This window comes from Lampetra fluviatilis, chromosome 65 (genome assembly GCF_964198595.1).
Source record: "Lampetra fluviatilis chromosome 65, kcLamFluv1.1, whole genome shotgun sequence".
Classification (NCBI taxonomy): Eukaryota; Metazoa; Chordata; class Hyperoartia; order Petromyzontiformes; family Petromyzontidae; genus Lampetra; species Lampetra fluviatilis.
Genome location: NC_136339.1, coordinates 4,389,379 through 4,460,658, shown reverse-complemented (window position 1 = coordinate 4,460,658; position 71,280 = coordinate 4,389,379). Strand labels below are relative to the sequence as shown.

Genomic DNA, 71,280 nt, shown 5'->3' with positions numbered 1-71,280 from the left:
CCCCTCCTCCCTCCCTCCTCCTCCCTCTCTCCCTCCTCCATCCCCTCCTCCCTCCCTTCCTCCACCTCCCCTCTAACCTCCCTCTCTTCTCTCCTCTTCTCCTGCCTGCCCGTACTGTGCCACACACCGCGCTCTCTCGCTCGCTCTCTCTCTCGCTCGCTCGCTCTCTCGCTCGCTCTCGCTCTCTATCGCTCGCTCTCTCGCTCGCTCGCTCGCTCTCGCTCACTCTCTATTGCTCTTTCTCTCACTCTCTCGCTCGCTCTCTCACTCTCCCACACTCTCTCTCACTCTCTTTCTCTCGCTCTCTCGGTTCAAAATCGGAGTCAAAACTTTCATCTGCGCCGGAGGAATCCGCCGAGCTCACGAAGCTCTTCTTTTTATCTTTTTGAGCGGCTACGAGCGCGGCCGTCAGTCACCCCGGCGCTGCCAAGGCGGCGAGGGGTTGGCGGGTCGCGCGCAGATCCGTTGCCAACGAGAGCGTTGACCACAAACGAGCCGCGCACGAGGGGGGGGGGGGGGCGACCCCCCGCCACGCAAACTGCGGCCGTCCAACAGATGCGCTGCCGCTCCTGTGGCCGTCTGGAACGTTCTCTTCCCTTCCGACGTTAGGAAGCCACTTGGGAGCTTACGGCGCTTTTAAATCATCGTCATCATCTAGATTGGCAAACTCGTTTCTTTAGAAATGCGTTGTTCCATTGGAACCTCATTCGCCAGTAAAAATATGATAATCGTTTTTTTACCCTTCTATCTGGCAACAAAACTGACACCTTTTTTTACAAGGAGTCATGTTTGCATAGACCACAATACCTGCAGTCATAATGCAAACAAAAAACATAACTCTGATAATGACTCCTTGTAAAAAAGGTGTCAGTTTTGTTGCCAGATAGAAGGGTAAAAAAACAATTATCAGCTGCGTTGTTGTTGTTATTGTTATTGTGTTCAGTTTTGTTGTCCTACCCACCCCCGCCCGCCACCTCCGATGCGTACGGTTGGCTACGTACGGCACGAAAAGAAGTTCTACATACGTACATACGTACATACATATTTCGATTTAAAGCTTTCGTGACTGCTGGGATTCATCTTCTTGGTTCTTTCGGTAAAGTCACGTAGAAGGGAAATAAAAAAAGAATACAAATAAAACATACTAAAATACAATTCTCACTATTATTTTATTATGTTTTATTTGTATTATTTTATTATTTCCCTTCTAATAAAATTAAACACAATAAAATAATTATCACTATTATTTTATTATGTTTTATTTTTATTATTTTATTCTCACTATAATTTTATTATGTTTTATTTTTATTATTTTATTATTTCCCTTCTACGCGACTTTACCGAAAGAACCAAGAAGACGTACATACGTACTTACTTACATACTTACGTACGTACTCGCGTGCGTACGTACTTGCATACACATGTAATAAAAGACTCGGACGCTTCTCTCTGTCCTGTGTCCTTTATTTGGGTTCGATCTCTTTTCCCTCACGGCACTCCCCTATCTACTCTCCACTCTGCAGCCCCAGGCTGCTGTCGCTCACGTAGCCCAAACTCCCTCCTAGCAGCCCCGCCGCTGTCGCGTCGCGCAGACCCCTGCTGCCCGACTCCTCCCTTGCAGACCCGCTGCTCTTCGCAGCCTCCTCGCTGCTCCTGCTGCCCCCGGGGTCGGTCACCGTTGGCCGACGGTGCCGATCCTCGTGGCCCGGGTGTGTGGCGACCTCGCCACTCTCTCTCTCACCCTTCGCCCTGCGTGGCCTCTCACTTCTCCCAGTCCCCGATCACACTCCCGACTGCTTCCGGTTACCCCCCCTTATAGACCCTTCCCCTCTCCCCCACGTGACGTAACTCCTCCCCCCATGACGTCACTTCCGGGAGGTCGTTTACGCCCGCATTACACATACATCAACGCCCTTCTTAGCTGTGGGTTGGTGTCGAGGAGGAGGGAAGGTGTGAACTAATCTCCATCTGTCCCATCTGGGCTGGAGGTGGTGTCACCCCATCACACGTGTGGGAGTTCTCTGGGTGTCCTGGATTTTTCTCCCCTCCCGGTGTGATCAGCACTCGTCGTTATGTTTTCGGGTGAAAAGATCTTGACGTAAAAAATAAAACTCGATGTGGCAGGACCCTCCTTAAAAAAAAGTCTCATGACACAGAGCCATAGACACAGACCCACAGACTCACACAGAGACCCACAGACTCACACAGAGACCCACAGACTCGCACAGAGACCCATATATAGACCTACAGACTCACACAGAGACCCATAGATACAGACCCACAGACTCACACAGAGACCCACAGACTCGCACAGAGACCCATATATAGACCTACAGACTCACACAGAGACCCATAGATACAGACCCACAGACTCACACAGAGACCCACAGACTCGCGCAGAGACCCACAGACTCGCACAGAGACCCACAGACACACACCCATAGACTCGCACAGAGACCCATAGACACAGATGCGTAGACCCACATAGAGACCCATAGACACACTCATAGACTCCCACAGAGACCCATAGACACAGACCCACAGACTCACACAGAGACCCACAGACTCGCACAGAGACCCATAGATAGACCTACAGACTCACACAGAGACCCATAGACACAGACCTACAGACTCACACAGAGACCCACAGACTCACACAGAGACCCATAGACACAGACCCATAGACTTACACAGAGACCCACATACTCGCACAGAGACCCATAGACACAGACCTACAGACTCACACAGAGACCCATAGACACAGACCTACAGACTCACACAGAGACCCACAGACTCACACAGAGACCCATAGACACAGACCTACAGACTCACACAGAGACCCACAGACTCACACAGAGACCCATAGACAGACCTACAGACTCACACAGAGACCCACAGACTCACACAGAGACCCATAGACTCACACAGAGACCCGTAGACACAGAGACCCACAGACTCGCACAGAGCCCCGTAGACTTGCTGCCTGCATTCAGGTCCAGGCTCAAGGCCTCCCTCTGCCCACAGTTTCTGGAGCATCGTCTTTATGTACTTTCCCGTGTCTCCGCCATGTGTCTACCCCCCCCCCCGCGTGCCCCCCCCCCCCCCGCGTGCCCCCCCCCCGCGTGCCCCCCCCCCCGCGTGCCCCCCCCCCCGCGTGCCCCCCCCCCCGCGTGCCCCTCCCCCCGCGTGCCCCTCCCAGTAGACCCCGGCATCCAGGAGCGCCAGGCCGGCACGGACACGGCGGTGATTGGCGGCGTGGTGGCGGTGGTGGTGTTCGCCACGCTCTGCCTGCTCATCGTGCTCGGGCGATACCTGGCACGACACAAAGGTGACCTGCTGCCACCCCACGTGACACTTGCTGTGTCCTGCTGCCACCCCACGTGTCACTTGCTGTGTCCTGCTGCCACCCCACGTGTCACTTGCTGTGTCCTGCTGTCACCCCACGTGTCACTTGCTGTGTCCTGCTGCCTCCCCACGTGTCACTTGCTGTGTCCTGCTGTCACCCCACGTGTCACTTGCTGTGTCCTGCTGCCACCCCACGTGACACTTGCTGTGACCTGCTGCCACCCCACGTGTCACTTGCTGTCTCCTGCTGCCACCCCACGTGTCACTTGCTGTGTCCTGCTGTCACCCCACGTGTCCACTTGCTGTCTCCTGCTGCCACCCCACGTGTCACTTGCTGTGTCCTGCTGCCACCCCACGTGTCACTTGCTGTGTCCTGCTGTCACCCCACGTGTCACTTGCTGTCTCCTGCTGTCACCCCACGTGTCACTTGCTGTCTCCTGCTGCCACCCCACGTGACACTTGCTGTCTCCTGCTGTCACCCCACGTGTCACTTGCTGTCTCCTGCTGTCACCCCACGTGTCCACTTGCTGTGACCTGCTGCCACCCCCACGTGTCACTTGCTGTCTCCTGCTGCCACCCCACGTGTCACTTGCTGTGTCCTGCTGTCACCCCACGTGTCACTTGCTGTCTCCTGCTGTCACCCCACGTGTCACTTGCTGTCTCCTGCTGCCACCCCCACGTGACACTTGCTGTCTCCTGCTGTCACCCCACGTGTCACTTGCTGTCTCCTGCTGCCACCCCACGTGTCACTTGCTGTGTCCTGCTGCCACCCCACGTGTCACTTGCTGTGTCCTGCTGTCACCCCACGTGTCACTTGCTGTCTCCTGCTGTCACCCCACGTGTCACTTGCTGTCTCCTGCTGCCACCCCACGTGTCACTTGCTGTCTCCTGCTGTCACCCCACGTGTCACTTGCTGTCTCCTGCTGTCACCCCCACGTGTCACTTGCTGTGTCCTGCTGCCTCCCCACGTGACACTTGCTGTGTCCTGCTGTCACCCCACGTGTCACTTGCTGTGTCCTGCTGCCTCCCCACGTGACACTTGCTGTGTCCTGCTGTCACCCCACGTGTCACTTGCTGTGACCTGCTGTCACCCCACGTGTCACTTGCTGTGACCTGCTGTCTCCCCACGTGTCACTTGCTGTGTCCTGCTGCCACCCCACGTGTCACTTGCTGTGTCCTGCTGTCTCCCCACGTGACACTTGCTGTGTCCTGCTGCCACCCCACGTGTCACTTGCTGTGTCCTGCTGTCTCCCCACGTGTCACTTGCTGTGTCCTGCTGTCTCCCCACGTGACACTTGCTGTGTCCTGCTGTCACCCCACGTGTCACTTGCTGTGTCCTGCTGCCACCCCACGTGTCACTTGCTGTGTCCTGCTGTCACCCCACGTGTCACTTGCTGTGTCCTGCTGTCACCCCACGTGTCACTTGCTGTGACCTGCTGTCTCCCCACGTGTCACTTGCTGTGACCTGCTGTCTCCCCACGTGACACTTGCTGTGTCCTGCTGCCTCCCCACGTGTCACTTGCTGTGACCTGCTGTCTCCCCACGTGTCACTTGCTGTGACCTGCTGTCTCCCCACGTGTCACTTGCTGTGTCCTGCTGCCACCCCACGTGTCACTTGCTGTGTCCTGCTGCCTCCCCACGTGTCACTTGCTGTCTCCTGCTGCCACCCCACGTGTCTCCCCACGTCATCCCCGGGTCTCCCCACGTGTCACCCACGTGTCTCCACGTCATCCCCACGTCTCCCCACGTGTGACTTGCTGTGTCCCCACGTGTTGCTGTGACTTGCTGCCACCCCACGTGTCTCCCCGCGTCTCCCCGCGTCTCCCCGCGTCTCCCCGCGTCTCCCCTCGTCTCCCCGCGTCTCCCCGCGTCTCCCCGCGTCTCCCCTCGTCTCCCCGCGTCTCCCCGCGTCTCCCCGCGTCTCCCCTCGTCTCCCCGCGTCTCCCCGCGTCTCCCCTCGTCTCCCCGCGTCTCCCCGCGTCTCCCCGCGTCTCCCCGCGTCTCCCCGCGTCTCCCCGCGTCTCCCCACGTCTCCCTACATCTCCCACGTGTCTCCCCACGTCCTCCCCACGTGTCCCCCACCGTGACCTCCCGTGCATCTCCGCCCCCCCCCCACCCATCCCTCCCCTCCCCCACCCACCCCTCCCACCTCCCGCCTCCCGCAGGGACGTACCTCACCCACGAGGCGAAGGGGGCGGAGGACGCCCCGGACGCGGACACGGCCATCATCAACGCGGAGGGCGGCCCCGCCACCAATGAGGAGAAAAAGGAATACTTCATCTGACGAGGGGCGCTGTGCAGCTCGCAAGCCCTCCACGTCTCCCTTGACCCCCCCCCCCCCCACCACCACCAACCCCCTACCGCCACCCACCCACCAACACCACCACAAGGCGTCGAACCCCAATCGGGGGTCTTACCCCTGTGACCCTACACCACAAGGCCCCGAACCCTATCGCTAACCCCCCCCCCCACCCCACGCCGAAACCCTGAACCACACCCGTAGAAAAACCAACTCCATCTCCAAATTCAACCCCAGTGACCAGACTGCCCCCCCCCCCCCCTGACACCTGGACCGTGACCTCTAACCCTAACCGCGCCCCGCCCCCCCGAACACCTCGACCGTGACCTCTAACCTTAACCGCCCCCCCGAACACCTCGACCGTGACCTCTAACCCTAACCGCCCCCGCCCCCCCCGATCACCTCCACCGTGACCTCTAACCCTAACCGCCCCCGCCCCCCGAACACCTCGACCGTGACCTCTAACCCTAACCCCCCCCGAACACCTCGACCGTGACCTCTAACCCTAATCGCCCCCGCCCCCCCGAACACCTCGACCGTGACCTCTAACCCTAACTGCCCCCCCCCCCCCCCCCCCGAACACCTGGACCTCTGATCTCAACCCCTGACCACTCTGACCCAGGGCACCGAGTATCTGCACTCGAACCCAAATGCCCCCCCTCCCTTCCCCCCTAGTCTCTGGGTCTAAGCCTCACCCTGACACCTTAACCCAAGGTGTTACCTGCAGCGGCTACAGCTGTCTAGATGCCGAGACCCCGGGGTCTATAACCCTAGGGCTGACATCCAAGGCTCGGGATCTAATCTCACCCCCCAAAGCCAGACCCTCGGAACTTAACCATAACCCCGAGACCCTGGGTCTATCCACAACCCGAAATGCCTATCCACTGGTTCGAATCCCAACCCCCAGTACCTTGACCCCGGCTTGAACCCACCCTAACGCCCCCGTCTCTAGCCCCAAAGCCGAGTCTTGACCCTAAACCCCCGTGTCTAACCCTCGCCCTAAACCCAGAACCTGTACACTTGAGTTTAACCCAACTACCTAGACCTTAACCCCTAAACCTCCTCCTCCCCTAATCCCCTGGGTATAACCCCCTCAATCCTGTGGGTATAACCCCTAATGCGTAGTGCAATGAGAAGAGGGGAAGGTTTGACCTCTCGACCCAGACCGACTGACCCCGACGTTCTGACCCTGACCCCCGAATCGAACTCCCGAGTGGGGGGTGAAGGGGGGGGGGGGTCTGATTCGTTCTCCGGCACGAGAATAACACGCGGCGCGTTAACGGAACACGCCGAAACGTTACTGGTACAGCACACCGGTTGTGCGTTCGAGAGTAAGCCCACAAGATTGTAAACAATTGTAGATGCTGCGGTTTTTAACTCTCCTACAATCCGGTGTGTTACCGGTACAGCTCACCGATTGTGCGTTCCAGAGTAAGCCCACAAGATTGTAAACAATTGTAGATGCTGTGGGTTTTACTCTCCAAAAAGCCGGTGTGTTACTGGTACAGCTCACCGGTTGTGCGTTCCAGAGTACAACCGCAACATTTAACGAACTGCAGACAGACGACGACCATGGCAACAAAGTTATCGTTGGTAGTAATTCTTCGTTCGCCAAGTCTCGGCATATTTATCTCCCCTTCCGACACCGCAGATCGTCAGCCTCTCAGACGAAAAGTTCCAGCCGGGAAGTTTTGCACGGTGTGAGACTTTTTGGGGCGAGCGAGCGAGTGAGTGAAAGGATCGCCGTTGATGTGGTGTGCCCGGACACAGAACAATCACAATGTCGTGGTTCTAGATTTGAAGCTTTCGTGACTGCAAGGATTCATACCGTTAGTTCTTTCGGTGAAGTCACCATGTAGGTAAAAAATAAAAAAAATATTTAAAATGAATAAAAGTAAAATACAAATTCTAGATTTGAAGCTTTCGTGACTGCAAGGATTCATACCGTTAGTTCTTTCGGTAAAGTCACCATGTAGGTAAAAAATGAAATTAACATTAATAAAAATAATAAAAAATATATAAAATCACGACGTTTCGGAGGCAACACAATCTTCCGTCTTCAGGTGAAACTGATGCAGATTTTTTGCTGTGACAGTTTCACCTGAAGACGGAAGCTTGTGTTGCCTCCGAAACGTCGTGATTTTATTGTTTTTATTTTTATAAATAAATTTAAATTCATTTTTTTACCTACATGGTGACTTTACCGAAAGAACTAAGAATAACAATCTCGTGGCTTTTATTCCCCGTCCGATATTAATCCCCGAGGGCGTCCATCGCCAGCAGCGGAAGCCCCCCCCCCCCTCGCCCCCCCCCCCTTCCGGTCAGTTTCAGGGTCACCGGCGTTGGGTCACAAAATGACCTTTTGACGCCGATTCTCCAAACCCAAACCAACCTCAACTGCCGCACGGAAGTGGGCGGGGCTCTGTGGAAGTGGGCGGAGCCAATTGGTGGGGTGGGCGCGGCTATGTGGAAGTGGGCAGAGCCAATGGGCGGGGTGGGCGTGGCTATGTGGAAGTGGGAGGCGCCAGTGGTCGGGGTGGGCGTGACTATGCAGAAGTGGGCGGAGCCAGTGGCCGGGGTGGGCGTGGCTGTGTGGAAGTGGGCGGAACCAGTGGTCGGGGTGGGCGTGGCTATGTGGAAGTGGGAGGCGCGGCTCTATGGAAGTGGGCGGTGCTAGTGTTTGAAGTGGGCGTGGTTATGTGGAAGTGGGCGGTGCTGACGGTTTTACCCAGGATCCCTACCACCCCCCCCTTACCCCCTCCCCCACAACAATTAATTGCAAGACCCAGGTACCCACAGACAATCCCAATACTTGTCTTGCATAGACCCCTTCTCTACCCCTATGGGGGGGGGGGGTGTGGGTGGGTGACCCCCTTACCAACCCCCCTACCAACCCCCCCCACCAACCCCCCCCCCACCAACCCCCCCCCCCTCAAATCACCGAATCCGTAACTAATTTGCCTGCTGCCGAATCGTTAAAATTTTTGTTGCGTTGTTCGTGTCGCTGTCTGACGATGCCGTCCGTCCGTCTTGTGGTTGAATTACTTTACCGTAATTTGTTAAACTCGTAAACAAGACAGCCCCGGCACCTGCTTTTCATTTTTTTCCAATGAGTTTCAAGAATTGCATGGAGAAGACTGGGGGGGGGGGGTGGGCGTGGTGTGCGCATGCGCGTATAAATAAATAAATAGCCGCGCGCGCGACGTTAAAAAAAAAGGCGGGAAAAATTAAATACCTGCTCCCCCTAACCCCCCTGGCCTCAATAAAAAAAATATTTAAACTTTTTCGCTGGGGAAATTAAATTAAGTTTTTACTTTGAGGAAAAAACGATGAAAACGAATACTTTTGTCTGATTTACACTATCTTGAAGCTACCTAAACGTTACACGGGAAAGTTAAAAAAAATATACTGTAAATGTTACGCGAAAATGTTTTCGATTACTGCTCCCCCACTCCCCTCTCCACCCCCCACCCCACCCCCTTGTGTGACGCGGTGTGTCCCGTCGATTGTCGTCGTAAACCTTCGGTTTCCTGTGTGCTGAGAACAAGGTCGTTTTTTTCCGACTCTTCTAGCTCGCCGGTCGGCGCCTTTTGTCGTTTTATGATTTCGTTTCCATCGCACGGTGACCGCGTGTCCGGAATGTCAAAGAGTTTGCCGTTTGACGGGAAGCTACGTAATGCGTCGAGTTCCTCGCGAGAGCTGTTCCGCTTTATGCCGGGAAGGCGACGGAGTTTGATTTCTTTTTAAATCCTTTATATTAAGTTCGCTTGCTTGCTCGCTTAGGATCGTGCAAATCTTTCGGTCGTTTTTTAACCCACTTCCCGTGATCCAATCGAGCTGACATTTTGCACACAGACTCGTTGTGCGTGACAATGAATTTTCGTGGGAAAAAAAAATCCTAAATTTTACACTGTTTAGGGAATTTTTTAAAAATATTTTTTTACCAATTGGTTAATGCTGGCACACAATCATCTGACCCATAGGTGGCAGCCATCTCAAGCCAGAGGACGAGAGGACTCTAGCCGCCACGCATATAAAGGATTTATAGTGAAAAACTTTGTTTTTACGGCTTAATTCTTTTCCACTACTGAAGCCGAGCCGAGCCGAGAACACGTGGTGACGCTGTGACGTCACAGGGTAGCGACTGACGTCACGCGCAATATCAGAGGTGACGCGCGTGACGTCACGTCGTTACCGTGTGCCGAATGGCGTCTCGCGCAACAAACGAGTGATGACGTCACTGCGCGACCTGCGAGTTGTAAGTGACGCGGTGACGTCACCGCGTGACCGACTGAATGACGTCACGCGCGTCATCATCCCTGGCCCTAAGCCAGATTTAGAAGTCTTGATTGTGAAAGTCCAACAAGTGGGTAGGCTCGGCATGGTTAAATGTCTAGTGGGGAAAAAACAAAACAAAAAAAACTCCTGTACCATGCCAGGCCGGCTCGCTTGTGCGTAGCCAACCCGATTATTGTGCGTTTCCGTGTTTAAAAGTTCAACGAACACACGCGCTTACAAAATGCGGTGTAGGTTTTTTTTTCTGCCTTCTTCCGTAAGGCGCAAGTTGCTCTGAAACCGCCTTTTTAAACCCAACGGGAATCGAGACTAAAAAACAAGTAAAACCAGTTTTTCACTATAAATCCTTTATATGCGTGGCGGCTAGAGTCCTCTCGTCCTCTGGCTTGAGATGGCTGCCACCTATGGGGTCAGATGATTGCCTGCCACCATTAAGCAATTGGTAATTACATATAATATTTTTGTCCTAAAAAGTGTAAAATTTAGGGAATTTTTTTTTTCACGAACATCAATTGTCACGCACAACGAGTCTGTGTGCAAAATGTCAGCTCGATTGGATCACGGGAAGTGGGTTAAAAAAAACGACCGAAAGATTTGCACGGTCCTAAGCAAGCAAGCAAGCGAACTTAATATAAAGGATTTAAAAAGCTGAAACATTTTTGGTTAATTCTTTTGGGGGTGTGCCTCCGTGTGTAGAACCGATTCCCCGGGGAGATGTTTCGAGGGTTCGGATGTCGTGGAGACGGGGTTCCAAAAAAAGCGAGATAATGTTCCGTTCCAAACAGGTTCCGTTCGGAACTCGATTATGATGGTGGTTCTTACAGGGGGTTTGGTTACTGGACCATTTGGGGAAGGACGGGTGGGGGAGACAGATACCGTGAGATTGAGAACAAGATGGACAACCGATGAAAGGGGGTGATTTGATGGACACGAGAAGGGAGAGGGAGGAGGCGGGGGAGATGGAGAGAGAAGGGGGAACCACGGTTCGACGGATCAATTGGCCATGTTTTTTTTTCTTGGTTCTTTCGGTAAAGTCACGTAGAAGGGAAGTAATAAAATAATAAAAATAAAACATAATAATTTTATTTTATTATAATAATTTTATTTTATTATGTTTTATTTTTATTATTTTATTACTTCCCTTCTACGTGACTTTACCGAAAGAACCAAGAAGATGAATCCCTGCAGTCACGAAAGCTTTAAATCGAAGTTTGGCCATGTTTTTTTGTGCGTGCACGTATGTTGAACTCTCTTTCGCACCTTACGTGGTCAAACCGTGCTCATAATCGGAGGTGCGGGCAGAAGGAACGAATCAAACTAGACGCGAACAAGCGGTTGGAAAGAATTTCGATTTAAAGCTTTTTTCGTGACTGCAGGGATTCATCTTCTTGGTTCTTTCGGTAAAGTCATCACGTAGAAGGGAAATAATAAAATAAAATAAAAATTCTCACCAAAGGGCAGAGGATTATTTAATTATATAGGAGAATGTTGAAATAATAAAATAATAAAAAATAAAACATTAAATAATTCTCACGACGTTTCGGCCACAACACAAGCAGCCGCCCTCCTTCACCTGAGGACGGCTGCTTGCGTTGTGGCCGAAACGTCGTGAGAATTATTATGTTTGATTTTTATTATTTTATTATTTCCCTTCTACGTGACTTCACCGAAAGAACCAAGAAGGTTCGAAAGAAATTAGTTTTTTTTCCAATCTGAGACGATTTAAACGTGCCATAGCATCCCGAAATATCGCAAAAGAAAGCGCGATCCAGACGGCCTGCGTCAGCGCATCCGCGAGGAACGCTCCTCATCTGCTGGGATCTTAAATCGAGCCGATCAATCGATATCAAGACGACTCCCATGAGAGCCCGTCAGCCCACCACCGCTTTCCCGGCGTAAAAACGCAGCTCCGTTTGACGCGCAATATGAAATCTCCGCGTGGGAGTTTCTCTCGCGTCGAGGGTTCGATTCCCGCTCACGGCCAACCGACGCCAGCCGAACCTCACCCCCCTCTATGTCGACTCGGCCTCAAACGAGTAACCCCCCCCCCCTCCCCTACCTTCCCTTGGCGTGGTGTGGAGAAAAACGTCGTCGCCACGAGGCGTGATGTCGCCCCCCCCCCCTACCACGTCACCCTCGTGTGCCGTGCCGGCCTTCGCAGGTGCCGCTGCTCACTAACACCACTTGCCCCAACAGTCTGTTCAGGCTATACGGGGGATCTTTATCTTGTCTCGCTGACGGGAGGGGTTTGGGGTGGGCTGCTGTATAAAAGCCGGTGGCCACTGGTACAACCGCCCGCAGATCGCGAAAGGTTCATGCGAGATGTCTTGGGAACGTTTTGGGGGGGAAGACGTCTTGCGGACGTCTTGGGAACGTCCGTCCAATGACCCTTCCCACCCTCACACCGCCACCCCAACATGAAGTTAGTTCGGGGGCCTGTAGCATATTGATGTTATGAAGGGACCCTGACAATTTTTGTTTGTTTGTTTTCAAAACACGTAAATATTCAAAGAAAAAATTTGCTTGCGTAGTGAAGTAATTGTAATTTTTTTTAATTTGCTACACGGCCGGATGATACGACGAATGGCTAACTTTAAACACCCTCGGTCGCTCGTAAAAGTCGAAGGCGGTATAGTACTATAGTAATAGAGCAAGTGCAGAAACACTGAACCGGAATTGATGGCTTGAAAAACGTTTAGTGGGGCACCGTAGCATTTGTGGCAGCAACTACGATCATAATCCAGCACTGCTTGCGAACGTCTTGGGAACGTTTTGGGAACGTCCTGGGAACGTTTTGGGAACGTCCTGGGAACGTCTTGGGAACGTTTTGAGAACGTCCTGGGAACGTCTTGGGAACGTTTTGGGAACGTTTTGGGAACGTCTTGGGAACGTTTTGGGAACGTCTTGGGAACGTCTTGGGAACGTTTTGGGAACGTCTTGGGAACGTTTTGGGAACGTCTTGGGAACGTCTTGGGAACGTTTTGGGAACGTCTTGGGAACGTTTTGGGAACGTCCTGGGAACGTTTTGGGAACGTCTTGGGAACGTTTTGGGAACGTCTTGGGAACGTTTTGGGAACGTCTTGGGAACGTTTTGGGAACGTCCTGGGAACGTTTTGGGAACGTCTTGGGAACGTCCTGGGAACGTCTTGGGAACGTTTTGGGAACGTCCTGGGAACGTTTTGGGAACGTTTTGGGAACGTCTTGGGAACGTTTTGGGAACGTCTTGGGAACGTTTTGGGAACGTTTTGGGAACGTCCTGGGAACGTTTTGGGAACGTTTTGGGAACGTCTTGGGAACGTTTTGGGAACGTCTTGGGAACGTTTTGGGAACGTTTTGGGAACGTCTTGGGAACGTTTTGGGAACGTCTTGGGAACGTTTTGGGAACGTCTTGGGAACGTTTTGGGAACGTCTTGGGAACGTTTTGGGAACGTCCTGGGAACGTTTTGGGAACGTCTTGGGAACGTTTTGGGAACGTCTTGGGAACGTTTTGGGAACGTCTTGGGAACGTCTTGGGAACGTCCTGGGAACGTTTTGGGAACGTTTTGGGAACGTCTTGGGAACGTCTTGGGAACGTTTTGGGAACGTCTTGGGAACGTTTTGGGAACGTCCTGGGAACGTTTTGGGAACGTCTTGGGAACGTTTTGGGAACGTTTTGGGAACGTCTTGGGAACGTTTTGGGAACGTCCTGGGAACGTTTTGGGAACGTCTTGGGAACGTTTTGGGAACGTCTTGGGAACGTCCTGGGAACGTCCTGGGAACGTTTTGGGAACGTCCAATCCTCGAACTTTAGCAAGCAACGTTGTTTGGCTCCGTCGACTCGAGCGAAGGGAGAGAAAGGCAACAACCCGTGCCCCTTGACTAAGGTCGCCAAGACGACGCGGATACATCCAGCAGTGGAGTGAGCATCGTCTGACAAGCGGGTCAACCACGTGGGTATCGTAATGGCCGTGTCCTGGTGTCACCCCCCCCCCCCCCACCACCACCTCCTTAGCCCTCCCCACCACCTCCCAACGTTGAGGTAACGTTGGCTCAACGTTGAGGCAACTTTGAGGCAACTTTGAGGTAACGTTGGCTCAACTTTGAGGCAACTTTGAGGTAAGGTTGGCTTATCATGGGGGCAACATTGACCCAACGTTGAGCTAAACGTTAACTCAACGTGACCTGAACGTTGAGGCAACGTTGGCACAACGTTTAGGTTACTTTGAGGTAACGTTGGCTCAACGTTGAGGCAACTTTGAGGTAACGTTGGCTCAACGTTGAGGCAACTTTGGCTTAACATGGAGGCAACATTGACCTAACGTTGAGCTAAACGTTAACCCAACGTTACCTCAACGTTGACCCAACGTTGAGATAACGTTGTGGTAACGTCGGGCCAACGTCGCCACGTCGTTTTACCGAGACGTCCCAAATCGTCGTCAGCTTTTAACTTCACCGTCCACCCCCCCCCCCCCCCGTGTTCATTTAACTAAGTGGATGATGGTGTGACGACATTGACACAAAGTAAACCGCTAATCAATAATAATAACGACGACACTGCCAAAAGTTAATCGCTAATCAATAATAATGACACTGACAAAAAGTGAATTGCTAATCAATAATAATAATAACGACACTGACAAAAGTTAATCGCTAACCAATAATGACACTGGCAAAAGTTAATCGCTAATCAATAATAACAATAATAATGACACTGCCAAAAGTTAATCGCTAAACAATAATAATAACAATAATGACGACACTGCCAAAAGTTAATCGCTAATCAATAATGATGACACTGACAAAAAGTTAATCGCTAATCAATAATAATAATGACACTGACAAAAGTAAATCGATAATCAATAATAACAATAATGACGACAACGAAACTCACAAAAGTAAATCTCTAATTAATAACGACGCTAACAAAAAGTTAATCGCTAATCAATAATAATGACACTGCCAAAAAGTTAATCGCTAATTAATAATAATGACATTGACAAAAAGTTAATCGCTAATCAATAATAATAACGACACTGCCAAAAGTAAATCTCTAATCAATAATAACGACATTGACAAAAAGTAAATCGCTAATCAATAATAATGACACTGACATTGACAAAAAGTTAATTGCTAATCAATAATAATAATGACGACACTGCCAAAAAGTAAATCGCTAATCAATAATAACGACAATGACAAAAAGTAAATCGCTAATCAATAATAATGGCACTGACATTGACAAAAAGTTAATTGCTAATCAATAATAATAATGACGACACTGCCAAAAAGTAAATCGCTAATCAATAATAACGACATTGACAAAAAGTAAATCGCTAATCAATAATAATGACACTGACATTGACAAAAAATTAATTGCTAATCAATAATAATAATAATGACGACACTGCCAAAAAGTAAATCGCTAATCAATAATAACGACAATGACAAAAAGTAAATCGCTAATCAATAATAATAACAATAATGCCACTACCAAAAGTAAATCTCTAATCAATAATAAACAACAACAACAACGACGACGATGATGGCAGAAAAGTTGTTGTTGTTGTTGTTGTTCGTTACGAGGAGTAGGAGACACGATGGCGGGTTGGGGTTGGAGGGTTTTGAGTTGAAGCTTTCGTCACCGCACGAATCCAAACTCCTTCGGTTCTCTCGACAAAATAACGAAACTAATGACGACGTTTCGGGCGCACACACACACACAGGCGTCCGTCATCAGGGGGGGGGGGGGGGCGTGGCCTTCTACTGACGGTTGGTCTTGCGCCCGAAACGTCGTCCTTTATTTGATTTGCCTCAACGTTGACAAGTCTCCGATTTGCTTTTATTCTCTCTGCATCGTAGACGCCGAGTTCGATTTCGCGCCTTTAGAAATGATGACAATTATTTTTTGTTAATTTCTATAGTTTTGTTGTTAATTTCTATACATTTGTTGTTCATTTCTATAGTAATTTTTTTAACGTTTTCCGCAAAAATTTTTTTTTTTTCTAGAATTTTCTTTCTTTCATGGATGTTGAGGCTCAACGTTGACCCAACGTTGACCCAACGTTGCCGAAAGAACCAAAATAGTCTTTGGTGGGGGTCACGGGACAAGTTGCATGTTCAAAACGGGGCCCTTGGGCTGACACGTGTTTTAAGTAGAACAACAAGTAAACAACAACAGAAAGTAAACAACAACAACCCGTCCCGTTACATCTTTGTAGCGGGGCCACTTTAAAAAACAACAACAGATCGACAGAAGAACAAACAATTGGGAACGTTTTCGTGTATTGAGTTGGAACGCTGCGAGGAAAGCCGATATATGAAAAAAAAACCACTTGGGTTTCCGATCGATAGTCTCCGATTTTTTTATTCTCTCTGCATCGTAGACGCCGAGTTCGCTTTCGCGCCTTTAGTAATGATGACAATTATTTTTAGTTAATTTCTATAATTTTTATTGTTAATTTTTATAATTTTTTTAACGTTTTCCGCAAAAAAAAAGTTTTTTTTGCCTATAGAATTTTCTTTCATGGATATAATAATAAACTTTTTTTTTAAGTGTCGTGATTATTTAGTATTTAACAAAACATGTTTTTCTGTTGTTGTTGTTGTTGTTTTAAGAAAAAAAAAAACCTTCCGTAAATATTTACAAGTACGAAAATTCGCCGCAAACGAAGCTTGGGAAAGATTGCTACGACTCAGGAACCGTGTGTTCTGATAGGCCGCCATGCTCCGGTTCAAGGAGCGCTCCTATTGGCTCAGCCCCGACACATGCTGTTTACATAGCAAAGTTCACACAAACATTTCAAAACTGTTGCGCAAAAAAAAAATGAGAATCATATTTTTTTCTTTTTACTTTTCTCGTAATTCATACGCCGCGTAGTTGTTAGTTAGTGGTGGTAAGTAAAAGAAAATAAGACCATTTACAAAAAAATGTTTTGTTTACAATTGTTTGAGTTTATTTTAGTCGTGTGTGTGTGTGTGTGTCACATTGTTGGTCATCAGTGGGTGCTGCCCGCAGCCAATTAATTGCAAAAAGGGGGGCTTGCACCTCTTACTGGTTCTGTTTGCATCGCCATACATTCAGATGAATCTCCCCCCCCCCCACCCCCAACCTTTAAAAGTTTGCGTCAAAGTTTTCCAAATTAAATTCGCTTGTTACATTTTTTAACAACATTAATGGAAAATCGTGTTGTTTACCCCCCCCTCCTCCTCATGTCTCTTTTCAAAGTTTAATTTAAACAAAATAAATCAGATTTCCTTTGATACACAACGCTCCGTTCAAATCGACGTTCATTCCACGCGCCTTTTTGTTGGGGGGGGGAAGAGTTTTACACTTTTTGGAAAAGTTGCCAAAAGTTAAGGTGGTTATATTTAAAACAAACCCATCACGCATGTTTTTCCTCTTTCCCGCACACTCCGTTGTATATTTTGTTATTTTTATGCCAGTTCATAACATTGGTGTCTCACTCACCCCCCCCCCCCCCCATTTCTTCAAACGTTCAAAGTTTAGGTTGTGTGGGAAGACAATACTGATGGAACTTTATTTATGACCGACGTTAAACCGTGAAGCCGTTTGGTGTTTTGTTGTTGCTGTTGTTGTTGTGGTTGTTGGGGTGTTAGGCACCAATTTCGTTTAAGGGGCCGTCCATAAATGACGTCACGCACCTAGTGGGGGGCGGGGGGGGGGGTCAGACATTTGTGACGATGTGTGACGAGGGCGGGGGGGGATGTTTGAGAAATGTGACGTCACATCAAAATGCGCAACTTTAAATAAATATAGAATTGTTATAACAACACTAATTGTTATAACAGCACAAATTGTTAGAACAACACTCCTACAACATCAGAGTGCAGCGCCACATTAAATACGCACTTACAATGACAATAGTTTAAAGCGATTTGAAGCGTGTTTTATTTTCAAAATGGAAATATGGTTTTAGGAGGGGGGGGGCGGGGCAGAGCTTTGTGACGTCATATTTGAGGGGGGGGGGGTCACAAATCGTCCAAAATCGCGTGACGTCATTTATGGACGGCCCTCTAAGCCCTCCACCACCCGACATGAGACCGTCTCCTATACGCAGATGGCGATCAAAGTGAGGACCGGTAAATCGTCCCGGGAGATCGTTGCGTTTGCAAAGATATTAGTCAACTAAACTAACTTTGGGTTTTACCAGGTAAGGCTCCGCCAGAGGTCGCAAACGGGTACCCGATACCCGTACCCTACCCGATACCCGGCTACCCGTACCCGGCCGGGTACGGGTACCCGTTTGCGACCCTGGTGCGGCCGGGTACGGGTACAGGTAGGCTGTGAGTCACTGGTGAGTCGCCGTTTGTCACTCGTTTCCCAACGTCTTGTCTCTTCTCACAATTCAAGTTGCTAGAATCAACCCACCCGCGCCTGCAACGTGGCTTCATCCCAGAGGTCGCAATCGGGTACTCGTACCCGTACCCTACCCGATACCCGGCCGGGTACGGGTAGCCGGGTATCGGGTAGGGTGCGGGTACGGGTACCCGTTTGCGACCCTGGTGCGGCCAGGTACGGGTATGGGTAAGGAATCAAAACCTGTTTGCGACCTATGGGCTCCGCTGAGCAATATAGCTGTTTTTTGTTTTATTTGTAAAAAATCGACCTGGCCATCACAAGCGATATCTCAACGAATGTGGAGTATCGTCATCACGAGGACATTTCTAGCAGCAAGCCAAACACTCTAAACGCGTGACCTTGACTGTAAGTGTGGAGGGAAATAGTCACCACGCGACCACGGGGAAAGAGAGATGAGAGAGAAATTCAAACTCCAAATATGCAGCAGCAGGCGTCAGGGTCTGGATCGAACCCACGACCTCCATGTAGACCAGGCGAGGTAGTTAACATCTCCTAGCCACCGTGATGATGATGAGAGAGACACTCAAACTCCAAATATACAGCAGCAGGCGTCAGGGTCTGGATCGAACCCACGACTTCCTGTATACCTGGCGAGGTAGTCAACATCTCACCACCGTGATGATGAGAGAGACACTCAAACTCCAAATATACAGCAGCAGGCGTCAGGGTCTGGATCGAACCCACGACCTCCATGTAGACCAGGCGAGGTAGTTAACATCTCCTAGCCACCGTGATGATGATGAGAGAGGGAGACACGAAAACTCCAAATACACAGCAGCAGGCGTCAGGGTCTGGATCGAACCCACGATCTCCTGTATACCAGGCGAGGTAGTTGACATCTCCTAGCCACAATGATGATGATGATGATGAGAGAGAGAGAGACACGCAAACGCCAAATATACAGCAGCAGGCGTCAGGGTCTGGATCGAACCCACGACCTCCTGTATACCAGGCGAGGTAGTTAACATCTCCTAGCCACCACGTGGCCAAACGAGCCCACCAGAATTTGACCGATGAAGGCACACCTTGAGATTTCTCACGGCCGTGAACGTCGCAACGACGTCGTACTCCGACGTTCCTCCGACGTTAAATGTAAACCCGACGACGTTGAATGCAGTCCGTGAGGAAGTCCCAAGCCATCGCCGCTCAGAAAGAGCAGGAGGGGAGGGTGGGTGGGAGGGTGGGTGAGTTTCATCAGCCAGAATCTGATCATCCGACACATCGGCCACGTATACATAATAACAATAAAAACAACAGTATTGCCAGATAGAAGGGTAAAAAAACAATTATCATATTTTTTTACTGGCAAATGAGGTTCCAATGGTGTAAATGCTTTACCCCGAGCTCTCATACTCTGATGGTGCATTGTCTTTGAGTTGTGCGCCTTTTGGCGTCGTTTGGTCCAACACCATGTGAGATTAGGCTCTAAGGAAAGCTGTCTCGGGTGTGGACCAATCAACTTCAAGGACAGTGCACATTATCAGAGTTGTGTTTTTTGTTTGCATTACGACTGCAGGTATTGTGGTCTATGCAAATATGACTCCTTGTAAAAAAGGTGTCAGTTTTGTTGCCAGATAGAAGCGTAAAAAAACAATTATATGTTTCACTGGCAAATGAGGTTCCAATGGTGTAAATGCTTTACCCCGAGCTCTCATACTGTGATAGTGCATTGTCTTTGAGTTGTGCGCCTTTTGGCGTCATCTGGTCCAACACCATGTGAGACTAGGTAGGCTCTAAGGAAAGCTGTCTCGGGTGTGGACCAATCAACTTCAAGGACGGTGCATATATTATCAGAGTTATGTTTTTTTTTGCATTATGGCTGCAGGCATTGTGGTCTATGCAAACATGACTCCTTGTAAAAAAGCTGCCAGTTTTGTTGCCAGATAAAAGGGTAAAAAACCAATTATCAACAACAGTTTTGTTTGTAACGCTCTGTTACCCCGTGTCCCTACTGGACATCTATAGGCAAACAAAACGAGCCGTATAGCTCATCGGATTCCTCCTACAGAGGTCTAAATATTGCGATTCTGACCATCTCGTCGTGGTGGATTAAGCCCCCAGACATCAAACCTTGGCTGCCACATTGTGCCCCCCCCCCCAAACCCCAACACACACAAAACAACCCCAAACAAAACGGATAGTTAGCGGTTGGCATTACGATAACAAACAAAAAAACACTTTTAAGTTTTAAACAACGGTAAAAAAACGTGATATTCCCCCGGCTTTTTGAGTTGTGATCACGACGACGATGATGATGACGACGATGTTGATGATGTTGTGCTCCGCTCAATTGTGGCAGTACGCGGGAGTGTTTTATCTCGTTCTCTAGCTGTTTTTAGTCACCGTGTGTCCTCCCCCCCCCCCACACATCCACTACCCCATCAGTCTGGATCCCTCTTCTCGTCTTGTTGAGCCCCACTCCCAACCCACCTCGTTACTGGGGCGAATGCGCGTTTGCGGCCGCAACTCGCGGTTGCGTTTACTTACGGGGTAAGAACACACAACAAATACTACAAGGGAGGGGTAAAGTGAAAAAAAAATAACTTACAGAGTCCTGTAATAAATAAAATAAAAAAGAGTCGTACGGTTAAGAGCGAGTCGGGTCTGGGTTATTGTGTTGCGTGGAGCGAGCGTGGGGCGAAAGTGGTGATTGTGTGTGTGTCTGTCAATCTTTTTTTTTCGATTTAAAGCTTCTTTCGTGACTGCAGGGATTCATCTTCTTGGTTCTTTCGGTAAAGTCACGTAGAAGGGAAATAATAAAATAATAAAAATAAAACATAATAAAATAATTCTCACGACGTTTCGGCCACAACGCAAGCAGCCCGTCCTCAGGTGAAACCAGGTCTGTCGAGGCGACAGCGTCTGAATGTGTCGCCTCGACAGACCTGGTTTCACCTGAGGACGGCTGCTTGCGTTGTGGCCGAAACGTCGTGAGAATTATTTTATTATGTTTTATTTGTATTATTTTATTACTTCTCTGTCAATCTTGATTTTAAGCTTTCGTGATTGCAGGAATCCATTCTCTTTGGTTCGTTCGGTGAAGTCACGTGGGTAGAAAACATAACACTGGTCCTAGATGTGAAGCTTTCGTGACTGCAAGGATTCATATTCTTAGGGTTTTTTCGGTAAAGTCACGTAGGTAAAACATTAAAATTAATAAAAGTTAAATAAAAATAAAATAAAAAATCACGACGTTTCGGAGGCAACACAAGCTTCCGTCTTCAGGTGGAACCGTCACAGCACGATAGCTGTATCAAGTAAATGAGAAATGCCAAGAAAACAGTCCTTGTATATATACTGGTTGAGGGTGGGAGGAGCCAAGGTAGGCCCTGGATATTGGCTCCTCCCACCCTCAACCAGTATATATACTGGTTGAGGGTGGGAGGAGCCAAGGTAGGCACCTGGATATTGGCTCCTCCCACCCTCAACCAGTATATATACTGGTTGAGGGTGGGAGGAGCCAAGGTAGGCACCTGGATATTGGCTCCTCCCACCCTCAACCAGTATATATACTGGTTGAGGGTGGGAGGAGCCAAGGTAGGCCCTGGATATTGGCTCCTCCCACCCTCAAGCAGTATATATACTGGTTGAGGGTGGGAGGAGCCAAGGTAGGCACCTGGATATTATACTGGTAGGAACGAAGTGAACCAGCCTACAATAGATTATATCGTCCGTCCGTCCGATGTCCGATGAGGTGTAGCAGCATCGCCCCCTACTGCAAACACTTGGCAGGACCCTACAAAAACCTTTCGACTCAGTGACGCTTTCCTGGCTAAACAAGTGTAACATTCCCTTATAATTCCCTGAGATAGATTTTAATTAAAACACTAAAATAAAAAATTAACTCACAGCGGCCTAAAGCCTACAGCTAGGCCTAAAGCCTAGAACTAGGCCTCAAACTCTCCCTTCGTATCGTCCGATTAGGTGTAGCAGCATCGCCCCCTACTGCAAACACTTGGCAGGACCCTACAAAAACCTTTACACTCAGTGAGGCTTTCCTGGCTAAACAAGTGTAATATAATACATTATGTTATTTTCTTTGGTTATTCGTTCCTACCAGCCCACCCCGCAGGGACCTGTTTTTTGTGAGGTTCGGTGCGGCTGAAGCATGCTGTTAGGAATGAGCCTTTGTTGTGTAAACTAAGTGCGGTTGATGTAAAGGATGCGTGTAAATGGGACTGAGCCTTTTGTTATGTAGAGGTGGTGCGGCTGAAGCCGCTGCCAGGAATGAGTCTTTGTTGTGTATTAATTATATTTTTTTACCTACGCGACTTTACCGAAAAAAACCTAAGAAGATTACACTGGTCAACAAAAAAAAAATCTGGCCTGCACTTTTGCAGCTGTTCTAGACTAATTTCAGGGTGCTGATTCCAAATCTGATCTCAGATTTGCCGTTTCACATCTCATTTTTATGCTATCGGCATACCCCATTTTCATTGATTTTACCCGAAATTAACTCTGTCACTTATGATTGCAAGTTGTTGCGAGTCAGTGACTGCTTTAGTGTTAAAATATGGTGCTGTTTTTTTAGGATAGTGTGTTTATAATATAATTTCATGTAGATATCCACATTTATTTAATATTTTTCTTCTGACCTGACACGGGAGATTTCGAGGTAAAACCTCTGACCTGACACTTGAGATCTCGAGGTTTAACCTCTGACCTGACACGGGAGATCTAGAGGTAAAACCTCTGACCTGACACGGAGATCTAAAGGTAAAAAACCTCTGACCTGACGCTCGAGATCTAGCGGTAAAAAAAAACCCTCTGACCTGACATGGGAAATTTCTAGGTAAAAAAAACCCCTCTAAATCCGAGAGAAAAAGTAACAAAAAAAACCTCTGACCTGACGCTCGAGATCTAGCGGTAAAAAAAAACCTTTGACCTAACACGGGAAATCTCTAGATAAAAAAACCCTCTGAATCCGAGAGAAAAAGTAACAACAAAAAACCTCTGACCTGACGCTCGAGATCTAGCGGTAAAAAAAAACCTCTGACCTAACACGGGAAATCTCTAGATAAAAAAAACCTCTGAATCCGAGAGGAAAAGTAACAAAAAAAAACCTCTGACCTGACGCTCGAGATCTAGCGGTAAAAAAACACCTCTGACCTGACACAGGAAATCTCTAGATTAAAAAAAAAACCTCTGAATCCGAGAGAAAAAGTAACAAAAAAAACCTCTGACCTGACGCTCGAGATCTAGCGGTAAAAAAAAAACCTCTGCCCTGACACAGGAAATCTCTAGATTAAAAAAAAACCCTCTGAATCCGAGAGAAAAAGTAACAAAAAAAACCTCTGACCTGACGCTCGAGATCTAGCGGTAAAAAAAAAACCTCTGACCTAACACGGGAAATCTCTAGATAAAAAAACCCTCTGAATCCGAGAGAAAAAGTAACAAAAAAACCTCTGACCTGACGCTCGAGATCTAGCGGTAAAAAAAACCTCTGACCTAACACGGGAAATCTCTAGATAAAAAAAACCTCTAAATCCGAGAGAAAAAGTAACAAAAAAACCTCTGACCTGACGCTCGAGATCTAGCGGTAAAAAAAAAACCTCTGACCTGACACAGGAAATCTCTAGATTAAAAAAAAACCCTCTGAATCCGAGAGAAAAAGTAACAAAAAAAACCTCTGACCTGACGCTCGAGATCTAGCGGTAAAAAAAAACCTCTGACCTGACACAGGAAATCTCTAGATTAAAAAAAAACCCTCTGAATGCGAGAGAAAAAGTAACAAAAAACCCTCTGTTCTGGCACCCCGACTTGCGTGACGTCACCGCCGCCCGGTCCACTTTCCTGAGGAGGTCTCGGGCTGCGGGTCTCAAGATGAGCGGCGCCACCATCGCCGTCATTGGAGGGGGGATTTCGGGTCTCGCCAGCGCCTACTACGCCGTGCGCGCAGGCAGCGTCGTGAAGAAGGTAACCGTCTCGTGTCTCGCGGAGTTCTCGTACACGGTGCGGGTGGGTTTGTTTTTTTATTAAATTCATTAAAAAAAATACCTCGATCCGTCACGAAACGCCGCGGTGGACAGCGCCACCTATGGGCCAACAATGGACGCTTCTTCAATTGCGCGTCGCCGAAACGGCGTGTTTCGCTGCCCCGTAACTCGCGGAGGGAAAGTCGCCGCCGCACGAAATTCGGCCACGTGAAAGACATGGGGTGGGTTCGCGTCCCTGTCGAGTTTCGCGGTCGTGCGCCTGAGGTTCGCGGAGTTACGGCCTCGCAAATGTGGGGCGGATGCTGTTTGCGAGCACCTATTAAAGCCCGGTGCTGCGTGGTCTCCCACTCCACGTTACTGTGACGAGAGCCAGCGGATAATCGAACGGCTTCAACGGCCACTGTTGATTTCATCCGAGGAGGTGTCGAGGGCTCATGACACTTTGGTGGTAGCGATATTGTTCACCTCAGTTGATGATGATTGTGGTGGTGATGGTGATGTGGTGGTGATGTGGTGGTAATGGTGGTGATGATGGGGTGGTGGTGATGGTGATGTGGTGGTGATGTGGTTGGTGATGGTGTGGTGGTAATGGTGGTGATGATGGGGTGGTGGTGGTGATGGTGGTGATGGTGTGGTGGTGATGGTGGTGATAATGGTGTGGTGGTGATGGTGGTGATGATGGTGTGGTGGTGGTGATGATGGTGTGGTGGTGGTGATGGTGGTGATGGTCTGGTGGTGATGGTGGTGATAATGGTGTGGTGGTGATGATGGTGATGGTGGTGATGATGGTGTAGTGGTGGTGATGATGGGGTGGTGGTGGTGATGGTGATGTGGTGGTGATGTGGTTGGTGATGTGGTGGTAATGGTGGTGATGATGGGGTGGTGGTGGTGATGGTGATGTGGTGGTGATGTGGTTGGTGATGGTGTGGTGGTAATGGTGGTGATGATGGGGTGGTGGTGGTGATGGTGGTGATGGTGTGGTGGTGATGGTGGTGATAATGGTGTGGTGGTGATGGTGGTGATGATGGTGTGGTGGTGGTGATGATGGTGATGGTGGTGATGATGGTGTAGTGGTGGTGATGATGGTGGTGATGGTGGTGATGATGGTGTGGTGGTGATGATGGTGATGGTGGTGATGATGGTGTAGTGGTGGTGATGATGGGGTGGTGGTGGTGATGGTGATGTGGTGGTGATGTGGTTGGTGATGGTGTGGTGGTAATGGTGGTGATGATGGGGTGGTGGTGGTGATGGTGGTGATGGTGTGGTGGTGATGGTGGTGATAATGGTGTGGTGGTGATGGTGGTGATGATGGTGTGGTGGTGGTGATGATGGTGTGGTGGTGGTGATGGTGGTGATGGTCTGGTGGTGATGGTGGAGATAATGGTGTGGTGGTGATGATGGTGATGGTGGTGATGATGGTGTAGTGGTGGTGATGATGGTGGTGATGGTGGTGATGATGGTGTGGTGGTGGTGATGGTGGTGATGGTGTGGTGGTGATGGTGGTGATAATGGTGTGGTGGTGATGGTGGTGATGATGGTGTGGTGGTGGTGATGATGGTGTGGTGGTGGTGATGGTGGTGATAATGGTGTGGTGGTGATGATGGTGATGGTGGTGATGATGGTGTAGTGGTGGTGATGATGGTGGTGATGGTGGTGATGATGGTGTGGTGGTGGTGATGGTGGTGATGGTGTGGTGGTGATGGTGGTGATGGTGTGGTGGTGATGGTGGTGATAATGGTGTGGTGGTGATGGTGGTGATGATGGTGTGGTGGTGGTGATGATGGTGTGGTGGTGGTGATGGTGGTGATGGTGTGGTGGTGATGGTGGTGATAATGGTGTGGTGGTGATGATGGTGATGGTGGTGATGATGGTGTAGTGGTGGTGATGATGGTGGTGATGGTGGTGATGATGGTGCGGTGGTGGTGATGGTGGTGGTGGTGATGGTGGTGATAATGGTGTGGTGGTGATGTGGTTGTTGGCGATTGTAGTGGTGGAGATTGTGGTGTAATTATGGTGATGGTGATGGTGGTGATGGTGTGGTGGTGATGGTGGTGATAATGGTGTGGTGGTGATGATGGTGTGGTGGTGATGATGGTGATGGTGGTGATGATGGTGTAGTGGTGGTGATGATGGTGCGGTGGTGGTGATGGTGGTGATGGTGTGGTGGTGATGGTGGTGATAATGGTGTGGTGGTGATGTGGTTGTTGGCGATTGTAGTGGTGGAGATTGTGGTGTAATTATGGTGATGGTGTGGTGGTGATGGTGTGGTGGTGTGGTGGTGATGGTGGTGATGGTGGTGGTGGTGTGGTTGGTGATGGTGGTGATGGTGATTTTAATGGTGGTGATGATGATGGTGATTGTGGTGATGATAATGGTGGTGATGGTGACGATGTGGTTGTTGGTGATTGAAGTGATGATGATGGTGGTGATTGTGGTGATGATGACGGTGGTGATGATGATGTGGTTGGTGGTGATTGTGGTGGTGGTGATGATGGTGGTGTGGTGGTGATGGTGATGATGTGGTTGGTGATGGTGATTATAATGGTGGTGATGATGGTGGTGGTGGTGGTGTGGTGGTGATGTGGTTGTTGGCGATTGTAGTGGTAGAGATTGTGGTGGTAATGATGATGATGGTGGTGGTGATTGTGGTGGTGATGATGGTGATGATGATGGTGGTGATAGTGATGATGGTGATGATGTGGTTGTTGGCGATTGTAGTGATGGTGGTGGTGATTGTGGTGATGATGATGATGGTGTGGTGGTGATGTGGTGGTGATGATGATGATGGTGGTGATGATGATGGTGGTGATGATGTTGATGATGTGGTTGGTGGTAGTGGTGGTGATAGTGGTGATGTGATAGTGGTGATGGTTGTAGGTAGTGGTTTCATCATTCTCTGCGTCAATCTCCTCTTGCTATGCTTCTCTTCATAAGTGTGTAAGTATCATCGTCCTATTCTCGATGCATTATCAATCTGTGTGATTGTTTGGCTCTCCTATAAGTCTTGCGGGCCGACTGTGTAAGTCTATTGCTGCTCTATGGAATTCACTGCAAGTCTAATTTATATTTCAGTCTGTGGGACTATGCGTTAATAAAACACATTGTCCTGCGGAGGGAGCTGGTAGGAACGTTGGGTTGGCTCGGTCAATGGCCTGCAGGGTCAACGGCGGCGTGGTGTATTCCGCAAATGTGCCCGACTGAGGGCGGGCACAAGCCGGCGTGAGTAGGTTGAACGTTGAGTTTTATAAGGGCACCACGGGGTGACCAGCCCCTCCCCACCCAGCCCTACCCCTCCCTCCCACCCCCCCACCCAGCCCCACCCTTCCCACCCAGCCCCTCCCCACCCTCCCCTCTCCACCCAGCCCGACCCCTCCCATTTTTGGATGCAGGACGGACGGACACAATAATCCCCTGTGGGCTGGTGTAACCAGGAGGTTCCTACCAGTATCAGAATCTGTCTTTATACTGCAGGAGGAATCCGATGAGCTACAAAGCTCTTTGTTCACAGATGTCCAGTCGGGGCACCGGGGTGGTAAGAGCGTTGCAACGACAAAGCGGTAAAAAAAAAACACGACAGCGGTTCAAATGACAAGAAAAGTTGACAAATCGCCCCCCCCCCCTAAAAAAAAACAAAACCGTATGCGTGTCGTTGCAACGATTAATCCGTTTCAACTGCAGTTCTTGAGAAAACCAACAAACAAACAAACACAACCCCCCCCCTACTTTGTCTGCCAGTTGCCCCCCATCCTTGCGTGATCCACAAACCCCTGCCCCGCCGTGCGTGGCTGGGGTCGTCCCGGGTGTTGTGTAATCGCCCACTTCTTTGGGGGCCGCGTTGAGCAACGGATGATTTCGTGGGCTTCGTTTTTGTTATCGGGTTGACATTGGCCAGAGAGTCGAACAGACAAGGATCTCTCTCTCTCTATCTCTCTTGGCCTGGAGAGTTTTTTTCCTTGTGCCACGACCATCACCACCACCACTACCAACCACCATTTGGCGGTCACAGAATCAGAATATTTCTTTATACCGGAGGAATCTGATGAGCTATAAACCTCTTTTTTCACAGATCGCCCAGTAGTTCTTCACAAATGTTAAGCAGTTGTTCACAGATGTCCACTAGTTTTTTCACAAATGTTAAATATTTTTCACGCATGCCCAGTAGTTTTTCACAAATGTTCAGTAGTTTTTCACAAATGTCCATTAGTTTTTTCACAAATGTTCAGTAGTTTTTCACAAATGTTGAGTAGTTTTTCACAGATGTCCACTAGTTTTTTTCACAAATATTAAATATTTTTCACAGATGTCCAGTAGTCTTTCACACATGTCCAGTAGTTTTTCACGAATGTCCACTAGTTTTTCACAAATGTGCAGGTGGTGATGTTTACACAGGTAATTCATTTGAGGCCGAGTCGAGCTAGGGGAGGTCGCAGAACCGGTTCAGATCACAGGGCTATCGAACGAGCTCCCGTCTGTCTGCACCTCGAATTAGCACGAATGGCTACGTACGGTGTGAAAGAAGTTCAACATACATTTCTACATTTCGTGCCAAGATATTTTCAACGAAGGTCGAAAGGGTTTGTTCATTAGCTCTCGCTATCCATGTCCCTCCCCGACTGTCCATGGGCGTCACGATGGTGAAATGTTAACTACCTCGCCTGGTACGCAGGAAGTCCGAGGTCCGATCCCGACCCTGACGATGCCTGCTGTATATTCGGGGTTTGCGTGTCTTTCTCCCCGTGGTCACGTGGATTTTTACATCTGCAGAACGTGAAGAACCAGTGGCATCTACATCTGCAGAAGGTGAAGAACCAGTGGAATCTATATCTGCAGAACGTGAAGAACCAGTGGCATCTACATCTGCAGAACGTGAAGAACCAGTGGCATCTACATCTGCAGAACGTGAAGAACCAGTGGCATCTATATCTGCAGAACGTGAAGAACCAGTGGCATCTACATCTGCAGAATGTGAAGAACCAGTGGCATCTACATCTGCAGAACGTGAAGAACCAGTGGCATCTACATCTGCAGAGTCCCTGTATTCGCTTGGCGACCGGCAGAGGTCGCAACCGGGTACCCGATACCCATACCCTACCCGATACCCGGCTACGGGTACCCATTTGCGACCCTGGTGCGGCCGGGTACGGGTACGGGTACGGGTAAGGAATCAAAACCCGTTTGCGACCTCTGGCGACCGGAAGCCATTGCAGCTTGGTGAGCGTACAGCACGTACGTGCCCCGGCAGTCTGCTGGAGGCTGTGTGGGGTGGGATCTTTGTCTTCAGCTGGTGTTGCTGGAGGCTGTGTGGGTGGGATCTTTGTCTTTGTCTTCAGGTGGTGCTGCTGGAGGCTGTGTGGGTGGGGTCTTTGTCTTTGTCTCCAGGTGGTGCTGCTGGAGGCTGTGTGGGTGGGATCTTTGTCTTTGTCTCCAGGTGGTGCTGCTGGAGGCTGGGCCCTCGCTGGGAGGCTGGGTGCGATCGTCGCGCTCCCCACACGGGGCGGTGAGCGAACTCGGCCCGCGGAGCGTGAGGCCCAACGGACTGGTCGGGGGCAACACCCTGCGCCTGGTGACGGCCGCACGACTACCACCCTCACCACAACACCCACCACCCTCACCGCACAACTGCCACCCTTGCCACAACACCACCACCCGTGTCGCAACACCGCCACCCTCACCGCAACACCGCCACCCTCACCACAACACCCACCACCCTCACCGCACAACTGCCACCCTTGCCACAACACCACCACCCGTGTCGCAACACCGCCATCCTCACCGCAACACCGCCATCCTCACCACAACACCGCCACCCTCGCCACAACACCACCACCCTCACCGCAACACTGCCACCCTCACCACAACACCGCCACCCTCGCCACAACACCGCCACCCTCGCCACAACACCGCCACCCTCGCCACAACACCGCCACCCTCGCCGCAACACCACCACCCTCGCCACAACACCATCACCCTCACCGCAACACCATCACCCTCACCACAACACCACCACCCTCGCCGCAACACCATCACCCTCACCACAACACCGCCAGCCTCGCCGCAACACCGCCAGCCTCACCGCAACACCGCCAGCCTCACCGCAACACCGCCACCCTCACCACAACACCGTCACCCTCACCACAACACCGTCACCCTCACCACAACACCGTCACCCTCACCACAACACCGTCACCCTCACCACAACACCGCCACCCTCACCACAACACCGTCACCCTCACCACAACACCGCCAGCCTCACCACAACACCGTCACCCTCACCACAACACCGCCAGCCTCACCACAACACCGTCACCCTCACCGCAACACCGCCACCCTCACCACAACACCACCACCCTCGCCACAACACCGCCACCCTCGCCACAACACCGTCACCCTCGCCACAACACCGCCACCCTCGCCACAACACCGCCACCCTCGCCACAACACCACCACCCTCGCCGCAACACCATCACCCTCACCGCAACACCGCCAGCCTCACCGCAACACCGCCAGCCTCACCGCAACACCGCCAGCCTCACCGCAACACCGCCAGCCTCACCACAACACCGCCACCCGCGACGCAACACCGCCACCCTCGCCACAACACCGCCAGCCTCACCGCAACACCGCCACCCGCGACGCAACACCGCCACCCTCGCCACAACACCGCCAGCCTCACCGCAACATCGCCAGCCTCACCGCAACACCACCACCCTCGCCACAACACCACCACCCTCGCCACAACACCACCACCCTCACCACAACACCGCCAGCCTCACCACAACACCGTCACCCTCACCACAACACCGCCAGCCTCACCACAACACCGTCACCCTCACCGCAACACCGCCACCCTCACCACAACACCGCCACCCTCGCCACAACACCGTCACCCTCACCACAACACCGTCACCCTCACCACAACACCGCCACCCTCACCACAACACCGCCACCCTCACCACAACACCGTCACCCTCGCCACAACACCGTCACCCTCGCCACAACACCGTCACCCTCGCCACAACACCGTCACCCTCACCACAACACCGTCACCCTCACTGCAACACCGTCACCCTCACCACAACACCGTCACCCTCACCACAACACCGCCACCCTCACCACAACACCGCCACCCTCGCCACAACACCGTCACCCTCGCCACAACACCGTCACCCTCGCCACAACACCGCCACCCTCGCCATAACACGGTCACAACACCACTCTCTCCACTATGGTCACATCACCATGCTCACCACAACACCACGCCTAGTTGGTGTTACGTAATCGCTCTCCACTGCACCTTCACCACAACAGACTCATCGACTCGCTCGCTCGCCCCCACTCCCAAGCCCACCCACTCGCCCTCCCCCTGTCTCCCCGTCTCTCGTGGTTACGTTCATCTCTGCGTGTCCGCGCGTGTACCCATCTCCCCGCGTGTCCCTGCTTGTCCCCGTGTCTACGTGCCTCCGTGTGTCTTTCTGCATCTCCCCACTCACCCGTGTCTCCCCACTCACCCGTGTCTCCCCACTCACCCGTGTCTCCCCACTCACCCGTGTCTTCCCACTCACCCGTGTCTCCCCACTCACCCGTGTCTCCCCACTCACCCGTGTCTCCCCACTCACCCGTGTCTCCCCACTCACCCGTGTCTCCCCACTCACCCGTGTCTCCCCACTCACCCGTGTCTCCCCACTCACCCGTGTCTCCCCACTCACCCGTGTCTCCCCACGCACCCGTGTCTCCCCACTCACCCGTGTCTCCCCACTCACCCGTGTCTCCCCACTCACCCGTGTCTCCCCACTCACCCGTGTCTCCCCACTCACCCGTGTCTCCCCACGCACCCGTGTCTCCCCACTCACCCGTGTCTCCCCACTCACCCGTGTCTCCCCACTCACCCGTGTCTCCCCACTCACCCGTGTCTCCCCACTCACCCGTGTCTCCCCACACACCCGTGTCTCCCCGCTCACCCGTGTCTCCTTACTCGCCCGTGTCTCCCCACTCACCCGTGTCTCCCCACTCACCCGTGTCTCCCCACACACCCGTGTCTCCCCGCTCACCCGTGTCTCCTTACTCGCCCGTGTCTCCCCACTCACCCGTGTCTCCCCACTCACCCGTGTCTCCCCACTCACCCGTGTCTCCCCACTCACCCGTGTCTCCTTACTCGCCCGTGTCTCCCCACTCACCCGTGTCTCCCCACACACCCGTGTCTCCCCACTCACCCGTGTCTCCTTACTCGCCCGTGTCTCCCCACTCACCCGTGTCTCCCCACGCACCCGTGTCTCCCCACACACCCGTGTCTCCCCACTCACCCGTGTCTCCCCACTCACCCGTGTCTCCCCACTCACCCGTGTCTCCCCACACACCCGTGTCTCCCCACTCACCCGTGTCTCCCCACGCACCCGTGTCTCCCCACTCACCCGTGTCTCCCCACTCACCCGTGTCTCCCCACTCACCCGTGTCTCCCCACGCACCCGTGTCTCCCCGCTCGCCCGTGTCTCCCCACGCACCCGTGTCTCCCCACGCACCCGTGTCTCCCCACTCACCCGTGTCTCCCCACTCGCCCGTGTCTCCCCGCTCACCCGTGTCTCCTCGCTCACCCATGTCTCCCCACTCACCCGTGTCTCCCCACGCACCCGTGTCTCCCCACACACCCGTGTCTCCCCACTCACCCGTGTCTCCCCACTCACCCGTGTCTCCCCACTCACCCGTGTCTCCCCACGCACCCGTGTCTCCCCGCTCGCCCGTGTCTCCCCACGCACCCGTGTCTCCCCACGCACCCGTGTCTCCCCACTCACCCGTGTCTCCCCACTCGCCCGTGTCTCCCCGCTCACCCGTGTCTCCTCGCTCACCCATGTCTCCCCACTCACCCGTGTCTCCCCACTCACCCGTGTCTCCCACTCGCCCGTGTCTCCCCGCTCACCCGTGTCTCCCACTCGTCCGTGTCTCCCCACACACCCGTGTCTCCCCACTCACCCGTGTCTCCCCACTCACCCGTGTCTCCCCACTCACCCGTGTCTCCCCACTCACCCGTGTCTCCCCACTCACCCGTGTCTCCCCACTCACCCGTGTCTCCCCACTCACCCGTGTCTCCCCACTCACCCATGTCTCCCCACTCACCCGTGTCTCCCACTCGCCCGTGTCTCCCCACACACCCGTGTCTCCCCACTCACCCGTGTCTCCCCACTCACCCGTGTCTCCCACTCGCCCGTGTCTCCCCACTCACCCGTGTCTCCCCACTCACCCGTGTCTCCCCACTCACCCGTGTCTCCCCACTCACCCGTGTCTCCCCACTCACCCGTGTCTCCCCACTCACCCGTGTCTCCCCACTCACCCGTGTCTCCCCACTCACCCGTGTCTCCCCACTCACCCGTGTCTCCCCACTCACCCGTGTCTCCCCACGCACCCGTGTCTCCCACTCGCCCGTGTCTCCCCACTCACCCGTGTCTCCCCACTCACCCGTGTCTCCCCACTCACCCGTGTCTCCCCACTCACCCGTGTCTCCCCACTCACCCGTGTCTCCCCACTCACCCGTGTCTCCCCACGCACCCGTGTCTCCCACTCGCCCGTGTCTCCCCACGCACCCGTGTCTCCCACTCGCCCGTGTCTCCCCACTCACCCGTGTCTCCCCACTCACCCGTGTCTCCCCACTCACCCGTGTCTCCCCACGTTTGGCTGTGTGCCCGTGTCTCACCGCTAACCCACGTCTCCCGACGTGTCCCCCGTGCCTCCCTCTGTATCCGTGTCTCCCCGCGTGTCCCCGCGTCTCCCCGCGTCTCCCCGCGTGTCCCTCTGACTCCCCGCGTCTCCCCGCGTGTCCCTGTGTGTCTCCCCGTGTCTCCCCGCGTCTCCCCGCGTGTCCCTCTGACTCCCCGTGTCTCCCCGCGTCTCCCCGCGTCTCCCCGCGTGTCCCTCTGTCTCCCCGCGTGTCCCTCTGTCTCCCTGTGTCTCCCCGCGTCTCCCCGCGTCTCCCCGCGTCTCCCCGCGTCTCCCCGCGTCTCCCCGCGTCTCCCCGCGTCTCCCCGCGTCTCCCCGCGTCTCCCCGCGTCTCCCCGCGTGTCCCCCCGTCTCCCCGCGTCTCCCCGCGTCTCCCCGCGTCTCCCCGCGTCTCCCCGCGTCTCCCCGCGTCTCCCCGCGTCTCCCCGCGTCTCCCCGCGTCTCCCCGCGTCTCCCCGGGTCTCCCCGGGTCTCCCCGCGTCTCCCCGCGTGTCCCCGCGTCTCCCCGCGTTTCCCCGCGTGTCCCCGCGTGTCCCTCTGACTCCCCGCGTCTCCCCGCGTGTCCCCCGCGTCTCCCCGCGTCTCCCCGCGTGTCCCCGTAGCTCTCCGATCTGGGCCTCTCCGACTCGGTGCTCCCAGTGACACGAGCGTCTCCAGCCGCCAAGAACCGCTTCGTGTTCACGGGGGGCACCCTGCACCCCCTCCCCAACTCGCTGTGGTGAGACGGAGCCCACGCATGCATGTACAGCAGGCCGAACACTTCACAGAACGCTGACGCTACACGTGACACTACCCCTACGCGTAACGCTAACATTACACATTGCGCTAACACTAAACATAACGCTACCCATATGCATAATGGTAACACTACACGTAGAATTTACACTATACCTAACACCACCCCTACACAACGCTACCCCTACACACAACGCTACCCCTATACCTACCACTAACACTATACCTACCACTCTACCTACCACTAAGACTGCCCCTATACTTAAAACTAACATTGCTAATTTACCTACCACGACCCCTGTACCGAACACGAACCCTCTTCTCCTAACATACACACTCGCTCGCTCACCTACACACCCGCTCACCCCGCCAACCCGCCCATCCACCCACCCACCCGCTCACCCACGCGCCCACTCACCCACCCGCCCGCTCACCCACCCGCTCACCCACTCGCTCACCCAGTCGCCCACTCGCCCACCCGCCCACTCGCTCACCCAGTCGCCCACTCGCCCACTCGCTCACCCAGTCGCCCACTTGCCCACGCGCCCACTCGCTCACCCAGTCGCCCACTTGCCCACGCGCCCACTCGCTCACCCAGTCGCCCACGCGCCCACTCGCTCACCCAGTCGCCCACTTGCCCACGCGCCCACTCGCTCACCCAGTCGCCCACTTGCCCACGCGCCCACTCGCTCACCCAGTCGCCCACTTGCCCACTCGCCCACCCGCTCACCCACCCGCCCACTCGCTCACTAAGTCGCCCACGCGCCCACTCGCTCACCCGCTCGCCCGCTCGCCCACTCGCCCACTCGCTCACCAAGTCGCCCACCCGCCCACTCGCTCACCCCGCCCGCCCGCTCACCCACTCGCTCACGGGCAAGTTAAAGAACGCAACGCCTACGTTGCGGTTGTCTCCTCCGGACAGATGATCGCCGTTTCGGATCAACGATCTCAACATTCCAGACCGCCGCAGGATCGCGCTCGGTGCTGTCCGCACTGTGCCCCCCCCCCCCCTCGCTCTCAACCATTACCCCCCCCTCCACCCCTTAGGGCTGCCCTGAGCCGGCGGCCCCCCTTCTCGCGCCCCCTGGCGTGGCATGTGCTGCGGGAGCCGTTTGTCCGCGGGGGCGGCGATGGCGACGGTGGCGACGACTTCAGCGTGGACACGCTGGCTCGTCACAGGCTCGGGGACGAGGTCACGCACACACGTACACACACACGCACACACTCGTACACACGCACACACTCGTACACACACACTCGTACACACACACTCGCTCGCACGAGCACGCTCGCACGAGCATGCGCACACACATACACACGCTCGCTCGCTTGCGCACTGCACAGACACTCACGCATACATACACACACCACTCGCACGTACACACACGAACTCGCTCCCCCCCTCGCTCCCCCCTCGCCTCCCCCCTCGCTCCCCCCTCGCTCCCCCCTCGCTCTCCCCCTCGCTCCCCCCTCGCTCCCCCCCTCGCTCCCCCCCTCGCTCCCCCCTCGCTCTCCCCTCGCTCCCCCATCGCTCCCCCCTCGCTCTCCCCCTCGCTCCCCCCTCGCTCTCCCCTCGCTCCCCCCTCGCTCTCCCCTCGCTCCCCCCTCGCTCTCCCCTCGCTCCCCCCTCGCTCCCCCCTCGCTCCCCCCCTCGCTCTCCCCTCGCTCTCCCCTCACTCCCCCCCCCCCCCCCCCCCGCTCCCCCCTCCCACGTGCGTGTGTCACCACAGCTGGCGGACTGGCTGCTGGACCCGCTGTGCCGCGGCGTGTTTGCCGGCGACAGCCGCCGGCTGAGCGTGCGCTCCTGCTTCCCGGCGCTCTACCGCGCCGTCGCCCTTCACGGCTCCATCGTGGGCGGCTCGCTCCTCTCCCGAGAGCCAGGTGCTACGCCACCGGGGGCGGCGGTGACGTCACCCGGGGGCGGTGGTGACGTTTAGGCGCGTGAAGCGCACGAACGCCCCTTAGGTCACATGACGGACCCAGGCGCCACGGGTTGACCGACTGAGACTGACCGATGCATCATCTGTGCCTCATCCCACCCACCCCACCCACCCCCACCCACCCCCACCCACCCCCACCCACCTCACCCACCGCACCCACCCCACCCACCCCTCCCACCCCTCCCACCAACCCCACCCCTCCCACCAACCCCACCCCCCACCCCCACCAACCCCACCCACCCCCACCAACCCCACCCACCTCACCCCACCCCACCCCACCAACCAACCCCCCCCCCCTTCACCCCCGAATTTAATGGCGTAGGCTTACGACAACCCACCGGCCTGCTCTCCTTCTAAACGTCAAAGGGTGTTTCGATGTAAAGCTTCTTTCGTGACTGCAGGGATTCATCTTCTTGGTTCTTTCGGTAAAGTAGTCACGTAGAAGGGAAATAATAAAATAATAAAATAAAACATTATAAAATAATTCTCACGACGTTTCGATTGCAACACAAGCAGCCGTCCTCAGGTGAAGATGTGAGGGTCGCTAGCCCCCGCGATCCCTCCCTCGGTACCCCTAACGGCCGGGTTAACCTCATTACTCGCCCCCTCGCTGCTAGGCGAACCGCTGCTGCGTTCTTCACCCATGGGGTGAGAGCCGTCGCTCCAGGATTCCCCTCCCCCGCGGGTCCGCGTAGTAGGCATGTTTAATTACGTACGCGCACACCCACACACAGCTCTGCGCGGCACTCACTCAACCCTGACCACTCACGCTAGGATCGCGCACCTGTATTATACACGTCGTGAACGTGCGCGCACACACGCATACAGCTCCACACGCGATACCCACTCTTGCGCCGCTCTGCGCCGCGCTCGCCGCTCACGTTATGATCGCGCACCTGGGGTACGCTGATCACGCACGCCGCGAGCTTACGCATACACAGTACCACACGCGTTCACACTTATAACACGAGATCACACGAGGCCACGATCAGCTATTAATGATTTATTGTCTGCTACGTGGGACTGGTTGTTGAGTCAGTATGAATCGACGAGGCTGCCTACTCTACTAACCCGGAACCTATTCCCTATTTATCGTTCACGAAACACTTTTACCTCCTTACTCACGGTTTGAGGCACTCGACGTTCCGTGGGTTTTCCTCGCTGCTTGCCTCGACACGTCGCACGGACGTCCGGAGGGCAGAGCTGGGGCAGTCCTGGACGTTGGCTTCTCGGAGCAAGAGAGCGATTTCCCCTTTTTGCCCCACTATTTATCCTCCCTACATCAAAGGGAGGCTGCGCTGAACAATGGGCTCGTGCACCTCGAGCCCGCGCACGGCGGTTCCGGCGCTTTTGATATGCTAATCAGTGAGCGGCGTTGGCGGCGTACATCCTAATTACTCCCTTACCCTTCCTAACAATGGGGCCTGTGCGCTCAAGCATAATGTTCCCAACCCTCCATGACTATGCGCAAGAGTCCATGCGGTCCCGCTATTCATGCTGTCCCCTCCCTCCTCCGCCTGTCTCGTCGACCCGTGGGGGTGTGTGTGGGGGGAAAATGCGCCTCCACCGCGGTGGCCGAATGCCCCATGCCGCGACCCCACCATATTAAGGCTGGTCGCAGCGCCGCGGCGCCACGTAGCACGGGGGAGGTCGTCCAATTCCCTGATCGCCGGAAACCGTGAAAGTTTAATCCCGATAAGGGCTTCTCGGATAAAAACCGGTCGGCCAGGTGACCTCCCCACGAGCTCTATGGGGGGGGGGGGAATGCGTGCGGGTGTGTTCGTGCGAGGTGAGGTGAGGGGGACGCGGGGTCGGCTCCGTCGCTTGGTGGTGGCGAGGTCTTAGATGGGGCGCCTGCTGAACGGCTTCGTGGCGGCGGCATGACATAGCCCCCCGAGGTGCTGGTCCCCGTCCCGGGTTGACTGGAGCACCTTGCTTGAGCCGCGCCCACGAGGAAACGCTGCGGGATCCGGGGGGTCCGTCCGGCCCTCGTGGCTGGTCTCGGGGTGGGTGGCTCCGTCCTCTGCAGCTCCTGCGGCGGCCTCCTCCTCCACTCCAGCGGCTCTCCCTGTACCTCGGTACCTGCGGGCTGGGGTACAAACTCAGAAGCGGAGGGGTTTAGGGGCCGTCGTCCGCGCCGTCCCCTGGCGGGGTCGGGGCGTCTCGGGGGCCCGGCGGGGCCCATGTAGGGTGCGAGGCCCCCCAACACGAGGGGTGCGGGTACTCCGGGATTACGGGGCCTTCGAGTGACGGGGTTCTCTCTCGCCGGGGCCGCTTTCCACGGTTTTAAGCGGCGGACGTTGACCACCGTCTCTCGATCCCTCTCCCCGCCATAAATTAGTACCGTCCAGGGGGAGATCTGTCGCACCACGGTCCAGGGTCCCCGCCAGTAGGTCGTCAGTTTCCCCACCTGCCCGGCCCCGACGCGAGGGGTGTGTAGCCACACCTTAGCGCCTGTCAGGAATAAGGGGGGTTCCATGCGGGGTCGGGTGCCCTGTTCCTGCCGCCGATGCGCGGCTTCCCCTTGCGGGTATGCTCGACCTCGGGCTTCTCGCAGGGTCTCCAACAGGTGTTCCACGGGGCGGCTTCCTTCCTCCGGCTGGGGGGAAGGGACGCCGAATAGCAGATCTGCGGGTAAACGAGACTCACGGCCGAACATCATTAAAAACGGGGTTTGTCCCGTCGACGTGTGTACGGTGGTGGCGTAGGCGAAAAGGGCGTAGGGGAGGTGTTCGTCCCAATCCCGTTGATTTGCGGCCGCCATACGTTTGAGTTTCCCCGCCAGGGTCTGATTCATGCGCTCCACCATACCGTTCGCTTGGGGGTGGTACGCTGTGGTTCGGTCCTTCTGGATTCCGAACTCTCGGCACAGTGCCTGGAACAACTCGGCCTCGAACTCGCTACCCTGGTCGGTGAGGACTCGTTCTGGGATCCCGTGCTTAAGTACGTAGTGTTCCACGAATGCCCGGGCCACCACCAAGGCCGTTTTATCAGGGATGGCCACTGCCACGGGGTAGCGGGTGAAATACTCTACTGCGACTAGGATATATCGGTTGCCTCGATGGGATCGCGGGAATGGCCCCTGTAGGTCAATCCCGACCAGCTGATTCGTGCGGCTGACGCGGAACGGCCTTAGGGGTACCTGGTATCGTGCCGGTTTCGGCCCGCACTGCTGACAGGCGCGGCAGCCCTGTACCCAGGCCGCCACGTCTTGTGCCAATTTGGGCCAGAGATACTGGCGACGCAGGGTCTCTCGAGTGCGTCGTTCCCCATCGTGGCCCCCGAGTGGGTGGTCATGCACCAGCCGAAGCAGCTGGGGTCGCACCTGGGCAGGAACACAGATGCACCCCGGCTGGCCGGCCTCGGTTAACTCCCGTACCACTCCGTTCTGCACACACAACCGGGCATACAAACCGCTCCAGGGTCCTGGCAGGGCGCTCTTTTCCTCCCGCAGTGCCGCCTCCACTGCCGCCAGATCGGGATCTCGCTGCTGGGTCTGTCTCAGCTGCTCGTCGTTCAGGCCCGGGAAGGCGCAGCCGACGTCCTCCTGGATCCGTCCGATCGGGTCCCGAGCCGCGGGTCCCGCGCTTGCCGTGCGGTCGACGGGATCCTCGGTGCCACCTGTGAGGGCCTCTGTGGCGCACACTGCACTCTCTCTCGCTGGGGGGGGGGTCAGTGGCCGCGGCCGCTCGGGGGTCCGTTGCCTGCCGGCAGCGTCCCCCCGTGAAGCACGGGCAGGCCTCCTCCGCCCTTGTCTCAGCGTCCACCGTGGGTCGCCTCGACAAGGCGTCCGCGTTTGCATGCGTCCGGCCAGCCCGATACTCGATTTGCAGGTTGTACTCCTGCAACTGCGCCAACCACCGGGCCATCTGCCCCCGCGGCTCCTTGAATGTGAGAAGGAACTGCAGAGCATAATGGTCAGTGCGTACGCGACATTTCCTGCCGTACAAATACGGCCGGAACTGCTTACATGCGAAAATCACGGCGTACAACTCTTGGCGGGTCACGCAATAGTTCAGCTCGGCCCCACTCAAGGTCCGGCTGGCGTACGCGATGACTCGTTCCGTCCCATCCTGTACCTGTGACAACACCGCGCCCAGCCCGCTGCTGCAGGCGTCGGTGTCCAAAATAAAATCGGTGGTAAAATCGGGGAAAGCGAGGGTGGGGGCGTGGGTGAGGTGGTCTTTGAGAGTGGTGAAGGCCGTCTGGCAGGCCCCCGTCCACTGGTAGGGGTGCTTAGGGGAGGTGAGTTGGGTGAGGGGGCGTGCAATCTCGCTGAATCCCTTTACAAATCGACGATAATAGGTGGCGAGCCCCAAAAATGATCTGATCTCCGTCAGATTCCTTGGCCGTGGCCACTCCACTACGGCGCGTACCTTCTCCGGATCAGTGTGCACGCCTGCCTCGCTGACGCGATGCCCGAGGTACCCCACCTCGCGTTGTGCGATGTAACACTTACGTGGCTTGAGCTTGAGATGAGCCGCTCGCAATCGCTGGAACACCTCTCGTAGCCTGGACCAATGCTCAGACAAAGATCTACTGAACACTATCACATCGTCCAAGTAAATCAGGCACTGTTCCCATTGCAAGCCCCGCATCACCAACTCCATCAGCCGCTGGAACGTCGCAGGCGCATTGGTGAGTCCGAACGGGAGTACTCGAAACTCGAATAGTCCCATCGGGGTGGTGAATGCGGTTTTCGGCCGATCCTCCTCTGCCATCTCCACCTGCCAGTACCCGGACGCGAGATCGAGGGTGGAAAAATATCGCGCTCCGGCGAGGCTGTCGAAGGTGTCATCGATGCGGGGTATGGGGAAGGCATCGCCGAGCGTGACTGCATTTAGTTTACGGTAATCGACGCAGAACCGGGTTGACCCATCCTTTTTCGTAACTAGTACCACTGGGGCTGACCAGGGGCTCGCCGAGGGCTGAATTATGTTATCGCGAAGCATGTCCCCAACTGCCTCTTTGATTTGGGCGCGTTCGGGTGCGCCCACTCGGTACGAAGGGAGTTTGATGGGTCGGGCTGCACCGGTGTCAATTTGGTGCTTAACAAGATCGGTCCGACCCACGTCCGAGTCGTGCTCACTGAATACGTCGGCATACTCCCGCAGTAACTCGCGCAGCCGATCGGCCCCTCCCTTAGGTAAATCCGCCCATGGTACATGTAACGCGTCGAGCAGGGGAATGACCTCGGCTCGGGGAGTCGGGCCGACTCGCCAGGCCAGGTCCTGGTCACCCTCAGAACGACCGGGGTCCTCAGCCCAGAGTGCGAACACCGAGTCGTTAGAGTGGCGTGCGTGCAGGGGGTGTACGGTGGCTATCGGGGTGCGCCGCCGCAGTATCGCTGGGGTACTGTGGGGGTTAAACATCCGCATAAACAATCGGTCCCCATCTGCGTTTACCAACGTGGCGGATCCCACGACCCCATACCGTTTTGCCAACTCCGGGTGAGGAGTTAGCATTACCTCTCCTGATGGTCGGAGCGTGGGGTCGGTGGGGGATGTTGCCACCGGCACCAGCATCTCGGTGAGCGGGCCGATGGTGACTGCCGTCGCCAGGATAGCGGCCACAGGTGCGAAGCGGGGGCGCGTCGGTTCTCGTCCCAAGAACGGTATCCGCTCGCCGTTGCTCTCCATGGTGGCGCATCGCTGGCGGGGTTGCACGTTGAGTCCTAGCCGTTCTAAGAGGTCGGTACCTGCGATACACTCGTGACACAACGCACTCGACACGTAGAACTCCTGGGTGCACACCTGACTGCCTATGCGGACCTCTAGGGTGGCTCTCCCCAGCAGCCCCATTCCGGCTCCGCTCGCCGTGTGCAGCGCGCGGTCCGGTGCCTGCAGGTGACGCACGTCGACCCCGATCGCGCTGCAGTGCGCTGCGCTCACGAGCGAGGCCACCGCCCCCGTGTCCAGCAGGATTCGGGTACACACTCCGTTTACCTCCCCTTCCACCAGCGACGTGGCCCCCGTGATCCCTGCCACCAGCTCCCGTAGCCAGTCGCCAGGAGTCACCGTTTCCGTGGGCGTTGTTGCTGGAACCTGTGTGGAGATCACTCGCTCGCCATTATTCTCATCATCGTCTATTTGTATCGGGACCGCGTCGATTGCACCCCTAGTTGGTCCGCTCTCTAGGGGGCGTTGGAGTTTAACCCCCGCGTCTGCCTAGCTCGGGTGATTTCAGGACAGTCCCTCACTAGATGCCCTCGGCGATCGCACATATAACATGCCCGGGGAGGGGGGGCGGCTCCGTAGTGGGCCCCCTGCCCGCTCCCTCTCCCAGTTTGTCGCTGCCTGGACTCCACCTCTAGTTGGGTTACCCTTCCCGTTAGCCCTCCCACCGTGGCGCGCAGCTCCCCCATCTCGGACTGGATGGCCTCAACGGAGGACTGCAGCTTGGTCATATTTTTATTCGCTTCCTCGCGTATATCTCCTATGCCAGCCTGTAACCCGGCTACCCACCCTGGGGTGGTCTCGCTAGGTCTCTGGGGCTCCCTTGCCCGTCCCCTTACTGCGATGGCGATCTCTTCCTCCTCGTCGGAGAGTAGGCTCGCCACGGCGCACTCTCGTCCCCTCCCTCGAGGCTGCGCGCGCTCACCTGAGAGTTTCTCGCATTTTCGCGCGCGCTCGACGAGGGTGTTAAAGGAGAGGCGTGCACCGTCTACATTTGGCTGCCACCACGGGGTGCGTGCCAAATATCGCTGGATTTTACCGGCGGCGAGGCCCTCAATTATTTTGGCCTCGTACTCTGGGTACGCGAGCCGGGTCAACATGCGTACATCCTCGGCGTAATCTCGCAGATCCTCGCCGGGTTGACGACGGCGTGCCTCTAAGGCCGCCTGCGCATCCTCCTCGTCATAGGCGCCGAAGCGACGTTCGAGTTCGCACATTAATTTTTCCCACTGATTTTGTGCGCTTGCGGGCAAAGCTTCCACAAAGTCAGCTGCCCGCCCATCTAAATGTAACTCTAACTGCTGCAACGCCTCCTCATCTGACCACCCATTAACTTTTTTAGCCCCTCTGATGCTGCGGGCAAACGATTTCCATGATGGAATTCCTTTGCCCGTAAATGTGCATTTGATTTTAATCTGGGTTGGGGGGCCTCTTTCGCTTGGGGGTGCGGGGGATCGTCCCGCTTCTGACACCAATATGTGAGGGTCGCTAGCCCCCGCGATCCCTCCCTCGGTACCCCTAACGGCCGGGTTAACCTCATTACTCGCCCCCTCGCTGCTAGGCGAACCGCTGCTGCGTTCTTCACCCATGGGGTGAGAGCCGTCGCTCCAGGATTCCCCTCCCCCGCGGGTCCGCGTAGTAGGCATGTTTAATTACGTACGCGCACACCCACACACAGCTCTGCGCGGCACTCACTCAACCCTGACCACTCACGCTAGGATCGCGCACCTGTATTATACACGTCGTGAACGTGCGCGCACACACGCATACAGCTCCACACGCGATACCCACTCTTGCGCCGCTCTGCGCCGCGCTCGCCGCTCACGTTATGATCGCGCACCTGGGGTACGCTGATCACGCACGCCGCGAGCTTACGCATACACAGTACCACACGCGTTCACACTTATAACACGAGATCACACGAGGCCACGATCAGCTATTAATGATTTATTGTCTGCTACGTGGGACTGGTTGTTGAGTCAGTATGAATCGACGAGGCTGCCTACTCTACTAACCCGGAACCTATTCCCTATTTATCGTTCACGAAACACTTTTACCTCCTTACTCACGGTTTGAGGCACTCGACGTTCCGTGGGTTTTCCTCGCTGCTTGCCTCGACACGTCGCACGGACGTCCGGAGGGCAGAGCTGGGGCAGTCCTGGACGTTGGCTTCTCGGAGCAAGAGAGCGATTTCCCCTTTTTGCCCCACTATTTATCCTCCCTACATCAAAGGGAGGCTGCGCTGAACAATGGGCTCGTGCACCTCGAGCCCGCGCACGGCGGTTCCGGCGCTTTTGATATGCTAATCAGTGAGCGGCGTTGGCGGCGTACATCCTAATTACTCCCTTACCCTTCCTAACAATGGGGCCTGTGCGCTCAAGCATAATGTTCCCAACCCTCCATGACTATGCGCAAGAGTCCATGCGGTCCCGCTATTCATGCTGTCCCCTCCCTCCTCCGCCTGTCTCGTCGACCCGTGGGGGTGTGTGTGGGGGGAAAATGCGCCTCCACCGCGGTGGCCGAATGCCCCATGCCGCGACCCCACCATATTAAGGCTGGTCGCAGCGCCGCGGCGCCACGTAGCACGGGGGAGGTCGTCCAATTCCCTGATCGCCGGAAACCGTGAAAGTTTAATCCCGATAAGGGCTTCTCGGATAAAAACCGGTCGGCCAGGTGACCTCCCCACGAGCTCTATGGGGGGGGGGGGAATGCGTGCGGGTGTGTTCGTGCGAGGTGAGGTGAGGGGGACGCGGGGTCGGCTCCGTCGCTTGGTGGTGGCGAGGTCTTAGATGGGGCGCCTGCTGAACGGCTTCGTGGCGGCGGCATGACAAAGACGCTGTCTTTCCGACAGACCTGTTCTTCTGTCTGTCGGAAAGACAGCGTCTGAATGACTGAATGACGCTGTCTTTCCGACAGACCTGTTCTTCACCTGAGGACGGCTGCTTGCGTTGTGGCCGAAACGTCGTGAGAATTGTATTTTATTATGTTTTATTTTTATTATTTTATTATGTTTTATTTTTATAATTTAATAATGTTTATTATTTTATTATCTTTTATTTTTATTATTTTATTATGTTTTATTTTTATTATTTTATTATTTCCATTCTACGTGACTTTACCGAAAGAACCAAGAAGGTCAAGGGTGCTGTTTTCGTAACGTACTGGCGGTCGGGCAGCGATTCGGTTGTGTCCACGCAGACGCCACGTGCAGAGACGGAGTTGCTGCTCTTGCGCTTACCGCCGTCTCGTTCTCACCACCCGTCCCCCGGCACAGACGACCCTGCCATCTCGTCCAACGAGCTCGTCAAGAGGTCCCGGCGGGAGCGGTGGGCCATGTGGTCCCTGCGCGATGGCATGGGCAGCCTGCCCAATGCCCTGGGGGCATTCTTGGAGGGCAGGGGCGTTGAGGTGCTCACCAATGCGGCCGTGCGGCGGATCGACTTCACGGGCGACCGGAGAGCCACGGTGAGTTTTCGCCGTGAGATGTTATCGACAACCAATCGGAACCTCATTTGCCAGTAAGAAATATGATTGTTTTTTTACCCTTTTATTTGGCAACAAAACTGACACCTCGTTTGCATAGACCACAATACCTGCGGTCGTAATGCAAACAAAAAACACAACTCTGATAATGTGTGCACTGTCCTTGAAGTTGATTGGTCCACACCCGAGACAGCTTTCCTTAGAGCCTAGTCTCACGTGGTGTTGGACCAGACGACGCCAAAAGGCGCACAACTCAAAGACAACGCACCATCAGAGTATGAGAGCTCGGGATAAGCATTTACACCATTGGAACCTCATTTGCCAGTATAACAATATGATAATTGTTTTTTTACCCTTTTATCTGGCAACACAACTGACACTTTTTTTACAAGGAGTCATGTTTGCATAGACCACAATACCTGCAGTCATAATGCAAACAAAAAACATAACTCTGATAATGTATGCACTGTCCTTGAAGTTGATTGGTCAACACCCGATTGTCTGCATTGTCTTTGAGTTGTGCGCCTTTTGGCATCATCTGGTCCAACACCATGTGAGACTAGGCTCTAAGGAAAGCTGTCTCGCACATATTATTAAATAGTCAATGTTCTGTCGTTTCAGGTGGAATTTGACGGTGATACAATTACCGTGGACCACATAATTAGCACATTACCTGCAAGAGGTGAGGGGTGGTTGAGTGGTAGAGTAGCTTGGGTGGGTGATTGAGTGGATGGGTGGGTGGGTGAATGGATGAGCGAGTGCGTGGGTGGATGAGTGGGTGACTAGGTGGGGTGGGTGAATATGTGAACGAGTGGGTGAGTGGGTGGCTGAATGGGTAAGTGTGTTAGTAGGTGGGTGGGTGAATGGGTGGGTGAGTGGCTGAATAGGTGGATGATTGGGTGAATGTGAATGAGTGGGTGATTGTGTGGAGGGGTGAGTGGGTAGGTAAGTGAATAGATGGGTGAGTGGGTGAGGGAGTGGGTATGGATGAGTGAATATGAGGGATGGTGAATGGGTGGGTGAGTGACTAGGTGGATGGGTGAGTGAGTGAGTGAGGTAGGTGTTTGGCGAATGGGTAGGTGAGTGAATGGGTGGCTGAGTGAATAGATGGGTGAGTGATTGTGTGAGTGAGTGGGTATGAGGGATGGTGAATGGGTGGGTGAGTGACTAGGCAGATGGGTGAGTGAGTGGGGTAGGTGTGTGGCGAATGGGTAGGTGAGTGAATAGATGTGTGAGTGAGTGGGTGTGAGGGATGGTGAATAGATGTGTGTGTGAATAGATGTGTGAGTGAGTGGGTGAATGGGTATGTGGGACGGTGAATGGCTGGCTGGGTGACTGAGAGATGAGTTCCACGTACACACACGCACACATGCGTTTGCTAACACTGTGTCCCTCTCCATCCACGTGTCCCACGTGTCCCCGCGTGTCCCAGCCCTGTCCCCGCTGCTGCCCGCTGACCTGTCCGCGCTGCGGGAGGATCTGCGCCGCATCCGCTCCGTCACTGTGGCTGTGGTGAACCTGGAGTACCCAGGCAGCGTACTCCCCGTGCAGGCGAGTAGTCTGCGCGTGTCTCCACGTGTCTCCACGTGTCTCCACGTGTCTCCACGTGTCTCAGTATATCCACAAGAGTCTCGGCGTGTCTCAGTATATCCACAAGTGTCTCCCCGTGTCTCCCCGTGTCTCCGCGTGTCTCGGCATGTCTCCGCATGTCTCCACATGTCTCCGTGTCTCCACGTGTCTCGGCGTGTCTCAGTATATCCACAAGTGTCTCCCCGTGTCTCCATGTGTCTCCACGTGTCTCCGTGTCTCCACGTGTCTCGGCGTGTCTCAGTATATCCACAAGTGTCTCCCCGTGTCTCCATGTGTCTCCACGTGTCTCCGTGTCTCCACGTGTCTCAGCGTGTCTCAGTATATCCACAAGTGTCTCCCCGTGTCTCCATGTGTCTCCACGTGTCTCAGCGTGTCTCAGTATATCCACAAGTGTCTCCCTGTGTCTCCACGTGTCTCCACGTGTCTCGGCGTGTCTCAGTATATCCACAAGTGTCTCCACGTGTCTCAGCGTGTCTCCATGTGTCTCAGTATATCCACAAGTGTCTCCACATGTCCCTGTGTCTCCACGTGTCTCAGCGTGTCTCCACGTGTCTCAGTATATTCACAAGTGTCTCCGCGTGTCTCCGTGTGTCTCGGCGTGTCTCCATGTGTCTCAGTATATCCACAAGTGTCTCCACGTGTCCCTGTGTCTCCACGTGTCTCAGCGTGTCTCCATGTGTCTCAGTATATCCACAAGTGTCTCCACGTGTCCCTGTGTCTCCACGTGTCTCAGCGTGTCCCTGTGTCTCCACGTGTCTCAGCGTGTCTCCATGTGTCTCAGTATATCCACAAGTGTCTCCACGTGTCCCTGTGTCTCCACGTGTCTCAGCGTGTCTCAGTATATCCACAAGTGTCTCCACGTGTCCCTGTGTCTCCGCGTGTCTCCACGTGTCTCAGTATATCCACAAGTGTCTTCCCGTGTCCCTGTGTCTCCGCGTGTCTCAGTATATCCACAAGTGTCTCCACGTGCGTCCCTGTGTCTCCATGCACCTCCGCGTGTCTCCATGTCTCTCAGTGTGCCTCTGATTGTCTCCGTGCGTTCCCACGTGTCTCAACGTCTCTACGCGACGCCGCGTGTCTCCATTGTCTCTCACTCCTGCGTCTTTGCATGTCTGCGCGTGTCACCAAATGACCGTGTGTCTCCCCGTGTGTCTCCCCGTGTGTCTCCCCGTGTGTCTCTCTGTGTGTCTCCCCGTGTGTCTCCCCTCCCCCCGTGTGTCTCTCCGTGTGTCTCTCCGTGTGTCTCCCCCCTTCCTCCCGTGTGTCTCCCCTCCCCCCGTGTGTCTCCGCGTGTCTCCCCCCCTCCCCCCGCGTGTCTCCCCATGTGTGTGTCTCCCCATGTGTGTGTCTCCCCATGTGTGTGTCTCTCCGTGTGCCTCCCCCCCTCCCCCCGTGTGTCTCTCCGTGTGTCTCCCCTCCCCCCGTGTGTCTCTCCGTGTGTCTCCCCTCCCCCCGTGTCTCCCCGCGTGTCTCCCCGCGTGTCTCCGTGTGTCTCAGGGGTTTGGACATCTCCTCCCATCGTCCGAGTCCGGCCCGGTGCTGGGCGTCGTGTACGACAGCGCACTCTTCCCCCAGCACGACCGGCGCGACGCGGAGAGCACACGGCTCACGGTGCGACGTCACACCCCACCACGTCACACCACGTCACACCACACCACGTCACACCACACCACGTCACCCCACGTCACACCCCACCACGTCACCCCACGTCACACCCCACCACGTCACACCACGTCACACCACGTCACACCCCACCACGTCACACCACGTCACACCACGTCACACCACACCACGTCACCCCACGTCAGACCCCACCACGTCACACCACGTCACACCACACCACGTCACACCACGTCACACCACGTCACACCACACCACGTCACCCCACGTCAGACCCCACCACGTCACCCCACGTCACACCCCACCACGTCACACCACGTCACACCACGTCACACCACGTCACACCACACCACGTCACACCACGTCACACCACACCACGTCAAACCACGTCACACCCCACCACGTCACACCACGTCACACCACACCACGTCACACCACGTCACCCCACGTCACACCCCACCACGTCACACCACGTCACACCACACCACGTCACACCACGTCACACCACGTCACACCACACCACGTCACACCACCCCACGTCACACCACGTCACACCACGTCACCCCACGTCACACCACACCACGTCACACCCCACCACGCCACACCACGTCACACCACACCACGTCACACCACGTCACACCACGTCACACCCCACCACGTCACACCCCACCACGCCACACCACGTCACACCACACCACGTCACACCACGTCACACCACGTCACACCCCACCACACCACACCACGTCACACCACACCACGCCACACCACGTCACACCACACCACGTCACACCACGTCACACCACGTCACACCCCACCACACCCCACCACGTCACACCCCACCACGCCACACCACGTCACACCACACCACGTCACACCACGTCACACCACGTCACACCACACCACGTCACACCACGTCACACCACGTCACACCACACCACGTCACACCACCCCACGTCACACCACGTCACACCACGTCACCCCACGTCACACCACACCACGTCACACCCCACCACGTCACACCCCACCACGCCACACCACGTCACACCACACCACGTCACACCACGTCACACCACGTCACACCCCACCACACCACACCACGTCACACACCACGTCACCCCACGTCACACCGCGTCACCCCACGTGGTCACAGGTGATGCTGGGGGGCGCGTGGTTCGAGGAGGCGTACGGGGGTCTGGGTGCGGGCGAGGGGGAGCTGGAGTCGCTGCTGGCGGACGCGGCAGAGGGAGCCGTGCGCTCCCAGCTCGGCGTGGACGTGCGGCCTACTAGCACCACCGTCAGCCTCAACCAGGTGACCACCGCCACCAGCGGTACACAACCGCCGGCACCACAACCACCGGCGCACAACCAACAGTGACACAACCGACAGCGACACAACCGACAGCGACACAACCGACAGCGACACAACCGACAGCACCACAACCGCCACCACACAACCTCCCACCCTCAACCAGTATATATACAAATACGGTTTTCTTGGAATTTCTCATTCACTTGATACAGCTGTCGTGCTGTTACTGTTCCACCTGAAGACGGAAGCTTGTGTTGCCTCCGAAACGTCGTGATTTTTATTTTGTATTTTATTTTTATTTTACTTTTATTAAATAAAAATTTTTACCTACGTGGTGACTTTACCGAAAAAACCTAAGAATATGAATCCTTGCAGTCACGAAAGCTTCAAATCTAGAATTGATTTATAGTTTTACCCGAAAAACTAAAAAAAACAACACCACCCCACGTGGGTGTGTCTGCCTCTCTGCGTCTCTTTCCAGGACTGCATTCCTCAATACGAAGTCGGACACTGGAAAATCATGGGTAAGCGAGCAAAGCACTGTGGGAAAAATTACCCACGATCCATTGAGAGTGGGGGGGAGGGTGCCCTGCTCTTGCGTGCAGTGCTCTGCGTATATCCGGCGTCCCAAGTTCGATTCCCGCTCTCACGGCCACCACCGGTGACGATTATCTGAACCGGTCTTGGGCTTCCCCTAGGTCGACTCGGCCTTAAATTAGTACCTGGAGCACTGGGGAGACAAAGGTGGCCCAGCGTGGTGCTGACCATCGACCCACCCTGGGTCTGTCTCAATACCTCCTGCCATCAGCGAACCTTCCACACATCACGTGACGGCCTCCAAGTGCACCTAGCCTGGCACATCAGTTAACTTATAACAACACCGTCCTGTCACATGACCTCCTGCCATCAGCGAGCCTTCCACACATCACGTGACGTCCCCCAAGTGCACCTAGCCTGGCACATCAGTTAAATTATAACAACACGGTCATGTCACATGACCTCCTGCCATCAGCGAACCTTCCGCACATCACGAGACGGCCTCCAAGTGCACCTAGCCTGGCACATCAGTTAACTTATGACAACACGGTCCTGTCACATGACCTTCTGCAAGCAGCGAGCCTTCCGCACATCACGTGACGGCCTCCAAGTGCACCTAGCCTGGCACATCAGTTAACTTGTAACACCTCGGTCCTGTTACATGACCTCCTGCCAATCAGCGAACCTTCCGCACATCACGTGATGGCCTCGACGTGCACCTAGCCTGGCGCGCTGACGTTTTGCCCGCAGAGAGGATCGCGCGGGAGGTGGGGTCCCGGCGTCTGCCGCTGAGTCTCACCGGCGCCTCCTTCAACGGCGTCTCCATCAACGACTGCATCTTCAACGCGGCGGCGGCCGTCGCCACGCTCCTCCGGACGCACGCGTGAAGTCCCACACCGGAGTGGGGGGGGTGTGGGGGGTGGGGAGGCGAAGGTTGGGGGGGGGGCCTGTGTGTAACCCGCACTCAGATTCAGGATCGGTGTCTTGAGTTGTGACTGGGTTTCGGGGTCAGAGTCTTGATACCGGGTCTCAACTCAAGACACTGATCCTGAAACTCAAGACATTGATCAGAGTCTTGAGTTGAGACCGGGTCTCAGGCTCAGTGTCTTGAGTTGAGACCGGGTCTCAGGATCAGAGTCTTGAGTTGAGACTGGGTCTCAGGGTCAGAGTCTTGAGTTGAGACTGGGTCTCAGGGTCAGAGTCTTGGGTTGAGACCGGGTCTCAGGATCAGAGTCTTGAGTTGAGACCGGGTCTCAGGGTCAGAGTCTTGAGTTGAGACCGGGTCTCAGGATCAGAGTCTTGAGTTGAGACTGGGTCTCAGGGTCAGAGTCTTGAGTTGAGACTGGGTCTCAGGGTCAGAGTCTTGGGTTGAGACTGCGTTTCAGGGTCAGAGTCTTGAGTTGAGACTGCGTTTCAGGGTCAGAGTCTTGAGTTGAGACCGGGTCTCAGGGTCAGAGTCTTGAGTTGAGACCGGGTCTCAGGGTCAGAGTCTTGAGTTGAGACCGGGTCTCAGGGTCAGAGTCTTGAGTTGAGACCGGGTCTCAGGGTTAGAGTCTTGAGTTGAGACTGGGTCTCAGGGTCAGAGTCTTGAGTTGAGACCGGGTCTCAGGGTCAGAGTCTTGAGTTGAGACCGGGTCTCAGGATCGGTGTCTTGAGTTGAGACTGGGTCTCAGGGTCAGAGTCTTGAGTTGAGACTGGGTCTCAGGATCAGAGTCTTGAGTTGAGACTGGGTCTCAGGGTCAGAGTCTTGAGTTGAGACTGGGTCTCAGGGTCAGAGTCTTGAGTTGAGAACGGGTCTCAGGATCGGTGTCTTGAGTTGAGACTGGGTCTCAGGGTCAGAGTCTTGAGTTGAGACTGGGTCTCAGGATCGGTGTCTTGAGTTGAGACTGGGTCTCAGGGTCAGAGTCTTGAGTTGAGAACGGGTCTCAGGATCAGAGTCTTGAGTTGAGACCGGGTCTCAGGATCGGTGTCTTGAGTTGAGACTGGGTCTCAGGATCAGAGTCTTGAGTTGAGACTGGGTCTCAGGATCAGAGTCTTGAGTTGAGACCGGGTCTCAGGATCGGTGTCTTGAGTTGAGACTGGGTCTCAGGGTCAGAGTCTTGAGTTGAGACTGGGTCTCAGGATCAGAGTCTTGAGTTGAGACTGGGTCTCAGGATCAGAGTCTTGAGTTGAGACCGGGTCTCAGGATCGGTGTCTTGAGTTGAGACTGGGTCTCAGGGTCAGAGTCTTGAGTTGAGACTGGGTCTCAGGATCAGAGTCTTGAGTTGAGACCGGGTCTCAGGATCGGTGTCTTGAGTTGAGACTGGGTCTCAGGGTCAGAGTCTTGAGTTGAGACTGGGTCTCAGGATCAGAGTCTTGAGTTGAGACTGGGTCTCAGGGTCAGAGTCTTGAGTTGAGACTGGGTCTCAGGGTCAGAGTCTTGAGTTGAGAACGGGTCTCAGGATCGGTGTCTTGAGTTGAGACTGGGTCTCAGGATCAGAGTCTGGAGTTGAGACTGCGTTTCAGGGTCAGAGTCTTGAGTTGAGACTGGGTCTCAGGGTCAGAGTCTAGAGTAGAGACCGGGTCTCAGGATCAGAGTCTTGAGTTGAGACTGGGTCTCAGGGTCAGAGTCTTGAGTTGAGACTGCGTTTCAGGATCAGAGTCTTGAGTTGAGACTGGGTCTCAGGGTCAGAGTCTTGAGTTGAGACTGCGTTTCAGGATCAGAGTCTTGAGTTGAGACCGGGTCTCAGGGTCAGAGTCTTGGGGTGAGACTGCATCTCAGGATTGTAATCTTGACGCTGATCCTGAAATAACTTCTCAAACACTTACACCCATCCCACTCTTTATTGCTGCACTTAACGACATTGAAAATTAAAATGTAAGCGAAACGCGTTGCCGCGAATATATTTTTTTACGTTTGATGACAATGTTTACGAATGATCATGTACACGCATTATCGATTGTACTATTAATATAATTTCTGAGAATATTCCTACAACTGTGTCGAGTATTTTCTGTACACGTACGGATCCTGCCTTAATCCAAAACCGTATTATACAGCACGGTACAATGTTCTTGGTTCTTTCGGTAAAGTCACGTAGAAGGGAAATAATAAAATAATAAAATGTATAAAACCTAATAAAATAATTCTCACGACGTTTCGGCCACAACGCAAGCAGCCGTCCTCAGGTGAAGAACAGGTCTGTCGGAAAGACAGCGTCTGAATGATGCTGTCTTTCCGACAGACCTGTTCTTCACCTGAGGACGGCTGCTTGCGTTGTGGCCGAAACGTCGTGAGAATTATTTTATTATGTTTTATTTTTATTATTTTATTATTTCCCTTCTACGTGACTTTACCGAAAGAACCAAGAAGATGAATCCCTGCAGTCACGAAAGAAGCTTTAAATCAAAAGCACGGTACAATGTTTCGCAAACGCGCAATCGACAAGCATGCGGGCTGTAACGACTGTTCAAAATGAAGCGTTGTGATTTGCAGTCCTTGGTCAATCCACTGCTGGATGAGAATGCATTCCCATCGCGTCGTCATCGCTCGCGATCGCCCAAGAATCACGGAGATGGGCGTCACGGTGGCTAGGAGATGTTAACTACCTCGCCTGGTGTACAGGAGGTCGTGGGTCCGATCCCGACCCTGACGCCTGCTGCTGTGTATTTGGAGTTTGCGTGTCTCTCTCTCTCATCATCATCACGGTGGCTAGGAGATGTTAACTACCTCGCCTGGTATACAGGAGGTCGTGGGTCCGATCCCGACCCTGACGCCTGCTGCTGTGTATTTGGAGTTTGCGTGTCTCTCTCTCTCATCATCATCACGGTGGCTAGGAGATGTTAACTACCTCGCCTGGTATACAGGAGGTCGTGGGTCCGATCCCGACCCTGACGCCTGCTGCTGTATATTTGGAGTTTGTGTGTCTCTCTCTCATCATCATCACGGTGGCTAGGAGATGTTAACTACCTCGCCTGGTGTACAGGAGGTCGTGGGTTCCATCCCGACCCTGACGCCTGCTGCTGTATATTTGGAGTTTGTGTGTCTCTCTCTCATCATCACGGTGGCTAGGAGATGTTAACTACCTCGCCTGGTATACAGGAGGTCGTGGGTTCTATCCCGACCATGACGCCTGCTGCTGTATATAAGGTACTCGGTTTCATTTATTTGGTTTAGCCCTGTGAGCCATTCGGCTCTGAATCAGGTGCAACCGCAACAAACAAAAACATGAACATAAAAACATCTTAAAGTGACTATGTGACTAAGTGCAAACAGAAAAATCCAGGAAAAAAACTGCAAAGTTTTCCAGAAAAAAAGCACCGTACACCAACGCTGTGCAGAAATCCAAGTCAAACAACAAGAAGCACAAGACAACTTAGATTAAAGCCATCATTCTAACTGCGTACTACAACAAACAAACATGGCCAAACCCAAAAAAACGTTTTCCAAATCACCAAAATAAAGCCATAAAAGCAATGTAACAGTGATCATAGGAACTGTGACCGGTGTGGTGGTGGTGGTGGTGGTGGGGGGGTGGTGGTGGTGGGGTAGTGTGGTGGTGGTGGTGTGGTGGTGGGGTGGTGGTTGGAGGTGTGGTGGTTGGGGGGTGGTGGTTGGGGGGGTGGTGGTGGGGGGATGGTGGTGGAGGTGGTGGTTGGGGGTGTGGTGGTGATTGGAGGTGTGGTGGTTGGGGGGTTGGTGGTGGTGGTTGGGGGGTTGGTGGTGGTGGTTGGGGGCGTGGTGGTGGTGGGGGTGGTTGGTGGGGGTGGTTGGTGGTGGATTGGTGGTGGTTGGTGGTGGATTGGTGGTGGTTGGGGGTGTTGGTGGTGGTTGGGGGCGTGGTGGTGGTGGTGGTTGGGGGCGTGGTGGTGGTGGTGGTTGGGGGCGTGGTGGTGGTGGTGGTTGGGGGCGTGGTGGTGGTTGGGGGCGTGGTGGTGGTTGGGGGCGTGGTGGTGGTGGTTGGGGGCGTGGTGGTGGTGGTTGGGGGCGTGGTGGTGGTGGTTGGGGGCGTGGTGGTGGTGGTTGGGGGCGTGGTGGTGGTGGTTGGGGGCGTGGTGGTGGTGGTTGGGGGCGTGGTGGTGGTGGTTGGGGGCGTGGTGGTGGTGGTTGGGGGCGTGGTGGTGGTGGTTGGGGGCGTGGTGGTTGTGGTGGTTGGGGGCGTGGTGGTTGTGGTGGTTGGGGGCGTGGTGGTTGTGGTGGTTGGGGGCGTGGTGGTTGTGGTGGTTGGGGGCGTGGTGGTTGTGGTGGTTGGGGGCGTGGTGGTGGTGACGTTTCTTGGGTTCCCTGCTCCGTCATTGACACTAAGTCCAAGATGGCGGCCTCCGTGTGGTTTCGTCAAGCGAAGTTTGCCAAGGTGAGGAACACGACAAAACGACGCGAGCTGCTGCCTTTCCACGCGTTGTCCGTCGTCCGTCCGGCTTAATGAGAGAGAAGCGTTGGATAGACACGTCGGGAATTGTCGCGATATGTTCTAAAATTGTAAAAAAAAATGACAAGCAAAGGCCGCTACGATGCCTGCGTTGTTGCCTGGTTCGCCTGCCCGGATTGGTGCGTCCTTCCCGGCAGCGGCCGAGGTCGAATGACAACATCTGACACTCCCACCTCTTAGATATATATAACGTGATAGTTTTAAAGTGTCGTTAAAGTTAACAACACTTTCAAAGTTAGCATGTGTATAACGAGAATGTAATTGCACAAGTTATGATACTACTGTGTGCGTATCAGCACGATTGACTACGTACAGTTTTAAGTGTGTTAAATATACATTTCAGTTTTAACTTTATGCCAATCTTAATTATATTGTTACAGTCATACGAATTACACTAATTTACAGGAACTACATTGTACGTGTTATAACGCACCGTTTTATTTAAAGATTAAAGCAGTCCCCTTGGTCAGCCACACCCAAACATTGTCCGCTGAAGCTGCCGGGCATATATTTCCAGGTGCAAGAATTACTAATCTACAACTCGCATCGTAACAATAGCCTGATTACTAATCTAGTATATAATTACAATTACCCCCCCTCAAATCTTTGCACCTGACGAATTAATTAGTTAATGATGACGTCACCCTGCCCGATGATGCTGGATGCAATTACCAGCGAAACGTCGTACAACTCAAAAATTGTAAATGTTGTGGTTTCACGCTTCAACACACCGGTGTGGGGGCTAAAGCAGTGAACTATTTTGTCTTTTGTCAACGTGACACTTTTTTTGCTGATTGGCCGTGTCGGGTGGTGGAGGGTTACGACACATTTATAAATAACGCGGCGATCTAAACCCAAAAAACGGTGATTATGAATAATATTGGTCGCGAAAGCCTACGTCTTAAACTGAATATGATTATAATTAAAATGCAAATTTAAATTATTAAAGGGGATGACAATAATCACCTAAGTTCAAGTTATTTCTAATATTGTCGACATATCAGTTGTATTAATAATGATAATGTACAGGGTGGTACGATACCCCCACTCCCCCATTGAAAGTTTGGTTTATTTAAACTAGAAATGAATACAGAATGGAAGTAATAAAATAATAAAAATAAAACATAATAAAATAATTCTCACGACGTTTCGGCCACAACGCAACAGCTACGTGACTTTACCGAAAGAACCAAGAAGATGAATCCCTGCAGTCACGAAAGCTTTAAATCGAAATAGAAATTAATATACAAAGGAAACAAAAATATATTAGGGGGTCAATTCATCAGGGTAACAAGACATAGGGACCACCCTGTAGATTGCATAACAATGAACAATCCTTTAGTCATATTCTTAGGGTTTTTTTTACCTACGTAACTTTACCGAAAAAACCTAAGAATGTGAATCCTTGCAGTCACGAAAGCTTCAAATCTACAAGCCTTTAGTCAACCCACTGTTGGATGAGTCTCCTCGCTTCGTTCGGGTCGTGGAGATCTAATTGACTACACTTCACCGCCCTGGTTAACGTGAATTCTAGATTTGAAGCTTTCGTGACTGCAAGGAATCATCTTCTTAGGTTTTTTCGGTAAAGTCACGTAGGTAAAACATCAAAATGAATGAAAATAAAATAAAATCATCACGACGTTTCGGAGGCAACACAAGTCTCCGTCATCAGGTGGGACCGTCACAGCCAGATTAGCTGCATCACAGCCAGATTAGCTGGTTAACGTGGCTTAATTGCAGATGGGCAGCGCCTTGCAACCTCTGGTTGAAACCGCGCTTAATAAGCGTAAATAATTGTTATTATGAACGCGCATTGATCTCGGTTGGAAAGTCAAAGTGAGAGGCGTTTCCTGCATCAAATGAACGGTGTTCATCTGTATCTAGTAAGAGAATTTCTCTCACTTGATTACAGCTATCGTGCTGTGACGGTTCCACCTGAAGACGGAAGCTTGTGTTGCCTCCGAAACGTCGTGATTTTTATTTTATTTTTATTTTACTTTTATTAATTTTAATTTTTTACCTACGTGACTTTACCGAAAAAACCTAAGAATGTGTTCATCTCCTGTTTAACAGCCCTGCAGAGCCAGCGGTGGAAATTCCACATTACTCTGACGGCAAAGGCGTAGGACAAACTGGAGAGCCACACCGACCCAACTGTGTCTGACATGACATTAAAACATTTTTAAAAAACATGTATACTATTAACAATAAGAATTAGAATTACTTGTAAAAGATGTTGCGTGTGTGCGCATTACACGCATGTATTTTACAATGTAAAAATAATTCATTTAAAAATTACTGCTAAGAGATAAGACAACATATACTATCAAAAAAATACTTTAAAAAATATATATTTTGCGTGTGTGCGCATTTCACATGTGTGTATTTTATAATTGTCATCCGTAGATGCTTCAGGTGTGCAGGGCGTCCCTTCCCAGCGCAACCGGTCAGTCCGGCTTGTCCTCTAAGCCCACCAAGCCCACCAGCTCCACGAAAGGTGAGACATTGACACTCATCCGCTTCAGGGGTAATATCATGCATCAACGGATGACATCGCCGTGTAAATGTCAAATATTGCGTGTTTACTCTCCAACATAGTAGTAACTCATCTTCTTGGTTCTTTCGGTAAAGTCACCACGTAGAAGGGAAGTAATAAAATAATAAAAATGAAACATAATAAAATAATTCTCACGACGTTTCGGCTACAACGCAAGCAGCCGTCTTCAGGTGAAGAATGAAACACTGCCAAGCTTGGAGCTTATATATAAGCTGGGTTGGAGGTGGAAGAAGAGCGCCTTGACAAAAGAATTTGCATATCAAGGCGCTCTTCCACCTCCAACCCAGCTTATATATACACTCCAAGCTTGGTGGTGTTTCATTCTTCACCTGAAGACGGCTGCTTGCGTTGTAGCCGAAACGTCGTGAGAATTATTAATATTTTATTTTTATTATTTTATTATTTCCCTTCTACGTGATGACTTTACCGAAAGAACCAAGAAGATGAATCCCTGCAGTCATGAAAGAAGCTTTAAATCGAAATAGTAGTAACTGTTTGGCACGTTTTGTTTCCGTGACAAACCTTAAGTAAGTGGCTGCGTCGGATGGTGGTGGGAAAACGACAGATGTATATTTACGCCATCTAACCCAAAAAACTCTCTGTTATGAATAATATTTGGTCACGAAAGCCTACGTGTGAAACTGAATTCCTTTCGTGTTTGCTCGGCATCTAAAATATTATTAGCCTGTCGAGAAAGGATGACCGGCACGCCCACTTCCATAACTTGAACTCAGGAATTCACTTGTTAGTTCAGTGTCTCTCACGCAACCATTGTATAAACCCTTCTGATATAAATCCAGACCCAGGATCTCAGCAGTGCTTGCTCAGTATCTTAAAAAAAAAATAAACTAAGATAAAACTATATTTTACCAGGTAAGGCCCACCGAGCTATGTCGCTCTTTTTAAATCCTTTATATTAAGTTCACTTGCTTGCGCGCTCACATTTATTTAATATTTTTTTCTGCAGTTTTTATTGAAAATGCAATATTTTACATCTCAAAAACCTGATGTGATAGACAAAAACTGATGCCAGATTTGGAATCAGCACCCCCCAAAATTACCTTCAAACCGTTGCAATACCTTATGCCAGAAAAAGTGTGTTGAGCAGTGTAACAGATGACGACGTTTCGATCGCAACACAAGCAACCGTCTTTAGGGTTTTTAAATCCTTTATATTAAGTTCGCTTGCTTGCTTGCGTGCTTGCGTGCTTGCTTGCTTGCTTACGACCGTGCAAATCTTTCGGTCGTTTTTTAACCCACTTCCCGTGATCCAATCGAGCTGACATTTTGCACACAGACTCGTTGTGTGCTTGACAATTTATTTTCGTGAAAAATTTTTTTTCAAAATTTTCCACTTTTTTGGAAAAAAAAAATTTCATATTTAATTTAAAATACCAATGTGATAAAAATGAAACTCTTACTCAAGAAAAACAGAAATGAATAATAAAATAAAACCGATGCCTCGCATACAAAGGATTTATAGTGAAAAACTTTGTTTTTACGGGTTAATTTTTGTTACTTTAAAATCGTTCTCACACAGACGCTGGGGCCACCAAGGCCAAAGGCTCGCCTGCCTCGGCTGTCGGCGGCGGTGTCAACAAGGCGACCCCCAAGGCGACCCCCAAGGTGGCAGCCGCTGGGCCTCCTCCTGCGGCCCCCGTGGCCAGCGCCGCCAGCGCCGACATCTCCGCCCTCAAAGGTAACGGCGCTGGGGTAACGGCTCTGGGGTAACGGCGCTGGGGTAACGGCGCTGGGGTAACGGCGCTGGGGTAACGGCGCCGGGGTTACGGCCACGGAGCTTCTCGCGTCGTCGTAGCTGGGCGTGACGTGATGGCGACAATCTCAACGACGCGTCGCGTCCAACTCCACGACGTGACGGATCGATCGTTGCGACGTCGGTGGTCCGTGACGTTGCAAGCAGTTGTGTTGTTTTAACACGTCGCGACCAATGTCATCCGTGATGCAGGTTATTTTTTTGTTGGGGTTAGATGGCGTTAATATATAAACGTGTCGTTAAACCCGCCACCACCCGACACAGCCAATTAGGAAGGTTTGTCACGTAAACAGAACGTGCAAATTCGGAACGAAACTGCAGGATTTCTCCACGAATGTGGCTGACGGCCTTATGAAGCGAGTTGTAATCACCGGAGCTCAGATTGTAAATGTTGTGGCTTTGCTCTCTAGCACACAACCGGTGTGTTGTACTAGTATACTACACTATACACTACGCTATACACTACACACTACACTATACACTACACTATACACTACACTATACACTACACTATACCTTACACTACACACTACACTATACACTACACTATACAATACACTATACACTACACTATACCTTACACTATACCTTACACTACACACTACACTATACACTACACTATACACTACACTATACACTACACTATACCTTACACTACACACTACACTATACACTACACACTACACTACACTATACACTACACTATACACTACACTATACACTACACTATACACTACACTATACAATACACTAGTGCTGTACTAGTACACTACACTACACACTACACTATACACTACACTATACACTAGTGCTGTACTAGTATACTACACTATACACTACACTATACACTACACTATACACTACACTATACACTAGTGCTGTACTAGTACACTACACTATAAACGAGTGCTGTACTCGTAACGAATTGGCCCGTTCCGTTTACGTGAAACTGAACCTCACTAATTGGCTGTGTCGGGTGGTGGCGCCGGGGTTTAACGACACGTACATTTACGCCATCTAACCCTAAACAAATAAACCTGTGTCACGGAGTTGCATTGTTTGCCTTAGCGCGTCAGCGGCCGCCTCAAAGGCCAAGCACCTTCCTACGTTGTGGTCGATCTCAACGAGGCCTTCCGCTATCCTCGGCCATCGAACCAAGACGGTGGTGGTCGTCACCGCATTATCGCGCGGCGCTTTCGGAAGCGCTGCTCCTGCGGCCGTCTGGAACGCGCTCTTCCTTCCGTTGTTGGGAAGCCACTGGAGCTTCGAACTTTTAAACCGTCTCGATCGACAAACTTAATTTCTTCAGAACTGCTTTTGCTCTATGAGACATCTCCTTTACCAGTGACAAAATATAGTAGTAGGGTTTTACCCTTTAAAGTGGTACAAAAACTGACACCTTTATACAAGGCATCATGGTTATTGCAAACATGATGCCTTGTATAAAGGCGTCAGTTTTGTACCAGTTTAAAGGGTAAAAACCTATTACTATATTTTGCCACTGGTAAAGGAGATGTCTCGTAGTGTAAATGCTTACCCCAGAGCTCTCAATAATCTGATAGTGCGCTGTCTTTGAGTTGTACGCCTTTTGGCGTCATCTGGTCCAACACCAATGGAGACTAGGCGCTAAGAAAAGCTGTCTCGGGTGTGGACCAATCAACTTCAAGGACAGTGCACATCATTATCATCATCAGAGTTGTTTCTTTTTGTTTGCATTTTGACTGCTTGTGTTGTGGTTATTGCAAACATGATGCCTTGTATAAAGGTGTCAGTTTTTGTACCAGTTGAAAGGGTAAAAACCTACTACTATATTTTGCCACTGGTAAAGGAGATGTCTCATAGTGTCAATGGATTTCATGTTCGCTGGCAGTGGTTTTTGTGAAGCTAAGCGAGTTTAAAGGATGTGCTTTGCAGATTTAGTTGGTGAGCCATTCGTCGTAGAGTTACTTTATCGACGCACACCGCTGGATGAAGGCCTCCTCATGGCATGTCGGTCACAAGAGGTCGTTTCACCAAACTTCACCACGCCGTCGGTTAGTACCGTACCGTTTGCCAATCCCCGGGAATCGAACTTGGCTCATCGGCTCGCCCGCACAGTGCGCCAACCGCTGCACCACCGCTCCCCACGTCCGCACGTAGCTGGGATATCTCCAACAACTTGGCGCATCCGAGTGGCAACTCTGAAGTTGTTTATTTTTACTTTCTCCGAGCAATCTTGCCGCCCCCTTCAACTCCCGCCACATCTGCCGGCTCCCCCGCCACGGTGACCGCCGCTACGGTGACCGCCGCCACGGTGACCGCCGCCACGGTGACCGCCGCCACGGTGACCGCCGGCACGGTGACCGCCGCCACGGTGACCGCCGGCACGGTGACCGCCGCTACGGTGACCGCCGCCACGGTGACCGCCGCCACGGTGACCGCCGCCACGGTGACCGCCGGCACGGTGACCGTCGCAACGGTGACCGCCGCTGCCGCCCCCGCCGCCTTGCGCTGCTTCCTTCAAGCGACGAATCTCGGAAGACTCGGGGAGCGTTTTGCTGCTTCTTTACCCCGACGTCAGGCCTTGCCCCGGCTGTCTCTGCTTCCTTGGCCGGGGATCGCTCATTCCTCCTCCTCCTCTTCGCCCGCTGTGACACCGACGCCGACATTGCCGCACCGCCTCCTACTCCTCTTGAAAGATCGAACGGGCAAATCCATTCGCCGTCAAAGCCGCTCGCATCTCGCCGGTCGAGGCCGCGCGGATATACACCCACAACAACAACAACCGCCATTCGCCACTAAGTGGCGGTGACATCACCACGACGCTTGTGCCAGGCCAAGTGCACCTTGAGGCCACGTGAAGTGTCGAACGCCCGCCGGCAGGAGGTCACGGGGCAGACCCAGCAGGTGCCGCGGGTCGACTGACCGAGATGACCGAGACGACTGGCCGATGCACCACCTGTGCCCCCTACTGTGCCAACTCGCTGCGCTTTAGCCACCCGGCGCTCCCCGCCGCTTGTGCTCCGTGGCGCTAATCGATTCGTGTCGGTGAGGCGGTGTGGTGGTGGCGGTGGTGTTGCCTTGTCGGTGAGGCGGTGAGGCGGTGTGGTGGTGACGGTGGTGGTGGTGGTGGTGGCGGGGGTGTTGCCTTGTCGGTGAGGCGGTGTGGTGGTGACGGTGGTGGCGGTGGTGGTGGTGGCGGGGGTGTTGCCCGTTCTTCGGGGTGGCCTGCGCGAAAAAAATCTTACTATTCACCTTCACCGCTCGTTCAGACCGGCTACTGCGCAAAACCTACTCGGCCCGTTCTGGCTGGGTGCACGGATCCGCTCGCCGCTGCGCCCCGGTGCCGAGCATTTGGGTGGTCGGCCACGCAGCAAACAAAAACAAATTATAATTCGCGCTCTCGGGCATTCTCCCCCCGTCCCGCCCCCCGCTTGCTTCCGTGCAAGACCGCTCGCCGCGCGGCTCGGCGTTGCCGTACAAATCTAATTCGCACGACCGTTCGCTCTCTTTGACCCGCCACACGAAGATCCGATCTTCCTGATTGCGCCCACAACCTCTTGGGACCTCGCCGGGCTTTTCTTAGAGCCTAGTCTCCATTGGCCCAACACCAATGGTTATTGCAAACATGATGCCTTGTATAAAGGTGTCAGTTTTTGTACCAGTTGAAAGGGTAAAAACCTACTACTATATTTTGCCCCTGGTAAAGGAGATGTCTCATAGGGTGTGCTGTGCTAGTAACCAATCGGCACGCTCTGTTTACGTGGCGGGTGTAACGACGCGTTGACATCCACGCGACCCGACCCCAGCAAAAACCTCCACTGTGGAAGAAAGAGAGGGGGCCTCCCAGCATGCCGTTCGGCCCTCTCGGGAAGCGTTTTAGTCGGGCCGCCGCCGGTGATGCGGGGTAACACCGAGCCCGGTGATGCGGCGTAACACCGAGCCCGGTGATGCGGCGTAACACCGAGCCCGGTGATGCGGCGTAACACCGAGCCCGGTGATGCGGCGTAACACCGAGCCCGGTGATGCGGCGTAACACCGAGCCCGGTGATGCGGCGTAACACCGAGCCCGGTGATGCGGCGTAACACCGAGCCCGTTTGCCTGCCCCCGCGGCCGCCGCAGGTGCTCGCGTGACCGGGAGGCGATGCCGATGCTTTTTAAATCCTTTATATGAAGTTCGCTTGCTTGCTTGCTTCGGACCGTGCAAATCTTTCGGTCGTTTTTTAACCCACTTCCCGTGATTCAATCGAGCTGACATTTTGCACACAGACTCGTTGTGCGTGACAATTTATTTTCGTGAAAATTTTGGTTCCAAAATTTTACACTTTTTAGGACAAAAATATTATATGTAATTACCAATTGCTTAATGGTGCAATGCAATCATCTGACCCATAGGTGGCAGCCATCTCAAGCCAGAGGACGAGAGGACTCTAGCCGCCACGCATATAAAGGATTTATAGTGAAAAACTTTGTTTTTACGGGTTATACTTGTTAGTGCCGGGGTTTTTTTTTCCTCTGTTCTTACCCTTTCTTTCCCTTTCCCCGACGGGGTGCGAGCGAGACGTCCGCCCGGGTGGCGCGAGTGGGGCGGTGGCAACCCGCTGAGGCCTTCATCCAGCAGTGGATGGATCATAGCCGGCCACGGTGAAAGTCCCTTAACGGCAACGGCTTTCGGAGTAATGTTTTTGTTCGCTTTGGAGACTGTGTCATGCACTCGCCACCACCACCACCAACCCCCCCCACCCCCCGTTCTTTATATAGACAACGCGAATGGACAGCGCTAACGAATTAACGCTTCCATCCTTAGCTGCAACGCGTTAACAACACTCGCGGCGAATTAACGCTTTAAACCTCGGCCAGAACGCGTTAACGACGCTAACAGCGACGCAGCGAAGTACATCTTTATCCCTCCCCGCACCTGATAACTCGACCGACCCTTACAACGACTTCCTTCAGGCGCCACCTACGGAGAGATCCTCCGGAAGGAAGCCAAGAAGAAGGATTCGCAGTCGAGTAGCTCCAGCTCCAGCTCCAGCTCCGATTCGGACCGGGAACAAAAGCCGCCCCATCCTCCGCCTCGCTCTGCCGGCAAGAAGGCCGCGGTGATTCTGGAGGAACCGACAGAAGCGACCAAAACTGCCACGACCGCCGCTGATCCGTCGAAGACCGAGTCGGCCGAGCCGTCGAAGACCGACGAATCGAAGGCGCCGATGGCCGACGACGCGTCCGGGGGCCGCGGCACGTCGGAGTCGCCCGCGGGAGTTGCCGAGGGCCGCGACGGGGCCAAGAAGGCGGCCAAGAAGGCGGCCAAGAAGGCGGCGGCCAAGCGGGAGAAGGCCGAGGCCCAGGCTCCGCCAGCGACGGGCGGACGTCCGCAAGAGGAGGGCGGAGGGCACGGGGTCGCGGCCGACGGGGTCGCGGGGGCCATCGCCGGTGCCGCTGAGGCGTCGGCGGCGGCGGCGCCGGTGGCGGTGGAACCGGGGTCGGGGAAGCGTGGCGACACGGAAGAATTGGTGGACGCGGCGCCGCAAGTGGCGGCAGCAGAGGAGGAGGAGCTCGGCGACGGAGCCGCGGTGGCGGTGACGGAGGAGGGACGCCGGGGGGACGTGGACAAGGCCGCCGGCGTGGAGGCGGAAGGGAAGGAGGCCGGGCGGGAGGAACTGAAGGGGGCGGAGGTGAAAGGGCAGGAATTGAAGGGGGCGGAGGTGAAAGGGCAGGAATTGAAGGGGGCGGAGGTGAAAGGGCAGGAATTGAAGGGGGCGGAGGTGAAAGAACAGGAATTGAAGGGGGCGGATGCTGAAGGAGGGGCGGCAGTCGAAGGGGTCAAGGGAGCGGAGGTCAAGGGAGCGGAGGTCAAGGCGGTGGCGGTGGCGGCGCCAGAAGAGGGCGGGCAGACCAACGGGGAGCCCGGCGCTGGGGCAGCTTCCTCCGGGACGGAGCAGACCACCGCTCGGGGTAATGAGAGGCGACGGCGGGGGGGGGTGGGGGGATGCATGGGGGAGGTGGAGGCTCACGAGGTGGATTGGTTAAGGTGACCGGCGCGAGGCCGAGGGGCTAACCGACGTTGGGGGAATGGTGCGGCTAAGGTACGCATGTTGTCACGGTAATGAGCGGGGGACGGTTTCGTGGAGCGGTAGTCGTAAAAAACAAAACCGCTCGCAAATTGCCCGCTTTGTCAAGATGCCATCGCAACGGCGGTGGCGACGGGTCCGTGGCCCCGTTGGCGATGGCTTGCCTTGAGCTGCTGATGATGATGATGCTGCTGCTGCTGATGATGATGATGCTGCTGCTGTTGCTGCTGCTGCGGCTGCTACTGCTGCTGCTGCTGATGATGATGATGATGCTGCTGCTGCTGATGATGCTGCTGCTGATGATGATGATGCTGCTGCTACTGCTGCTGCTACTACTGCTGCTGCGGCGGCTGCTGCTGCTGCTGCTGATGATGTTACTGCTGCTACTGCTGATGATGATGATGATTTTACTGCTGCTACTGCTGATGATGATGATGATGTTACTGCTGATGATGATGATGATGTTACTGCTGCTGCTGCTGCTACTGATGATGCTGCTACTGCTGCTGCGGCTGCTGCTGCTGATGCTGCTGCTGCTGCTGATGATGCTGCTACTGCTGCTGCTGCGGCGTTGACAAAGACCCGAACGTCCTGGGCTTGTGGTTCACGTTGGGCGCGAACGTAATCCGTCGTTTCCTTTCCGCAGCGGCGCCGCCACCGCCACCGCCGGAGCCGTTTGACAACTCGTCGTACGGCAACACGGAGCACTGGGCCTACACGCCGCACACGTTCGCAGACGTCGACGTCGACCTGGCTGCCTTGCGCCAACCGCAGCCGTCGTCACGCGGATAGGCCCCTCCCTTAGACACGCCCCACACGTCCCAGACACGCCCCCCAGCCTCTAGCCACGCCCACCCGTCCCAGCGTCGCCCCTAGCCATACTCCTAGCCATACTCCTAGCCACGCCCCCAGCCACGCCCCCAGCCTCTAGCCACGCCCCCAGCCTCTAGCCACGCCTCTAGCCACGCCCCCTTCGTCACACTCTCCCAGACACGCCCCCTGAGCTACACCCCCCCCCACCGCCATTTCTCCCCCCCTCCCCCCGCCATCTCTCCTCCCCTGTCCCCCCACCATCTCTCCCCCAGCTCCCCCCCTACAAGATTTGACCAACCCACGGGAGTCTCCCATTGGGTCTCTCCCCCCGCTCCCCCCCTCCCTCCCCGCTCCACACAAGTTGTCGTGTTGTGACAAGGCGCCCTGTAACTATTGTAATTAAAGAGAATTATCGTCCGCTGAGCGAGTTTTTGTGACATTTGCAGAACACGACCACGTGCATTCTGGGAGAGGTGTTAATTTAAAGATTTATTATAAACTGGCAAAGTACATCAGACCCACACGCAACCCCATTTTACTCCAACACGATAAAAATACCACCGGTGAGCCCTCCCCTAGGTCGACTCAGCCTCAAATAAGTACCTGGTGGGGTGCTTGGTAAACATCGCCCTTCATCGGAGGTGCTCGCTAACAGCACTTGCCCCTACAGCCTGTTAAGGCTACACGGGGGGGGGGATCTTTGTCTTTGTGTGTGGAGCAGCAGACATTGGTAGCAAGCAGGAATTGAGTATCTGTCTCTCCCGGCTTGCCTGTCCATCTACTTGTGTGTATGCCACATACGTATTGAGCTATGTCGGCGCGTCTGCTTGCCGATCCGTCCAGACGGTTGTGTGCGGCGTTGACCCTCTTGTCCACCTGTGTGTGCGGGGTTGACCCTCGTCCACCTGTGTGGGCGTCGGCTGCAGTCAGGGACACGCCTGGCCTTCGACATTTGTCTACGTCTTCTTGGTTCTTTCGGTAAAGTCACGTAGAAGGGAAGTAATACAATAATAAGGGAAGTATTAAAATAATAAAAAAAAAACATAATAAAATAATATATTAATAATACAAATAAAACATAACAAAATAATATATTATATTATTTTATTATGTTTTATTTTTATTATTTTATTATATTTTATTTGTATTATTTTATAATGTTTTATTTTTATTATTTTATTACTTCCCTTCTACGTGACGACTTTACCGAAAGAACCAACAAGATGAATCCCTGCTGCAGTCACGAAAGAAGCTTTCAATCGACATTTGTCTCCGTCCGTCGACCTGCCCGCCTCTCTCCAAGCCGGCCCCCATCCGTCCTCTGCCCCTTGTCCGTCAGTCTGTCCTTGCCTCTGTCCTTCCGTCTCTGTCCGTGCGACGTGTCCACGTGTCGTGTGTCCACGTGTCGTGTGTCCACGTGTCGTGTCCACGTGTCGTGTGTCCACGTGTCGTGTCCGCGTGTCCGTGTGTCCACGTGTCGTGTGTCCACGTGTCGTGTGTCCACGTGTCGTGTGTCCACGTGTCGTGTCCGCGTGTCCGCGTGCCCGTGTGTCCACGTGTCCGCGTGTCCGTGTGTCCACGTGTCCGTGTGTCCACGTGCCTGTGTGTCCACGTGTCGTGTCCACGTGTCCGTGTGTCCACGTGTCCGTGTGTCCACGTGTCTGTGTGTCCACGTGTCCGTGTGTCCACGTGTCATGTCCGTGTGTCCACGTGTCGTGTCCGCGTGTCCACGTGTCGTGTCCGTGTGTCCACGTGTCGTGTCCGTGTGTCCACGTGTCCGTGTGTCCACGTGTCTGTGTGTCCACGTGTCCGTGTGTCCACGTGTCGTGTCCGTGTGTCCGTGCGACGTGTCCATGTGCCTGTGTCCACGTGTCCACGTGTCCGTGTGACGTGTCCCTCATTGCCTGTGGCTCAGGCAGCCCTCGGTCTGAGCCTCCATGGGCCAGTCTCCCACGTGGTGGTCCGCCTCATCCTTGTGCACGATCTGTGGGGGGGTGGGGGGGGGGAAGACACATGGGGGGTACACACACAGAGGTCATCATTGCCACCATCTACAGCCAGGGTCATTCCACTGCTGGATGCAGCCACGCCGCGGTCGCCGCCCCCCCTCACACTCTCTGGCGTGTCGTTGCTCGCACGCGCTCACGTACTCTGGCACCCACTCGCTCACCGACTCACCCACTCGCTCACCGACTCACTCACACACTAGCTCACCAACTCATTCGCACACCCACCGACCCACTCACCCACTCGCTCACCGACTCACTCACACACCCACCGACCCACTCACCCATTCACCAACTCGCTTACCCACTCACCCACTCGCTCACCGACCCACTCACCCACTCGCTCACCGACTCACTCACCCACTAGCTCACCAACTCATTCACACACCCACCGACCCACTCACCAACTCGCTTACCCACTCACCCACTCACTCACCGACCCACTCACCCACCGACCCACTCACCCACTCGCTCACCGACTCACTCACACACCCACCGACCCACTCACCCATTCACCAACTCGCTTACCCACTCACCCACTCGCTCACCGACCCACTCACCCACTCGCTCACCGACTCACCCACTAGCTCACCAACTCATTCACACACCCACCGACCCACTCACCAACTCGCTTACCCACTCACCCACTCACTCACCGACCCACTCACCCACCGACCCACTCACCCACTCGCTCACCGACTCACTCGCTCACCAACCCACTCACCCACTCGCTTACCGACCCACTCACCCACTCGCTCACCAACCCACCCACTCGCTCACCGACCCACTCACCCACTCGCTCACCGACCCACTCACCCACTCGCTCACCGACCCACTCACCCACTCGCTCACCGACCCACTCACCCACTCACTTACCGACCCACTCACCCACTCGCTCACCAACCCACCCACTCGCTCACCGACCCACTCACCCACTCGCTTACCGACCCACTCACCCACTCGCTCACCAACCCACCCACTCGCTCACCGACCCACTCACCCACTCGCTCACCGACCCACTTGCTCACTCACTCATTCACACATACACTCACCCACTTACCCACTCGCTCACCAACCCACTCACCCACCCGCTCACCGACTCATTCACTCACACACCCGCTCACTGACTCATTCACACATACACTCGCTCACTCACCAATTCGCTGACCGACCCACTCACCCACTCGCTCACCAACCCACCCACTCACTCACCGACCCACTCACCCACTCGCTCACCGACTCATTCACACACACACATACACTCGCTCACCGACTCACTCGCTCACTCACCCACTCGCTCACTGACCCACTCACCCACTCACTCGCTCACCGACCCACTCACCCACTACCTCACCCCTACTCCTACCGGCTCAATCACGCACCCACAAACTCACCCACACATTCACCCATGGCCGCGTCCCACAGCGGCATCTACATCTGCAGAACGTGAAGAACCGGTGGCATCTACATCTACAGGAGATTATACAACTTTTGAAGCCATTCCCCCGTGCTTAGTGTACACGCCACACGACGTGTTTGGAAGCTACGGGAGTAAAGTTGGACTTACGAGCAGATCGACTTACCAACAGAACATGCAAACAACACGTTTTGTTTGCAAGTTTGGAAACATCTTAACACAGACCCATCTTATCGCCAGGAAGTGTACAACACCACCACCTATTTACACTGGTCAACAAAAAAAAACATTTTTTTCTGGCCTGGACTTTTGCAGCTGTTCTCGACTAATTTCAGGGTGCTGATTCCAAATCTGACCTCAGATTTGCTCTATCACATCTCATTTGTATGCTATCGGCATACCCCATTTTCATTGATTTTACCCGA

General features: G+C 53.9%; 4 protein-coding genes across 9 annotated transcripts in view; 3 read left to right on the top strand and 1 right to left on the bottom strand.

Moving 5' to 3' along the window:
• LOC144952011 (cell adhesion molecule 2-like) overlaps nt 1-6,132 on the top strand; it is a 68,587-nt gene extending 62,455 nt beyond the window's left edge. The window contains exons 10-11 of one of the 6 annotated variants that reach the window (XM_078882396.1): nt 3,203-3,328; nt 5,511-6,132. In XM_078882396.1, the coding sequence (XP_078738522.1) occupies nt 3,203-3,328; nt 5,511-5,629 (245 nt within the window). In that variant the 3' untranslated portion in view covers nt 5,630-6,132. Of the gene's footprint in view, nt 1-1,523; nt 2,279-3,199; nt 3,329-5,510 lie in introns of those variants that run through there. The other 5 variants (XM_078882395.1, XM_078882398.1, XM_078882400.1 and 2 more) reach the window with 5 other exon arrangements.
• A 17,925-nt stretch (nt 6,133-24,057) lies between these two features.
• On the top strand, nt 24,058-51,728 carry PPOX (protoporphyrinogen oxidase). Its single transcript, XM_078882445.1, has 12 exons — nt 24,058-24,215; nt 29,664-29,798; nt 34,543-34,658; nt 35,723-35,867; nt 36,406-36,556; nt 45,565-45,755; nt 46,395-46,455; nt 47,206-47,324; nt 48,861-48,974; nt 50,134-50,292; nt 50,774-50,816; nt 51,580-51,728. The coding sequence occupies exons 1-12, from the start codon at nt 24,123-24,125 to the stop codon at nt 51,714-51,716; spliced, it is 1,464 nt and encodes a 487-aa protein (XP_078738571.1). The 5' UTR covers nt 24,058-24,122; the 3' UTR covers nt 51,717-51,728.
• A 4,327-nt stretch (nt 51,729-56,055) lies between these two features.
• LOC144952102 (uncharacterized) lies at nt 56,056-67,844 on the top strand. The gene is made up of 5 exons (XM_078882510.1): nt 56,056-56,162; nt 58,644-58,734; nt 60,335-60,493; nt 65,505-66,503; nt 67,266-67,844. The coding sequence occupies exons 1-5, from the start codon at nt 56,121-56,123 to the stop codon at nt 67,409-67,411; spliced, it is 1,437 nt and encodes a 478-aa protein (XP_078738636.1). The 5' UTR covers nt 56,056-56,120; the 3' UTR covers nt 67,412-67,844.
• A 1,485-nt stretch (nt 67,845-69,329) lies between these two features.
• Nucleotides 69,330-71,280, bottom strand: part of LOC144952034 (protein FAM3C-like) — a 25,661-nt gene continuing 23,710 nt past the window's right edge. Inside the window, exon 10 of the mRNA XM_078882426.1 lies at nt 69,330-69,416. Within this exon, the coding sequence (XP_078738552.1) occupies nt 69,330-69,416 (87 nt within the window). The remainder of the gene's footprint in view (nt 69,417-71,280) is intronic.

Excerpts from the sequence above, each read along its gene's own strand:
- LOC144952102 (XM_078882510.1), top strand. The coding sequence starts at position 56,121 with ATGGCGGCCTCCGTGTGGTTTCGTCAAGCGAAGTTTGCCAAG. Across the intron at positions 58,735-60,334 it reads GCCCACCAGCTCCACGAAAG|ACGCTGGGGCCACCAAGGCC; the intron begins GTGAGACATTGA and ends GTTCTCACACAG. Across the intron at positions 66,504-67,265 it reads GGAGCAGACCACCGCTCGGG|CGGCGCCGCCACCGCCACCG; the intron begins GTAATGAGAGGC and ends TCCTTTCCGCAG.
- PPOX (XM_078882445.1), top strand. The coding sequence starts at position 24,123 with ATGAGCGGCGCCACCATCGCCGTCATTGGAGGGGGGATTTCGGGTCTC. Across the intron at positions 36,557-45,564 it reads GCTCCTCTCCCGAGAGCCAG|ACGACCCTGCCATCTCGTCC; the intron begins GTGCTACGCCAC and ends CCCCCGGCACAG. Across the intron at positions 47,325-48,860 it reads GCAGCGTACTCCCCGTGCAG|GGGTTTGGACATCTCCTCCC; the intron begins GCGAGTAGTCTG and ends CGTGTGTCTCAG.